General features: G+C 40.4%; 6 protein-coding genes across 6 annotated transcripts; 3 read left to right on the top strand and 3 right to left on the bottom strand.

Moving 5' to 3' along the window:
• The first annotated feature begins 27,618 nt into the window (after positions 1-27,618).
• Positions 27,619-29,430, top strand: K441DRAFT_652555 (pyroglutamyl peptidase-like protein type I). Its single transcript, XM_067647388.1, has 3 exons — positions 27,619-27,696; positions 27,839-28,009; positions 28,321-29,430. Exons 2-3 carry the CDS (start codon positions 27,923-27,925, stop codon positions 29,032-29,034), a joined length of 801 nt encoding a protein of 266 aa, XP_067508708.1. The 5' UTR covers positions 27,619-27,696; positions 27,839-27,922; the 3' UTR covers positions 29,035-29,430.
• Positions 29,431-29,647: 217 nt separating this feature from the next.
• K441DRAFT_602314 (acetyl-CoA synthetase-like protein) lies at positions 29,648-31,889 on the bottom strand (the record flags this gene model as incomplete). Its single annotated transcript, XM_067645263.1, has 5 exons — positions 29,648-29,866; positions 29,948-30,712; positions 30,835-30,977; positions 31,272-31,536; positions 31,590-31,889. The coding sequence occupies 5 exons, from the start codon at positions 31,887-31,889 to the stop codon at positions 29,648-29,650; spliced, it is 1,692 nt and encodes a 563-aa protein (XP_067508709.1).
• A 1,092-nt stretch (positions 31,890-32,981) lies between these two features.
• Positions 32,982-33,419, bottom strand: K441DRAFT_424608 (uncharacterized protein; the record flags this gene model as incomplete). Its single annotated transcript, XM_067641574.1, has 1 exon — positions 32,982-33,419. A coding segment is annotated over one exon (438 nt), but the record flags the coding sequence as incomplete, so codon positions are not given.
• Positions 33,420-33,739: 320 nt separating this feature from the next.
• Positions 33,740-35,745, top strand: K441DRAFT_652558 (uncharacterized protein). Its single transcript, XM_067647389.1, has 3 exons — positions 33,740-34,659; positions 34,712-35,294; positions 35,366-35,745. Exons 1-3 carry the CDS (start codon positions 33,897-33,899, stop codon positions 35,574-35,576), a joined length of 1,557 nt encoding a protein of 518 aa, XP_067508711.1. The 5' UTR covers positions 33,740-33,896; the 3' UTR covers positions 35,577-35,745.
• Positions 35,746-36,648: 903 nt separating this feature from the next.
• On the top strand, positions 36,649-38,156 carry K441DRAFT_539385 (Ca/Cm-dependent protein kinase B; the record flags this gene model as incomplete). The annotated part of the gene is made up of 4 exons (XM_067642554.1): positions 36,649-36,843; positions 36,951-37,041; positions 37,118-37,448; positions 37,562-38,156. 4 exons carry the CDS (start codon positions 36,649-36,651, stop codon positions 38,154-38,156), a joined length of 1,212 nt encoding a protein of 403 aa, XP_067508712.1.
• Positions 38,157-57,186: 19,030 nt separating this feature from the next.
• On the bottom strand, positions 57,187-59,885 carry K441DRAFT_692825 (extracellular developmental signal biosynthesis protein; the record flags this gene model as incomplete). Its single annotated transcript, XM_067652595.1, has 3 exons — positions 57,187-58,740; positions 58,794-59,532; positions 59,614-59,885. The coding sequence occupies 3 exons, from the start codon at positions 59,883-59,885 to the stop codon at positions 57,331-57,333; spliced, it is 2,421 nt and encodes an 806-aa protein (XP_067508713.1). The 3' UTR covers positions 57,187-57,330.
• Between the last annotated feature and the right edge of the window lie 12,204 nt (positions 59,886-72,089).

A 72,089-nucleotide genomic window follows, 5' to 3' on the forward strand; every position in this document is an offset into this window, starting at 1 on the left:
CTACGGCTTAATATAAGACTTTAGCCACTAAAAAAGCTAAAGAATAGCTCTAGTAACTATATAAGAAGGACCTAAGAATTAGAAGAGCTTAGGTAAAGGAGGTTAAAGACTAGGCAACTAACTGGAAAATAAGACTCCTTTAGGAATAGGAGGACTGTACTAAAATGCTACGCGTCCAAAAAAAATAGGAAGATTAGGCAACTAAACTCTATATATTAAGCCTCGCTATAGTAATAGCGAGATTAGCTATAACAGTATTATTCTTAACCCTAATTAATAAATTAGGTAAGTTGCTCCTATCTATAGCTAATATCCTAAATACCCTCTTCCCTGGCGTCCCGAATAAAGAGATACTTAAGGTATTTTAGGGTACTTTCTTACCTAATAACCTCTCTTGCCTCTGGATACACTAGCTCTAATCTAAGCCTTAGAATAATATCCTTATTATTAATAGCGTCCTTTTTATAAGACCAAAAGAAGGGACAATAAAGGACTACCTATCTATTAAAGTGTGGGTAGAGGGCTTCCTTAACTATATAATGATTTTAATCATTATATATAAGAATCTTTTAGTAGATTTTATTCCCTAAATACTTACCTTCTATAATTAAGTTATCTAGCTATCTACTACCTACTAAATTACTCCCTTAATAACTATGGCCTTAGAGCACTACTCTATAGTTATTTAAAAGAACTAGTTAGAGCTAGCTAACTAGAAGATCTTTAGTAACTTCCTAAATATCTATTATAATCCTAGTACTTATAAATCCGCATTTATCTTAAAACGCGCGCGAGTAAGCACTAATATCTTAAGGACCTGTTATAGCTTTAATAGAGGGAAGTATAACCTAGGTAAGGATTACAAGTTCCTATATACCTATAGTAAATGCGGTAGCCCGTATACTGCGAGAAATTGCAAGTAGTAATTACTAAAGGAAAGTATTAATAAGGAAAAGGAAGAGGAGAAAAAGGATTTTATTAAGCTATACCTATACTCCACTAAAACCGTGCTCTACCCTTATAGTATAGGTAGGCCGAATACTATACTATCATTTCTAGTCTTCCTGCCCTCCTCTCCTCTATAGGACTCTCCCTCCCCCTTAATTATTTAAGCGTGGGGGCGTTATCTATCCCTGTACCCTAGCAACCTCTAACGCAATATTATTGGTATCTTAAAGTTTAGATGCCAGATTAGGGTAAACCTAAAAATTAAGCTCCTTTTCTAGAAAAACTAAGCCTTAATAGCCGCAAATATAGTCCTAATTTTAGAGAAGATTAGCGCCGATCTAGATATAGGTAGGATTATAATAGTAACGTCTCCTATTATATCCTTGCCGCTAAATTTAGTACCTAAAGCGGATAAAGGATAGCGCCGTATTTATAACTTATCCTTACTATCTAGCCAATCTGTTAATAACTTAATCCCTATAGCATTTACCACACTATAATATTTAATAGTTAATTAGGTTCTCTAACACGTTATATATATAGGCCGTAGTTATATAATTATTAAGAGGGATATTAAGGACGCCTTTTGGAATATTCTACTTTTTATTAAAGCTTAACGCCTTATAGGGTTCTCTTGGAAGGGTATAGTGTATTTTAAACATTACCTCTTATTCGGCCTTTAAACTGCACCCTTTTTATTTAATTTTTTTGCGGAGGGATTCTATTAGATACTTATCTAATATATCCTAAATACCGCCTTAAAGCACTATCTAGATAACTTTATCTTTATACTCTCTAACGCTTCTATCCTTCCTTAATTGCTTAATATATATAACTAATTAAGTAATAAATTAGGCATCCTATAAAACGAATTAAAGAATATTAAAGGCACTACGGCTAAAGTCCTAGGTTATATTATAGATACTCTAAAGTCTAAGCTGCGTCTTTCTCCTTTAAAATAGGCCACTATAATTAAGGAGATTAATAAAGCGTTAAGTAATAAATCCCTAACGCTAGTTTAGAGTTAAAAACTAGCTAGTAGACTTACTTAGAGCGCCTAGGTAATTAGGCTTAGGCGTTTATATAACCGCTCTATCTAGGAGTTTATCTCCACTTTTATAAAGGCAGGTAGTTATCCTTGCTAATAGCTAATAGCTAAACTTCGCTAAGACTTATTATAGTAGAGGGATGCTCTTACCCTTTTAAATAGTATCCTCTTCTTTAATAATACGGATTAAAAACAATTCTATCTCTTTTTAGATATATCTGGGATTCTTAGTTATAGGGCCTTTTTCTTCCTTAAGGATTCTCAAGGGATAATATGGCCGCCCTATTTAGTATCTCTACCCTAAGATAATTCTTTAAGCTACTACCTTAATATAGAACACCGCCTTGCCCTAATTAATAAGCGGGAGGTCCAAGTAATTACAACCTTATTTTAGCTCTAGGTAACGCGGTAAGAGTATAGCTTAGTTTATATCCATACAGATAATATAGTAGCACTCTTAGGATTCCAGAATACGGTGGTAAAAGGACTAGGTAATTACCCGCTCCGTAAGATCCTCTAATTAGCCGTAGCCTATAATATTACGCTCTATATAGAGTAGGTTTCCTTTATAGAAAACGGGCTAGCTAATACTTTATCTCGTTTTAATCGTAATAGGGTGTTATTACTATACCCGTATTAGGATACTTCTGATTTACCGTTACTATATACTTCTTTATTATATTTAATTTAACGCTAAAATAGGAGACTTAGTCCCTCTTAAAGACCCCCTACTTAATTTCTGGATTAAGGTAAAAGCCCCCTTAGAATGCTTCGGCCAACTATTATAGTATAGCCTCTTTAATAGAATAAGAGATTTATACTATCCCGCAATTAAGAGTTAGGAGGGCTACTACGATCTTTACGGAGCGGTAAAGTACCTAGCGCCCCTCTACTACCTAGGAGAATAGATTACTTAATAGATCTTTAGTAATGCTAGTCTAGGAATAAGCCGTATTAAGCCTACTATAGTTAAAGCCTATATCTCCGTAATTTAATCCCACTATATTAACGCTAATTATAATACCTCCGTCTTTAATAATCCTATTATTAAGAGGATCCTAAATGGTGTAACATTTATAAATTCCTTTACTACGGCTAAAAGATTGCTAATTACTAAAGATATCCTCGCCTAATTGGTTATCCCAAATGCCTAATCCGTTAAGGATCTTAACTTTAACGCTGTTATTACCACGGCCTTTATGGGATTCCTTTATCTAGGTAAAATTACCTATACTAAGGCTTAGAAAGATAGCTATGCCTTCTCTACTATAAAATATACTAGAAACGACATAACGCTAGTAGAGGACTATATAATATTACGTCTAAAGCGTAATAAAATGGATGTTAATTACTAAGGAGTCTTAATTATAATTGCCGCTTTAGGACAACCTAAATACGCAGTTTAAGCTATAAAACACCTGTTTAAAAATAACCCCTAACCTAGAAACGCCCCTCTCTTTTACTTTAAGAAATTGGCCTTTATAAGCTACGCGGTTAGAAATAAGCTAAAATATAGAGTTACCGCTCTTAGCCTCTACTCTAAGCTCTATAACGGACACTTGTTTTAAAAAGGTGCTGCTTAATACACTTAAGATAACGGTTTTATAGACGGCTAAATATAGCAACTAGGCCGGTGGTCCTTATAAGCGTTCTAGCTTTACTGTTTATTATCCCTAAAAGACCTATTTTGGCTAAGTATAAACTTCTAACGTAGAACACCAATACTATTCTTATTATCACTCGCCCTAAATATAATAGGCGAAGGTATTTAGGCATAACGGCGTGTAGGAGTGCCTATTTTAGCACTCTAATACATTAACTTAAATCTCTCCTTTCCCCCCCTTTTTTATTTTTTATTTTTTCTTCCCCCTACTCTACCTTATATAGTATAGGCGCTGCGCTTTTAGGTCTATAGGTATTACGTTTAGTTAAGGCAGGGCAATCCCCTATAAATGGCCTTACGAATATACCCATTCTTAATTAATGCCTTTAAGCCCGTACCCACTAATTAGATTAATTAATCCTCTTCTCCGCAAGCGTATAAATAATAAATAGATATGTCTATATAGCTAAGCGAGCACTATAGTAGTACCCCTACATCTTAGCAACACTAACATTATTAACATTTACAAAATTGAGCCTTACTTACTTACTTTCCCTCCCACCCGCACCTTTTTCTTTAGTTGTATATTTTGGGCTTTATAAATAGATACTGCAGCGATATGCTTACGCACGGGTCTATAGGCATCACGTTTAGTCAAGGTAGGGTAATCCCCTATAAATGGCCTTGCGAATATACCCATTCTCAATTAATGCCTTTAAGCCCGTACCCACCAATCAGATTAATTAATCCTCTTCTCCGTAAGCATGTGAATAATAGATTCCTAATATTAAGCATTCCGTATAGTATTATATATTTAAAGATAAGCCTATTAATATAGCGTATCCCGCTCCACGTCGAGATATAGCTAAAAGTATAGATAGTACTTGCGAATCTATCGCGACTAGTGCGGAATCTAATATATACACTCTTATAATTAATATAATATAGTAACGGTTTAGACACGCTACTTATAGTACTTGTCAGGTGACGACAGGGAACGTATATATATTAGTTACCGAGCCGTCGAACCATTCGGTTCGACACTGTACCTTTTTGGCCAGTTGCGTTCGTTTGGCTCGGTGGGCGATCGTCACAGTACTAGTTAAATAGGTAAGGCAATATTTCTAATTAAGGATTAATATAAAAGTCTATATAAGGATATTATTAAGCTAGCAAAAATTGTAGTCGTATTAGTAAAGCCTTTTAATCTTAGCTAAGTCAATTTAGCCGCGAATATTGTGTCGAGCGAGAGATATTATAAAAGATATTGTAAAGGAATAAGGCTATTAATTTTACTAGCGATATATCTTTAAGAGTATCCATATATAGTGATACTAATTCTAATCTATCCGTATCTAATATAAAGCGAGAACTTAGTCTATATAGAATATCCGTAATTCTATTTATAAATATTCCATTAAAGAAGCTAGCGCGGCGCCTAAAGACTAATTTTAAGAAAAAAAATAGTTCTTTTCTATTATATCTATACTCTTATAAATAAGGAAAAAAGCTACTTATAAAATATTATATTAGAGGACTATAAGGAATAGTCTTTATCTACTACGTTAGGAAAACGGAAGAGTGGTAGGGGCTAGCCCGGGGTCATTTTAGCTAGATCCGCTGATCTACTTATATACACTTCTTTACGCTAGCCCTGGGCCCTATTAGCAATATTAGCAATATTAGTAATATTTCCTATAACTGCAATATTTATATAAAAATAATAATAAAATTCAAAATTTAAAAATTTGGGTATTAAGCAATTAATTAAAATAAGTGGGAAGCCTCCTGCAGAGGCTCCAAATCGTCAATTGGCGATGTTCCTGACGATCCACCGGCCGTGTACTAATTTCCTAACTAGGCCTAGCACGCGCCTACCCGCCTGCCTACCTACCTACCTGCCTGCCTTCCTGCCTGCTTATACCTACCTATCTGTACCTACCTGTCTGTGCCTACCTGTATATGCCTACCTGTCTGTGCCTACCGTCTATATCTGTCTATGGTATCTAACTCAATTTGATTCGGTAGCGGGCTGATATCGAGGCTCTGGTTCGATTCGATATATCGATTAAATCGTTCGTGGTGTTCGCTGACTGGTTGTTCAAACGATCGTCGTCTAGTTCTGGCGACGGTCGTCTAGTTCTGGCCACAGTCCTCTACTAGCTTCCATTCTAGTGCCTCCCTAGGTAGGGGGGATGTAAGGAAGGAAGGGTAAAAAAATAAGTGGTATTTAGGTGTACAAGGGGTATGCAAAAACACATAGAGGCTATCGGGAATATAGCGGGGACCCGATGGCACTGTAGGCCAGGAGCGCTGTTAGGACGATTTATATAACTAGGAAAACCAAAGTCCTACTAGAAGCCTGCTAGAAAGCCTACTAGGAGCATACTGTTACGGCACTGGCAGAACTTGGCAGAACTTGGCTGATAGAACTTGGCAGAACTTAGATGGCAGAACTTGGCAAAATCTCGCACCGGCAAGTTGCCACAGATTGCCGCATATTGCGGTCACGTAACGCGAAGATCTTATAAAACATCGAGCGGCGCTGCTCTTCTTCTCCTTTCCTTTCCTTAGCTTTAGATTCTCGTTTATAGATAATCCAATAGGCTTGCGCGTCCCTCTTACTATACTTATGCCTTAATTAACTAAGTCACTAATATTATCTAAAGCTCTCTCTACTCTCTCTTCTTAAGAAGGAACTTAAATATATCTATAAGACTATAAATAGAATAAGAATATAAAATAGGACTATAAGGATAGGACCTAAAAGGAAAAGAATAAAACCTTAAGGAAAGGACCTATAAAATATATACAGATTAAAACCCCTTAAAGAAATTACCTAAAATTACCTAATACCCCTACTACTATACTACAAAACACAGTAGTAGGTAAAGCAGCTGTAGGACCCTTAAATACCTTAGACGAAGAAATAATTAATGTTTTAACCCCCTAGGCGGAGCTTGTAGCAGCTAATACTAAAATTAAATAACTATAAGAGCTGCTTAAAGCTAGAGATACCCCTATATTTAATAATAAGTCATTATTAAATAACTAAAGACTTACTATAGTCCTTTAGGCCCTATTTTAGCGCCTTAGTAAATCTACTAAGGCCTATATAGTACTAAAGCGGTTAGTAAAGGTCGTGGATCCCTTACTACTTATAGATAGGATAAACCTAATATTTAATAATTAGAAGCTTTAATTACAGGATAAGCTTAAAGTTAATACTAACTACTTTCCTACCCCCTAAGCCAAGATAGTCTACGTCTTTAGCCGTACTGGCGAAGACGCTTAGACGCATTTACGCTTGTAATACACTAAAAACTTAATAAACCCCTTTATCTCTAAAGAAGAAATAATTAAATACTTATCTTCTATTTATAAAGACCCTTTTAAAGTATAGAACGCCCGCCTTAGCTATAAAAGCCTAAATATAAAAACAATAGAGACCTTTTTAGCCTTTTAGACCCGCTTTATATACCTAGCTAGATAGGCCTAGATCCCCTAGAAAGACCTACTACTAAACCTCTTTAATAAGCTTACCCTAAACCTATAGCGGGCTATATTACTAGCTTATACTATAGTATAAATGTTAAAGGAACTTATAGACTATTGCCTAGCTATTAACTAAGGCCTTTATTAAATTAAGGCATATGCTAATTAGCTAAAAATTAGAAACCTTATAAACTAGGCTATAAGTACTACAAGAACGGCCTACAGTGCCTTAGTATAATTAGCAACCCCTATAGTACTAGCCGCTTAGCCTATTATTATGCCTTGCGCTACCCATACGTCACGTATGGGCTGGAGAGCTTATAAGACATTCCAACCGGCAGCCCGTCCAGTCGCGAGACACTACTGCTACCTTTTTGGTGGTTTGTATGGTTAAGTGGGTTGGGCTTGGGCATAACACCTATAGTTAACCTAGTAGCTAGCTGCGCAGCTACCCCTATTATAGGTCTAGTGTACACCCAGCTTATATATAGCGACTCCTATATATAGGCCCTTAGTAATTAAGGAGCTTACTTTTTATATAGTTAACCTAGCTACCTTATAAGGAACTACCTAATAAAGGTAAAGATAAATAAGGTCCTATTAATTTAAAAGGATAGTATAGAGTTAGAAAAAGAGGAACCCTAGGGGAAGACTCCTCCCTAGGGTTAAAAGGAATTAATATATCACATATTAATCTAGGTCGGCTAATTAGTAAAAAAAGCTACACTATCCCTTATACTTTATTCCGCAATAGATATTAAGTTTTAACCTCTGCTTTAGCTAATTTAGAAGTAAATACCTTTACCCTAATTAATATAAAGTGCGCTATAAAACTGGCTAACTTTTTAAGTGCGCCTTTAGAAGAACTGCCTAAGCTAATTCCTATTTATAGGTATAATAAATAGGTAGGACCACCTATTATAACTATATTGCGGATTTACCTTTATATTAACTAACGAAGGTAGTATAACGTCCCCTTCCTTATTACGGACCTAGGAAGCTATAATATAATCTTAAGGAGAAAATAGCTAGCCTATTTAGGCTTATAGCTAGATATATAGAGTAAACGGCTTATCTAGCCCAAAACCCTACCCCCAACTCCCTCCTTTATAAAAGAAATCAGCATTATAATAGAAAATCTTATACGGCCCTAGATTAATATTACCTACTAGGCCGATGCTATACATAGGGACTAGGCCTTTAAGAAAGATATACAGCTTAATCCGCAACGGATCTATATACTACGCCGCCCCTAAACCACCTATATTACGCTACCCGCATTAAAGACCTAGGAAGTTAGTAATAACCTAAAAAAGCCCCCTATAGAGAGCTTAGGCCCTATATAGCTATAAAGAATAGTAAGGAATATTAGATATTATACTAAACTAATAAACCGGAGGGATAACTTACGGAAGATAGAGTAGGAGCTAAGAAAGATTATAAACCCTAGACTATAAAATACAGTTTAGTAAACGGCTATAAGGAAACCTACGGACCTCCTACTAGTCAATATCTGCTATATTAGCGCCGTAGGATTCTACTGGGGCTTAGTCCAGCCTAATACTATTTCTTTTATAACTAGCTTATACAAAATTAATTAAATACTTAAGGAAAAGGAAAGTAAGCTTAGCGGATAGGAAAGCGAGCTTATAAATAAGGAGCTAGTAGAATAGAAACTACCCTATTAATACTAAAAGTTTAAAGATATATTCTCTAAGGCAGCATTTAATATACTTCTACTATATTAACCGTACGACTATAAGATTAAGATTGCGTCAGATAAGGAAAACGCCCTTAACTATACCCCCCTTTAAGAACAATGTAACCGACTACCGGACCTTGCATATTACCCTGTTTCACCTGCGTCAGCACTACCCTTGCATGTCTTGGATATGGTTCAAATGACTTATGGGCTCCGGAGTTAGGGGTCTACTTTTATGTATTTATACCACTTGATTTCCATAGATTTACAATCAAGTTGCTCGTTTAATACCCATATACTGCAAAGCTTACAAACAATCTATTGCTAAGTTATAGGCCACTAAGTAGTACCTTATTAATAACCTAGTAAAGGGGTTTATTAAGCCTAGCTAGGCCCCTTTTACCTCCCCTAGTCTTTTTATAAAAAAGCTAAATAAAGGACTTTATTTCTATATTAACTACTATAAGCTTAATAATATAACCCACAAAGACCGTTATCCGCTACCCCTACTTAATAAGACACTAGCCCAAATAAATAGAGCTAAGGTATTTATAAAGCTCGATATCCGTTAGGCTGTAAGGTGATAAGCTCCGCACTACTCAGCTACATAAACTAAAAGGTAAACGAGTGACTGGCTTGATGCCAGACACGGCTGTGCGGAACAATATATATAGGCGAGGTGACTTCGTCACCTGATATAGGCTTTCTATTAAATTAAAATAAACCCTAGATCTATAAATCTAACTATATTTCGGACTTAATATAGATTATATAAGTATAAAGTACTTCCTTTTAGACTGACTAACGGACTAGCTACGTATTAAAAATATATAAATAATATACTCTTTAACTACCTTAACGACTTCTGCACGGCCTACTTAAATAATATTATAATTTACTCTAAAAATAAGTTAGAATACAAGGAGCACGTCTATAAGGTCTAATAATGACTCTATAAGGCTAGCCTCTAGGCCAATATTAAGAAGTTAGAATTTAGTATAAAGCTTATAAAGTACTTAGGGTTTATTATTAATACGGATGGAATTAAGGCTAACCTGGAAAAGACGGCTGTAATTAATTAGTAGAAACTACTACAGACTGTAAAAGGGATATAGTTATTCTTAGGCTTCTATAACTTCTACTAACGCTTTATTAAGAACTATAGCAGAATTACTTAGCCCTTTAGCCGCCTTACTATAAAGGACTAGCCCTTTTACTTTAATACCGTATATAAGCAGGCTTTTAATAAGCTTAAGAAACAACTGGTCTCCGCTCCCTTACTTACCCACTTTAACCTAAAACAGCCCTTAATGCTAGAAACGGATGCCTTAGATAGTATTATTACTAGCGTTTATTTCTAAAAGCAGATAAATAGAGAATAGCACCCCATTGCTTACTACTTAAAGACTATAATAAATATTAAGCTAAACTACTCAATCCATAATAAAGAAATATTTACTATTATTTCTAGCTTTTAGCACTAGCGAGTATAGCTAGAAGGGACCCCTAAGCCTATCTAGGTAGTTTTAAATTATAAGGCCTTAGAATACTTTATAATAACTAAGGCCTTTATAGCCTGGTAAGCGCGCTAGGCAGACATTTTATTTTAGTTTAACTTCCTAATTATATATAGGCTAGGCGTTACTAGCCGTACGGACGCTTTTATAAGACGTAAATAGGACCTAAATAACTAAATAGCCGTAAAGAACTTATTATAGACCTAGACGCTACTATAACTAGAGTACCTTAACCCTTAGATATAGGAAGAACTAAGTACTAAATCTCTAAGCGCTAAGATATATCCCATTAACCCTATAGAATTTAACCTTATTAATAAACTACTATAAGTAAACCGTATGGACCCTTCTCTATAGAAATACCGTAAAAAGGCAAAGGATATTACTAGCCTATAGTCCCTTAAAAATGGACTACTTAAGCACTAGAAATAGCTAGTAGTAGTAAAGGAACGGAACTTATAAACCTAGCTTATTACCAAAGCATATACCTAGGTCTCTACGGCCTACCCTAGAAAAAATAAAACCCATAAAATTATTGGTAACCGTTACTACTAGCCTAAAATAGTTATAGATATTAACTATTATATACGGAATTGCAATAACTGCTATAGGTCTATAATTCCACGAGATAAGACCCTAGGACTATTAAAACCTCTCTTAATACCCGACCGCCCCTAGCAGTATATCTTTATAGACTTCTATAAGCTACCTATAGACCGCGACGGATATAATATAGTTATAATTCTAGTTAACCGCTTTAGCAAGCGCCCGTTCTTAATTCCCTATTATAAAAATATTAATGCTAAAGAGGCAGTCTAACTATATATTTACTACGTCTACCGCATTTACAGACTACTAGATACTATTATATCTAATTATAGCCCGTAATTTATATTAGCCTTTTAGAACGAGTTTACCTAAATCCTAGGTATTAGGCTAAAGCTCTCTATAGTATACCACCTCTAAATAGACAGCTAGACGGAGATTGTAAATTAATATTTAGATTAGAAACTTTAGCCTTTTATTAACTACTTCTAGGACAACTAGGGCAAACTGCTACCCCTAATAGACTACGCCTAGGCGACTTTACCCTATAACTTTATGGGATTTATATCTATCTAATTAGAAATAGGGTATTTACCCTAAATAAGCTTTAACTAGAATAGATTAGAAGGACCACGGACCATATACAAGAAACTGTCTTATAAGGAAGCCTAGCAGTATACTAAGCGCTTAAAGGAAGCCTAGATGGTAGCCTATATAAATCTAGAAAGGCCTAGAAATTAATGGCGTAGTAGGTAAATAAGTATAGGCGCGAACCTAACTTTACTATAGGCAATATAGTCTAGGTTATAATAAAGAACTAGAAGACGGAACGGCCTAGCTATAAGCTAAACTATTAAATAGCGGGACTATATAAGGTTCTTAAGAAAATAGGTAACTTATATAAAGTAAAGCTCCTAGATTTAATTAAGGTTTACCCTATTTTCTTACCGGATAAGCTATAGAAAGCTATAAATAACTTATTACCTAGATAAAAGAATAAACCTCCCCTACTAATTTAAGTTAGTGGTGATGATAAATAGGAGATTAAAGAAGTACTAGCCTATAAACTAGTAAGGAAAACGCTAAAGTACCATATTAGTTAGAAAGGCTATAACTTAGACCCTACTTAGTACCCTATATAGAACTTTATTAGCAGTCCCTATAAGCTTTAAGAATTCTATAGCTGTTACCCTAATAAACTAGAACCTCTAAAGTACCTAGACGAGTAAATAAAGTGCTAGTATAGTAAAGATAATAGGCTACTAGAAGAATATAAAGATAAAAACGCCCTATAGGAGTAATACGGATATATAAAGCCTAAGGGCAGGCTTTATTAAAGGGGGGGGTAATATTACAACACTAGTAGAACTTAGTAGAACTTAGCTAGCAGAACTTAGTAGAACTTAAATAGTAAAACTTAGCAGAACTTAGATAGCAGAACTTAGTAAAATCTTATACTAGCAAGTTGCTATAAATTGCCGTATATTGCGGTTACGTAACGCGAAGATCTTATAAAATATTAAGCGGCGCTACTCTTTTTCTCCTTTCCTTTTTCTAGCTTTAGATTCTCGTTTATAGACAATCTAATTATATAGGCTTACGCGTCCCTCTTACCGTACTTATGCCTCGATTGACTAAGTCGCTAATATATACTAGGAGGCCTTTAGGATCTTAATACCCTAATAGTAATAAATGTAATAATAATAATAATATTTATTTTATAGCTATAAGCTAGCTTATTACTGCAATATAGATAGTATTATACTCTTTTAGCTAGTATAGTGCTAGCGTATAGCTATAGGGTTTAGCTAATATAGTAGATAGCTAGTGTATAGCTCTAGGGCTTAGCTAATATAGCGAAAAGCCAGCCCTAGGCCCTAAAAATACTTTTAGCGAAACTAAATTTCCTACGCCACTTCTCGTTTTCCTAACGTAGTAGCTAGGCTTATTACTTTAGTTATAATTCTACTTTATAGGCTTTTAAAGAGTTTAATATCTATAGGCTATATATAATGGGGATTCTAAGAAAGATATAATAAAATGCCTTTACCGTAAGTATAAAAAATTAGTTCTATAACTAAATAAAGAAGAAATATTAGTATACTATTTAGAATTTAACTTTAAACTATATTACAGCACTATTATAGACCCTAGTTAGGGGCTTAGCTAGGGGCTTAGCGCTATATATATAGGCATATCCTTTCCTTAACCTTCTTCTAATCCTTATTTTGGAATTCTAGTTACCTAGCTACTAATAGATCCAATTTTATTAACTAAACTTTTATAAACTACATTATATCTAATAAGCAAATTACCGCTCTTTATAGCTACGCCTAATATATAACTAGTTATAAGGCGCTTAGGAAAAACTTAATTATAATTAGCTTAGTAATAATCTAGGTAAGTTTATTACCTTTATTTAAATAGGGGTAGAAATAGTAAATTAGGTAGAGTTAGCAATTAGCGTTAATAAATTAAAAGATAGCGTAAAGTAGATATTACTATAGTTTAGGGTAATAGAGAGACGATAGTATTACTAGCTTAAAGTCTATAAATACAAGTAGCCTAGCTACCTTAATTAATATCCACTAAAAATTTATATATAACATTATTAATACTATTACCTTCTTAGCCTATATCTAGTAGGAACGCGTAGCTAGCTAGCTTAGACTCTAGTTAGTAAAATACCTTTAGGCTAAGTATACTAAAACTCTATAATAGATATTAGTCCTAGCAACGCGATACTTAGGTCTAGTTTTTAATATAGGGCAAATATCTAATATTTTAAAGTTAAGCCCGCTTTTAGAATTAATATTAAGCTAGGTATTAATAGTTCTAAAGTAATAATTAATGTTAGTTATTATTTAGTATTAGATATAGCCTCTTAAATATTAAAGTCTATCCTATAATAATAGATATTAACTCTATATAGCTTATAGATATCTAAGTCTATACTATAGTATTAGGAATTAATCTCTAATATAGGCTAGGTATTACAGCTTATAAAGTAGCTTTATATCTTAATCTTTAAAATGATTTAAATATTAGAACTTATAGCATTGTATTAGGCCTTAGTCTTTAAAGTAATCTAGAAATTAGAGCTTATAATAGAGTATTAAATCTTAGCCCTTAAGTAATCTAGATATTAAAGCTTATAGCGTAGTATTAAATCCAAATTCTTAGGGTAGCCTAAGTACTAGAGCTTATTAAGTCTTAACTTTTAGATTAGCTTAAGGTTTAATATTTATAATATAGTACTAAATCTCTAATTATAAAAAATTATAAAGTTTAAAATATATAGCGTAGTACTAGTTCCTAGGTAATAGGAAACTTAGAAATTTAGAAATTATAATATGGTATTAGATCTCTGCTTTTAGAAAAATTTAAGGCTTAGGATTTAAGTTATAATACTAAATCTCCGCTCCTAAGAGACTTTAAGGCTTAGAGTTTATAGGCTAATACTTAATCTCCGTCTTCTAAATTAGATGCCGCTTAGAATTTATTATCTAATATTTGATCTTCGCCCTTAGTTTTAAATATGACGTAACTTTAGCAGGCCTAGTATTTAGTCTCCGTCCTCGGTTTTAGATATAAAGCAAGTAAGTTTATATTTAATATTCCTTAGCATTTTATTTATTTATTAACTTAGCTAAGACTAGGGCAGAGCTTTAATTAATATCTAGATATTATATATCGATATCTATATATATATTTAAATAGCCTATTAGATTCTTATTTAAAGAGATATTAAAGTCTATACCTAAAGCTTCTATAACTTATAGAATCTATATTATATTGGTTATTTAGTTTAAGTGTCTTGTAATTCCCTTAACTAGATTTTATCTATTCTTTTTAGGCTACTATACCTTAAGCCTCCCAGCCAATATCAGACCCACCGCCCTGTGACCCAACCATGCTGCACCAAACCCCTGAACTAGCAGAGGCTACGTCACGTAACGCTGCCGACAATACTCTCGAGAAGCTTACTCGTGAGGGGTAGTGCAGAGGGAGTCACCCAAGCCGGGGGGTGGTAATGACGGCGTCGCATAGTTCATCGCCATCGGCGTCTTCGGGACTGTTCTGGTTAGGAGCTCAGCCCGTCGCATGTCGTACTCACGGGTGCCGCAGAGACTTCATTAACAAGAGCATGCACAGCTTCTCCGGAAGGTTGACTAGGAGAAGTTGTAAGCAACCCTCCTGGCCGTTCTCCGCATCTCTCAGTTGATTAAAGATCTATCTCTATCCGAATGAAACCACCGATTGCCAGCCAATTCTTCGATCATCGAGCACCCCCTTAATCTCGGACGAGGCTATGCTGGACAATGCATGAATGCCTAATTCTCACCGAGGTTGGCCCTTTCCGGTTGGATCGTTGGACTAGTTGGCTCCACTCATGTCTCGCGATCCATCAACACCCAACGCCTAGCTGCCAGCTGATAGCTTCCGGGCCTAGCTCCCCGCTAGTTGCACTACAACGTTGCACCCACGCCAGACACTTCCATACGAGGCGGAGCATCCTCCTAGGACTATGAGGGCAACGTAGAGGTCATGAGAAAGAATTAATGTCTCATGTGAGTGATGGTCCACGTCATCACCGAGAGGTCCAGCCCGAGCGGGAAACGGATAGTGCGGGATTGGCTAGCCTATTCGCCCAAGGGGGCGGGGGGCAGTCCAGGATAATCGGAGTTGAGGCAACGGTACGAGCGCCATACATTCATTAGTCCAGACATACATAAGGCATTACGTAGTAATGCCATCGGAGATTTCGGAGGGGCGGAGAACAAGTTGCTCAAATCGGGCAGGTCCAGGTTAACTGTACGACTGGTAGGAGGTATCGTCCTAAAGAGAGAATGAGAAGAAAGGAGCGAGGGAGAGAAAGATGCGTATAGTTCGCAAATTGCTTGGGGAGACGAGCTCAGGAGCTCCTTCCCAGCAGCAATTACAGTGCACGAAAGCTGGACTACGCAGTCCACATGGGAGCGAGACGACAGAGAGTATGGAGCAACGGAAAGAAAGTCGAGGACGAGGCAAGGCCGTGCGACTTTGAAGCGGTGGCCGTGCTCATAAAAAAGCGTCACAGGGAATTATCGAGGCCCAATGGGGGCGGCTGGTGCGGACGAGGGCGAACGAACGGAGGGATGAGAGTGGAGTGAAAAAGGTGAGAAGGTGAACGGAGAAAGACAGTGAAGAGACGGCCTTTTATAGTGGATATTGATAAAGATAGCCGGTTCGGGCGTAGCGCGAAAGTGGTAAGCGAGGAGCGGCGTCCCCGAACGAGACGCCTCTATTTCCTAATGCAGGCTTGCCATCTAGTTGAAGTTTAGTATACTCTAATAGTGCAAGCTATATAGCTTAGATATAACTAAATTAACTCTTTCGCGCGCTAAATATAATATAGGAGGTCTTTAACTTATATTTAACTCTAGGTTATTGATATAAGCAGACTAATGTAAGAGTACATATATTGGATCCCGCAAACAGTCGCAATAGATTCGCGAGCACCGTCTGTCTTTTTGGCCATTTGGCGATGTGGAGCGGGACACGTTACAACTAGTCGTGGTAAGAAGGGGCGGTAGAGGTAGTAGTTAGGTTGTTGCTATACCCCGCGGATATCGCCCGCAACAATAAGGCAATAAGGTAGTTTATAGAAAAGTAAATAATAGGGTTCTCTTTATAAAGGTTATTTTAGATATTTTAGCCATTATATATAGCTATTGCGCGTGTTATTATTGCTTTAAAGCATAATAAAAATCCAAATCTTGCACCGGACCTTCTTACGAAGGTTTCGCCGAAAACGGATTAGCGCTTACCTTAGCAAGCTCAGACCATAGAATCAATTAGCGGACATACGTATATCCGCAAGCGGATATCGCTAACCTTTTTTGTCAAAAAGTTGATTCTATGGTCTGAGAGACTTTCGCGAGGTTTATTAGGCGATGCGACTTATTTTGTATGTGGAGCAGTCACCTTCTTAAACGAAATTGATCTACCCCCCCACAACAGCTATTATCTCAGAAATACCGTCAAATTGATCCGCAGAAGCAGCTCTATAATCGATCAATATATCTACCCCATCAGCCTCCGCGATGTCGAGCAGAAAGCGCCGCCGAACGGGTGATGTGTCAACAATTGAATTGCCCACCCCCTCTATAAACACAATATTAGTTAACCGGCGGACGCCTATCCAAACACCAACTGGAGCATCCGCCGAGCGGATATCGCGCTCGGTAATAAAGGAAGAGAAGGTTAGAGTTATTTTAGAGCATTTACGGGACTGGCGATGGTCGTTTGGTAACCTTTCTTTGGCGTGGCTACAGCTTAATACTGATAAAAGAGAAGGCGTAAAGATAGATGAGGTACAAAAAAAGAAGGCAAAAAAGAAGAAGGCAAAGAGGCTTATTGCTACCCTTCTAGGAGACGAAGAAATCCGCAATACGATTATGGAGACTGTGGATATCCATTCGGAACTAGTAAATGCGGTCGTAAATATCCTTCGTAAAGAGCTTTGTGATCTTCAGCAGAAGACGGTTATCTTTGGCCCATAGAAGTCAGATCTGGAGTTTAAAGACGTTCAACTCTCATAAGGCTATAAGGTAATTAGCTAATATGCCCCTCTACTTTGCCAACTGATGGAAGGATTATCGGCACAATTAAGAAGTGATGAATCGCGGAATCTACACCTAGGGCGGGTTGTTCTTCTTATATCTATCCTTTCGTTGGGCCGTGCTCGAAACTCCGCCAACTATTTTGCTTGGCTTCTCGGTCTTCATCTTTAAGGCATGGGTGTAAAGCGTCGGGTTCTATCACTGCTTCATGGACTAGGACTTATTAACGGATATAAGACGCTGAACTGCCAGAAGATGGGATTAGCTGAACGCTCTAAGGAAGGTCATAATACCAGCGGCGGATATACTGGTGCTAACGTTNTTGAAGACTNACCTCNAATCAATGTCNACTNTTGATNATATCTATGTTATATACGACAATTTTNACTACCTTNAGCGAACACGANATNAGTTAATCGGAGACACTGGTGTTTTCNATTCCCATACTACTGGAAAGCTTNTCCGCGGATCTTNTATTCCCCCCGGTGGCCTTCTTNAAANTATNCTNNATGACCGAGTGNAGCTTCGGATTGAGGATATTGCTNAGGCGCCAGGTAACATATATGACAGCGTTCAAAATNAGATATCNATATTTGTGATTGCGGATGCTCTCCGAAGCGCATATCCGGCCGCTGTAAATGGTATTTTCGAATCTAATACCGAGCTTAAATATCCGCGTATGCCGGAGATTAACATTCTACCATCCGCAAAGACAACGCATATAAACCTGGGCCCTATTATAGAGAGCGAGGCTTCTATAAGTGGCAACTACCGCGTACTTGAGACGATCTTCCTGGAGCAACTACAACTTAATCGCGACAACGATTTCCAGGGCCGATTATATCTGGTATACGGTGATTAGAAAACCGCAAAGCTTATCCGCGCCTGTAAGCGGGAGCGGGCGGAGGCTGCGCTCCCATATAATAGCCACCGTTGGGTACTACCTGTTCTAGGTCTTTGGTACCTCCGGTTGAACTTCCTATATACAATTATGAGGACTTTCTTTGGTGGTGAGCAATATGCGCAGCAGTACTCTACGCTCTACACTTATATAAATCACCTTAGGCGACGAAATATTCCTGTAGAGCGCCCTCCCTTTCACTATCTTGAGGAGCTAGTACTGCACAGTTTTAATGCCCGCATTGTTGCGCTCTTCTTAACATATATCCGCGGTAGGCTTGACATTTACGAAGAAGGTGCGGTCGAAAGATACATTGGATCCTTAACGCCCGAGCAGTTTCTACAGCATATTGAGGATATCCGCGCAGCGGGTTTCAGCTCCGAAGTCGGTTGAGAGGCCAACAAATTGATTCCTCCGCACCCCTCTACCCGCGGAGGTTCTCAGATTGTGGATCAATTGCTTGCGGTGCCTAGCTCCGCTACTACAAGCCAGCCTGCTCGGATCGTCGACGTGGAGTTCTTTAATCATATTCGGTATCTANAGGTGGTTGAAACATATAAAGTGTTNAAATACGCTATTAAGCATGCGGATATCGGCCTTTTGAAGCGTGCAATTGCCCGCCTTTGCCTTTACTTTGCCGGATTAAGGAGCAACAACTACGCATCTGAAATGATGTACTTCTGGAGGTTAATTGCAACGGAGGCGTGTGACCTAGTGCTTCAGCGGGCTGTACTAGCGAATAGGCTAATCAATAATCGCGGAGAGCTAAATAGCTTTTTTGAAGCTGATCGACTTAATGAACTGCTAAATCTTCAGCTAAAGGAGTTACTCCGATCACGCGGAAACTCAACCTTTGGAGTAGACTCTCTATTTAGGTGGAGTGTTCTTACCACAAGCTATACTGGACCTCTTTATACTGAGTTTAAGGACGCGTTTGGTGAGCGGACGATATCCGATCATACGATTAAGTTTCCCGCGGTTAATATCCAGTCCCTTGCAAATATAATTGCTAAGGACTTAATTATGCGTCAGCGTGTGCGGGACGTTGGGTTTAAGGCGCCTGCTATTCTTCAACTTAAATTAGAGCGGCTCTTACAGGGCGGCATTGCTGATTTTAATATGCGGATGTCTTATATTAGCGGTTTACTATACAACCCTTATGAGGACGGATTTGACGAGGCTACAGATGATATGCCAGAGGACTTTTAAATGCTTGGGCTTATGGTACGTTTCTATCTTAATATATTAAGCTAGTTCTTTTTACTAATATTAATTCTAGCCAGCGTATGATCTTCTTAATGCGTAGTATATAACGTAGCAGTTAGCCGTTTTATGGTGCAGATATATAAATCTCTTCATCTTAGCTTGTGCGGATATCTTTATCTTAACTTATGCGGATATCTTTACCTTAGCTTATGCGGATATCACAATATTAATTAAGTATATTTGTTAAATATAAGGCGGAGACTTAATTCCTACGTATGTAGTAGCAAAAAGGTAAAAGCTACTATTTTATTATTATAAACCCGCAACAACAGCCAACCCGCAGCAATAGCTAACTTATATCTACTTATTCGATATCTGGTAGCCCAGCATTGCATATAAGTGCAATAACACCACGCCTTAGGAACGCAAGCTCATCCTTTATCTCACTTAGAGAATCTCCAAACTCATTTAACCGGCGGTCCATGGCTCGAACATCTTTCGCCATATTAGTCACCCGTTTACAAACTATATCAACGCGCGCAGAAACAGCGATTGCTAAATACACCCCAACAGACCTAGCGGAAGCGGCAGCAGCAACAGCAGCACCTGGCGTGCCAGCAATTGGCGAAAGAGTTGGAGGAGCAGCGGTAGAGCGGGTGCCTCTACGGCCGTGCGTACTACTGCAAGTGGGAGTCTTAATAGGGGGGGAGGCCTTAGTAGGGGGAGGCGTGGTGGCGTGGGCGGGGATGGTGCGAGAACGAAGCTATGCGGATATCAGCAATATCCGTATTATTAACATGTGGACACNATACCTTCTTAGTAGGCGTTTCAGCTGGATTACTGGCAGAAGCTNATTTCGCACGTTTTCTGCTCTNAGGTNTAATCGGCTCTNNATTCAGTGAACTTTCCTATACGCGTGTTAGCTGACAGAATAATAGTATACTATTAGCATGTACCTTTCCGCACGACCTGCCGCCCACACAATATCTTGAGCACGCACCCCCAAAATAAGGCCCGGAGTCCTTCTTGTAAACGCGACATTTGTGGCCATACTTCTCGCATAGAGCACATGGCGGATTNCGCAGCTNACNAAAGCTACCTTNAATATTCTNGACNTGTGTCAATATCCGCTGGCGACTTTCCTTNATATTCTCCCAAACACCAGCTTTTGGAGTGTACNATTTATTCGCTAACGGNACTTGGATAGGAAGGCGCTCGTTTGTGTTCGTGGTACTGCGGAGATTGTAAGGGCTGCGGAGATTGTGAGGGCTGCGGAGATTGCGAGGGCTGCGGAGATTATAAGAGTCGGCGTCATTAAGATCTTCATCTTTGCCGCTGTNTAAAGGTTCGCTATCTNAAGGAACCTNATAAATGTTTAGGTTACTATAAGAGGTAAATTAGTAAATAAGACATTAAAACAGTATGACTAACANATACGACTNAATGGCCATCTTGGTCTTNAGATTCGTATNAGCAGCCTTTTNAGCCTGCTTTCTAAGAAAAGAAGACAAACNAGCCTTATCAAGTCTCCTTTTAGAAGCATTAGGTGGCGGTAGCAGAGAGGCGGACGGCGAAGAAGTAGACGGTAAAGTGGTCTATGGCAAAGATGTAGGCAACGGAAAGGCAGGCAGCGAAAAGGTGCGCGGATTTTTAGCGGATTTCGTTCTATCTATATTTTCGTCGTCTACTAAATCCTGCAAAGAGCGCTTCGGTACATATTTTCTAAAATCATATTAGCTACAGGTATAATTTAGTATTAGAAAGCTTACTCTTTAGGAACAGGGTCTAAAGGCTTAGTAAGAGCAGCTATAACGTGCTTAACAGCATCCTCGTTCATTTCGCGCATATCNAGTTCCTNAACTGCCTNGCTGCTGTTGTTCGCATTNACATCGTTTACAGGTGTGAATAAAGGCATCGTAGATGGTAGAATGACAAGGGACAGTGGATGAAACAACAATGATGAAGTTTGCGGTGCGGTGCTGTGAGGTGGAAGGTTGGTGGAGAAAGAAGAGGTGCGGAGGTTTATTAAAGGTAAATATCCACGCTACCGATTTTATTAAATTAGCTCACTAACAAATAGCTTATGCGGATATCATTATCTTAGCTTATACGGATATTACAATATTAATTAAGTATATCTATTAAAAAATATAAGGCAGAGACTTAATTCCTATATATGTAGTAGCAGAGAGGTAAGAGTTACTATTTTATTACTCTAAACCCATAATAACAGCCAACCCCCAGAAATAGCTAACCTGTATCTACTCAAGTTCTATATCCGGTAACCCAGCGTTGCGTATAAGTGTAGTAATACCACGCCTTATAAACGCAAGCTTATCCTTTATCTCACTTAGAGAACCTTCAAGCTTACTTAACCGGTGATCTATAGCCCGAACATCTTTTGCTACCTTAGCCACCCGTTTACAAACTATATTAACGCGCGCAAAAACAGCAATTGCTAAATACCCCCTAACATTTTCCATGCCAGCAGNAGTGGCAGCAGTACNAGAAGCAGCACNAGGCGTGCCAGGAATTAGTNAAAGAGTNNNAGGAGCAGCGACAGAGCGGATGCCTCTATAGCTGCGTATATCACTGCGAGTGGGAGTCTTGGGGGGAGGGGAGGTCTCTAGAGGGGGGATGGTGCGGGTACGAAGCTATGCGGATATCAGCAATATCTATATTGTTAAAATGCGGATATTATACCTTCTTAGTAGGCGTTCCGGCTGGATTACTGGCAGAAGCTAATTGCGTACGTTTTTTACGCTGAGGTGTGACCGGCTCCGATCTTAGCAAACTATCCTATATACGTGTTAGCTGACAGGATAGTAGTATACTATTAGCATGTACCTTTTCGCACGACCTGCCACTTAAGCGACATCTTNAGCATGCACCTCCAAAGTNAGGCCCANAGTTCTGCTTGTAAACGCNACATTCATAGTCTTNCTTAACGCATAGAGCGCATGGCGGATCACGCAGNATACCAGAGTTACCCTCAATATTCTGGACGTGGGTATATATCCGCTGACGAGCTTCTTTTATATTTTCCTAAGCACCAGCTTTCGGGGTGTACCATTTATTTGCTAACGGCACTTGAATAGGAAGGCGCTCGTTCGTGTCAATATCCGACGTTATAGCTTAGGCCGTCTACGTACTGCGGAGCTTGTAAGGGCTGCGGAGATTGTAAGAGGATGGAGGAGAGCTTTTAGGAGAGTCGGCGTCATTAAGATTGCTCTTTTTATCATCATCTAAAATCTCTAATATTTCTGTTGGGTTACTATAAGAGGTAAATTAATAGATAAGACACTAAAATAGTATAGTTAACACATACGATTCAAAGGCCATCTTGTACTAAACATTTTGCGCAGCAATTCTATTAGCCTGCCTCTTAAGAGAAGCAGAAGCACGACAAGGATCAAACTTTTTAGAAGTAGCAGGCGGAGTAATAAGCGGCTCAAAGGCAGGTGGCAAAGAGGCAGGCGGTAGAGAAGTAGGCGGCAAAGAGGCAGGCAGTGAAGAGGTAAGCGGATTTCCAGCGGATTTTACAATAGTATCATTACGGTGCTCTGCTATATCCAACAAAGAATGCTTTGGTACATATTTCCTAAAATTATATTAGCTGCAGGCATAATTTCGTATTAGAAAGCTTACTCTCTAGGCAGAAACTCTAAAGGATCAGTAAAAGAAAGAGCGTCCTTAAAAGCGTCCTTAATTATTTCATCGTCAACGTCGCGCATATCAAGTTCCTCAACTAAATGGCTGTCGGACGTATTTAGAGGTGTAAATGAAGGCATTATAGATAGTGGTATGCTAATGGACAGTAGATGAAACAACAACGGTAAAGTTTACGGTGCGGTGCTGTAAGGCGGAAGGTTGGTGGAAGAAGAGGTGCGGAGGTTGATTAAAGGTAAATATCCGCGCTGCCAATTTTATTAAATTAGCTCGCTAACGAATAATCGCCGCTATAACTTACCTTAGTAAATATTAACCACTTCGTACACGCTTATTTGTAACGCGCAAATCCTTTACAGTTAAGTTACTACTAATTGAAGTGAGTGGGCGCCGTCTAGTTGACTTACGAAGCGACATTGATATAGAATCACTGCTTGGCTGAGGTGCTGGAGAAGGGTTATAAGCGGATATTGGGTTTACTTGGTAAGCGGATTTCTCACTTTCAAAGCGCATAGACACGTCCTTTCGTTTTCTCTTGCTGCGAGGCGGACCTGATAGCTGCGTCATATCCAAAACCGAGGGCGGAGATCGAGTACTAGGCTGTAGGTTCTGAGCTGCGCTTAGCTCAGAGAGCGGAGATCGAACGTTAGGCTGCAAATTCTGAGCTGCCCCTAATTTAGAAGGCGGGGATCGAACATTAGTACGCGAATTCTGAACTGCGCCCAGTTTAGAGGGCGGAGATTAAGCATTAGCCTGTAAACCCTGGGCCTCAGAGTTTCCCAGGAGCGGAGATCTAGTATCGCAACTTAAATCCTGAGCCTCGGGATTTTCTAGGAGCGGAGATCTAATACTGTGTTGCGAATTCTGAATTTCCGGATTTCCTACTACCTGGGAACTGGTGCTATACTGCGGATCTTAAACTTTGGGATTTTTCGTGATCGGAGATCTAGTGCTGTGTTGCGAATATTGAACCTCAGGCTTGTCTAAAAGTTGAGACTCAGTATTACACTGTGAGCTCTGATACTCAGACTGCCCTAAGGATTCAGATTCGATGCTGCGTTGTGAGCTTTGATATCCGGATTGCTCTGAAGGCTGAGACTTAATGCTCCGCTGTGAACTCTAATATCGGGATTGTTCTAAGGGTTGAGATGCGGAGCTGCCTTGTAAGCTATAATACCTAGCCTACCCCAGAGACTGGTTTCTAATACTATAGTGTAGACTTAGATATCCGGGAGCTGTAGGGAGTTGATTTCTATTGTAGTATAGACCCTAATATCTAAGAGGCTGATACTTAATACCGGACAATAACTGACGCTGATTGTTGCCCCAGGGCTGTTGATACCCGGCCTAATGTTAAATCTAAGAGCGGGCCTAACTTTAAGATCCTAGATATCCGCCTTGCGTTAAAAACTGGACCCGATCGTCGCGTTGCCAGGACTGACATCCGTTGTGGGATTTTGGTGTACTTGGCCTAGAGGTGTTCTGCTGGCTAGAGTTTGGGCTAGCTAGCTGCACGTTCCTGCTAGATGTAGACTAAGAAGGTAATGGTATCAGCAGCCCTGTATGTGGATTTTCGGCGGATATCGATTGAGGTAGCTGGGCTACTTATGTTTGCGGACTTTGAGCTGCCAATATTGTACGCCTCTCCGCTACCCTAGACCGTGGTAATATCCGCTCTGCGCTATCTTTTAATTTACTTGCTAACGCTAATAGCTGGCTCTCTACCTAATTTACCTTTTCTACCTCCGCTTAAATAAAGGTAATAAACTCATCTAGATCATTACCAAGCTGATTACAATTCCAATTAGGTAGGTTTCTCTTAAGCGCCTCATGGCTGGTTATATACCAGGCGCAGCCGCAGAGGGCGGTAATTTGCTTATCGGATATAACGTAGCTTAAGGTCGGATTCCAAACAGCGTGCTGATATTTCTTCTCCATCTAGTTATAGAACCAGTTTTTTATACTTACGGCAAAGGCCTTTTGTTGCATCTTCCTTGGAATCCCCTCTATATGCGGCTTACGGATATCAAACTCTTTAAAAGCCCGTAAAGTAGGATCATAGTTAGAGCAACAACCCTGGCCACTAGTAGACGGAGACTGTTCCTTGTAGTTCTCCAATATAATCTTTCGTAAGCAGCCCTTTTCCTCATTCACAAGAGCATACATACAATGGGAGAGAGCTGCTCTTTTCTCGGCTTCAGTCTTTGGGCGCCGCGCCGGCTTCTTTAGTAGAATATCCGCAGGTAGAACTACGGATGTTCCACCCAGACTAAGCTCTTACCCTACACTGGATGCGGACGGATTAGAATCTGCATCGCTATACATAGACACTCTTGAAGATATATCGCTAGCAAAATCAGCAGCCCTGTCCTCTTGTAGCACCTGTCGCTCGACACAATATTCGCGGCTAAGTTGGCTTGGCTGAGATCGGAAGGCTCTACCAGTACGACCGCGATTTTTGGCTAGCCCAGCAATATCCTCACATGGACCTTTATACCAATCCTCAATTAGAAATATCGCCTTACCTACTTAACCACTACCACGAGCACCGCGTCTAAGTCGTTGCCACATCATGTTAACGGACTTGTCTTTATGCATACAATACTGCGCAACACAGTCGATGTCGGGAATATCAGCGCCATAGGCAAGCGCGTCAGAGGAGAGCAGAATGCGGATTTCCGAGTTAGGCTTTCTAAACTCCTTATATAGTCTGTCTTTATCCGCAATAGCTAACGATGCATAATAAAGCTAAATAGCTCTTCTAGCCTGCGCTTCCTAGTACCCGTAATGTACCAACCACAAACAAATTGAGTCCCTGCCCAGTAATATTAGGTCCTTTGAATTAAGAAAGATAATTGTCTTTGGGATCCGGTGGGGAGTTGGCGTGTATTGGATTCTCTACTCGGCGGATGTAGCGGTATACGCGCGGTCTATAACAAAGTATAAGCTCTTAAAGGACTTCTTATTTCCTCGCTTAATGTATTCTCTAATAATTAATAGATCTGGCCGGTCAATCAATATCCGCACTATGTTAATATTATTTCGAAAGCCCGCCAGCTCTTGAACAATCTTAAACGTTATATTATCAAGCGTTGCAGTATAAGCAAACCAAGGCTTCCGCCCCAATAACGACCGCACTTTCTATAGCTGTGTATACAAATTCCGGAATGAACCCCCCTAATTAGCCACAAGGTGCACCTTATTAATTACTACCAAGCCAACATGCGCACGAAAGGTAGGGTTAGTAAGAGTTTTATAGAACCTTTTGCCAACTAACAGCTCTGGCGATATTAAAATATGGGTGTATACTCTAATGCGGATTTCCCGTAAAAGACGTGCGGATATTGTCTCGGCGTATACGTGAACCGGCCTTGTTCCAGGAAGTTCCTTAATCTTTGCCTTCTGCTCCGCGCCAATCGCATTAAGTGGCAAGATAATAATTACTACTAAGGCCCGAAGAAGACATGGCATTGTTTACATTATCATACTCTTGCCAAATAAGGTTTTTGCAATAAGTATTATATCTTTTTTCTTAAACAGCAGCCACCTAAGGGCTTCAAGCTGCTCCGCACGTCCGCGATACGGATATAAAAAAGCAATAGCCTTATTAACCTTGCTTAGCTGCCGGGCCTTACTCTCTCCGCGAAGCGCAAGAAGCTAATCTTAAAGGTCCTATAGCCGTCGCTCCTGGTCCGTTCTACAACTCCTCTAAGTCTGATTATCCAACACCTAATGCAGCCGCGGCTGTTCTAGCACCTTATTTAACTTCCTCCCTCTCCGCCTAGCGGGTTTTGGTGCCGGCATACGGTAGATTTACCCGGATATCCGTGACTTAGTAGTTGGCGCGCGATGAGGTTTCAGTGGGTGTTATACACTATAACGCGGACACCATATATCCGCCAGGCTATAATAGGTTCTTTAGGGTGGCTATTATGGACCTATATAGGTTTTATATATATTAGCTAGCGTTTAATAAAGTTATATATAGTCACAGAATTGCTAATAACGCGTTTTTTTTTTTAACGAAATTAATCATAAGACCTGAAAATACCTAAGTAATAAAAATAATATATTCTAAAAGCCTAGGTTCTGTTGTATAATCGATCAACTTTAGGAAATAATATAAAATATTGGTGTTGAGTTATTCTAATATCCGCAACCTCCGCAACGCGGATATCCGTGGATTTACTAGGAACCGTTGCGGAACACGCTCAGACGTGATTCTGGTGGTTTCGCACAAACGTAGTTAGTCAGCTTGCGGACCGATTGAAAATCCGGACCAACAGAATCGCGTCTGAGCTTGCTGAGGTAAGATTAGCGCTGGGCAAAACCTCGGAAGAAGGTCTGGCCCCAGGCAAAACGGAATCGCGTCTGAGCTTGTTGTTTAACAGGAGTTGATATATCAGCTCCATCCCCGCCATAACAATTTGCATTACCGACCAGATTCGTTGTAAAGGTAAGTGCTACTTATCCTTATTCTCCCCCTTCATTATTTAGAATCATAGAAAAAAAATTTTTATTCCCAGTGGTAGTTACGTCATCGATTGTCCCAAATACTTATTCCCAGCGTCAGGCTCTGCTGACTTGTCCACTCCAAGTTTTTGACCATATCTCTTCTTTTTGACTTCATAGTATTAAGAAGGCACCCTCCAATTGCGTGTGACAGTGACTTGGTATTCGATATGCCTCCATCCCGGGAAGCTACGGCGCCACAACCTCCTCCGGAGAAGTCTGAGAAACTTGTCACCGTTCTTGTTACTGGCTTTGGTGTAAGCTTATATTTTAACTTATTAGCGGCAATGTTTTAATCATTCACGTTTTCCTTTAGATTTTGCCTGCCTAGGTCTTATATGATATTTCCTTTTTCAAAAGTACCTTTTTCTAAAGCTCCTTCTTGATTTCTAGCGCCTCACCTTTTAGAGAAGGCCGAGGCATTTATAATCAACATTATAAAAGCATTTTTTACAGTATTTCCTCTTAATGGGAAAGAGAAAGAGAAATTAAGCTCTACATGNATCCGTACTGTTATTTTCCCCATTCCAAAATATTCGACAAGTTCCTAGAGTAACATCATACGCAGCCTTTCCTCCACAAATTTCCCGTTAACTCTTCTTGGTCCATCGCTTCAACCCTTCCGTCCATTATTCCGGCTACGAAAGCTCATCCAATACCAATCCACATCATCGTTCACCACGAGCCTATTCGTGTAGCATATAAGTCCGTCCTCGATGTCGTCCCGCCGCTTCTTAGCAACATCTGCCCAGAGCCGGATATTGTGTTACATATTGGGCTCTCTACCGGCCGGACATTCTATACTCTTGAAAAAGGTGCCCACCGAATAGGCTATGGTGCCATTGCCGACGTCGACGGCTACCACTTCACCGATGAAGAAGCAAAAAAGCAGTGGCCAAACCTTCCATCAGTGTTGAAAACCGGCTTCAAAACTGAAGATGTATGGCAGCGTTTACGCAAGGAGCTCAGCCATCTCGACGTTGACGTACGGCCTAGCGAAGACGCGGGAAATTTCTTGTGCGGGTTCATTTATTATACGAGCATGGCGGAGTACTACAAATTGAGCGAAAAAGAACGACCAGTTATTTTCCTACACGTGCCGGATCTGCCGACGAAGGACAAGCTAGACCAAGGGAGAGAGATAGCGTGTGCATTGATTCGAGCATTGGTAGAGAGCAATAAACATTTTGGTGCCGGGAATAGTACCGAAGAGAATTCGGACGGAGAGCACATTCCAGGGATACGTCAAGAAACCGATGCGAATTTCTCGGAAGTAACGTAGTACCTCAGACAACACTTCGGCTGACGGGTCGGCAGCAAATAGTCGAATTATGAGTTTCATTGCATTATTGACAATGGATTACGCAAGGAATGAACAAGGGTCTGTGTATATCCCGCGCCCAATCACATAAAAGTGGTTTTTTTCACTATTTCTACCAAGATATCTCTTTTCTCTATTCATAAACCATTCAGTCCCCGTGCTTGCGGTTCTAGCATATTTCCCGTACATCTCCCTTCTTATATGATCAATTAGGGCTAGTTGCGTGTGTCGTATATGACGTTGGGTAATCTGGCCTTAGGGATTTCCTATACTCACTCTAGATTTATAAGTGAATTCATAAGATCAAACTAGGTATTTTCACACCTGAAGCCCACGGGTGAATTTTGAATATACGCATTAAGATGAAACATTTTCATCGTTAGTCCTATCAATTCACTGTCTTTAGTGTTCACAGGAGGTTTTGCAATGTAAGAGCAAACATGAATCTTCTCGCAAGCGACAATTACAACTTCCCGAGCACCTCTAAGATCTACGACTACTATGGAAACTCCGTAATACTTCTTCTACTTACTCTCTTTATCCTCCAGCGTTCTAGGAGCCGGTCCAAAGTTCATTACAAAACCCCAATCTTAGCATACATACTCTCAATTTCTTTCTCATACAGTCTGAAAGTGCTCCTCCGATCCACACTTCCTTTCCCTAATCTCACAAAGGGTTTCTCCTCAGTCGCGATGAAAACTAGCTCCTTCAACAATCGTGTCTCAGCTACAAGATGTTCATTTCCTTCTTCGATAACTGGCCAGATTTCCTCTATAATAAGATCTGCATCCGTCTTCTTCTGCCCATTGATTCCAACAACCTTCTCGCCTTTCTTCAATCCGTTCCGGGGGATACGGTCTCCTTCAGGACCCACAAGTTCCAAGAGAAGAAATGGTCTGCTCTTGCCGGCCCCACCAATCAACGCGGCTTTAATCTTCCCATGACTAGCTCTAAGATGCTCCTCAGCAGATGCAGCATACATCTTCACTTCCCCCGTTAACAAAATCAAGTCATCTGTCCGGCCCATATACTTCCATAATCCCTTTTCGTGCTTCCTCGGATCTGGATGCGGACTCCATAGGTCTTTGCTCCTGAACTCGGTTAAGTTGGGTAGTTCTTTAATTTTGAAGAAATTTGTGTAACTGTAGGACTCGGGCGTGCGGTGGACAATAAGTTCGTAGAGGTCCGGGTTGGACGTGACAAGCTCGAAACGGGCACCGAAGTACGGATGGAAGCGGAAGTACTCCCAATCCGCTGGATTCCCCTGGTGCTCTTCTTTCCACTCTGCTTTCTGGCCGTGGGGGACAAAATTAACAGTCGGCACAGTTACCCAGACACCCCCCTCCGTACTCCCTATGATCGGTCTTAGGTTTCCTACCTTCGCCAGCCAATCCCCCACACTTTTCGCTAGGGGCGCGCCGCCGAAACCGATTAGGTTTAGATTAGCTAGGTTGTCACGGTAGGTCGGATTTGCGGCGAGTTCTTCTACCAGCCCCGGCGAGTAGAAGCCACCGTCTACGTTCCCGAACCTGTGGACGGCGTCGGCGATGGGTGCGGTGACGGGGATGTCAGGTGGGCCGAGGACCAGTATCATTGAATAGAACGGGGCCCACGAGAGAGCGGTTAAGCAACCAACGATCTTTTCACGCGTTAGCTTGGGGCCATGTACGGCGGTGGGGAGATGGGGGTAATGTGCGAGGGAGCAAAGAAAGTTAGGCGTGGAGAGTATTGCGGAAAGGAAGAGGTCCACGGAATACGTACATGAAAGATCGGTAGCATCCCGTAAATACGCTTGTTTTCAAACAACACGGTATTTCCAGCGATCCCGTCGGTAGGTGGGAGCAGGTGGTGAGCGTCTATTGTTGCAATCATTTCGTTTGTGATCGTGACAGTTTTAGGAAAGCCTGTTCTAGACATTAGCTGATTTGCGCAAAGGAAGTTCAATTGAATTCGTGTATTGTATCAAGAGGAGGGGAAAAGGTCATTATATGAGCTTGGAACTGCTCTGCGCCGACGCTGCATAACCTTGGGAAGAAATTCAGGTCTCCATAGTAATTTTCTGAGTATCCTCATTTTAGCTATCCCACTGGGAAATACGTCCGGGTAGGGCTTATGACTCCTGAAGCAGGAGTTTCTTCTACCACCTTTTGGATCTCACCAAGTCTTGATTGGAGTCAAAAAGAGCCTAGGGAACAAACCCGAACTGCCGCTCGTATGATAAACCGCAAAAGGGTCTTCTCTCGCCTCCTCCCACGTTTTCTTATACTCATACTCGGATACCTCTTCTTCACCAAGCCAATCTTCAAGCTCCGGAACTATAATCATTGCAGATCCCGGGATTGCCTCTTGAAGTCTCTCGGTGAGCAGGACAAGCGGCCTTGCGCACAGGAATGCACGAGTATCCGTCGTTTTTGTAAGATGCGTCTGGGCCTCGAGCGATGCGAGCAGTGAAGGCATCAACCCCTGGATTCTATCAGCACATCTTCAGTTTGAGCTACATGGCGTGCAGAATATACCTTGCGCCCAATCTTGATAGCCGCAACAGCTAAGATTGCATATCTCAGATCCCGTGGTCCTAAATACGCAAACGTCTCAAACCCGCCATTGGACTTCCCCAAACGACCTTCAAGCCACCATCCTGCTTTGTTGATCGCATTGGCGAAAGTCACGTAGGTGATATCGCGGAAACCTTGGGCAAGATCCTCGTTGCATCGGGGAATCGACGCGTAGACTTTCGTTGGATCGGTTTTGGCGAAGTGAGTGATAAGGGGAGGAAGAAGGCGTTTACCATACGGTGCACTCGCTTCTGCAACCATGGTGAGTAAGGCTCTGTATTGCAGAGGGACGGCTGCAAGCAGCGGTATTCTTCAAGCTCAGGGAGTCTAAGTATTCAAGGGATAAGCTAGGCGTCCCCCCGTTTTCATCCTCCACGCGTCACTATATACGAACATATGAAAAGCTCGCCACCTTGACTTCAATGACCCAATTTCTATATAAGGAAGGCATAACAGAAGCTGTAGTGCCTTGAGTCAGCTTCGTGGACTGGGNCATGGGGTTGGAGGTGTTGGGTTGGCTCGTATTATGTTTTGAGTGGTGAGGTGACCCGTCTAGCCCTTGATTGGCAATGTCGCGGTCAATTCTATCCCAAGTCTCGCGTCAGCACGGCATATACTTGCCTACCATAGGCAATGATTGTAAATGCTTGTAGTGGTGAAAACCGACGACATCAGTCAGTTGAAGTTTGCGAGAGATATTTTAGGAATCATTCCAAGGTTCATTGGAAGTATTCATCTACGGTTAGTAAGTTGAATAATTATAATTAAATCCCCCAGCAACTACAAACCTATTGGAGCAAAAGCGAAAGCAAAAGCAAATAATTTGATATTGAAAATAACAGTTCTCTCTTAACTCTGCTCGGTAAGATATCCAGAGTCCACTGGAGGCCTACAACAGATTTTACATGGCGGTGAAGTGGATACACTTATCTGCGGCTGCTTGGGTAGTATTCAGATCGTCCTCTAGCTCTTAGTCACTATCCACCATGCCTTCTTCAGCGAAAATCACTTCGCGAACCACCCCGCTAGTAGACGTCCTCCCACTATGCGCTGTTGTAGCAGCCTCATCTAGCAATCCTGGCCTAAAACCTTGCGTCGCTGGAATTTCGATTAGCAAACAACTGCACTAAAAGAGCTTTCAGCGGACCGCATACTCTCCAGACAAGACCGTGACCTCAGCCCAATCAAGTCCTTCGAAACCCAGGCATCCTCCTCTTTCATGAACGCTCCTATCACGATGGAAATCTGGAGCCATCGAACTGATCATTCTCCACAATCTTCCACACTTCACCCCTCCATCCTAACATCCTTCTCATCGTCTTCAATCCCCCCAGCCTTGCCATCCCCCACGACCCCCTCCATATCCTCACCCTCCACCCCCTCACCTCCAAGACCCTTCAGAATCCCCTTCAGCCGCGCCACCCGCTCTTCCAGCTCGTCGATCTCCTCCTGCTGCTCCTCGCACGTCCGGTCCACATCTGGCAGCCCCAGGACCGCCATCCGCGCCTTCTGCAGCCGGATCTTGAGCTTGCTGGCCTCGGTCGCCAGGTGCTGTATCTCGAGGGGCTTGGCGGCTTCGGGGTCGGTGGAGAGAGGGTGGTTGGGATCGGAGGGCTGGGCGGTGGAGGTGAGGAGGCGCGTCAGGAGCGTGTGGAGGGCTGGGAGGATGTCGAAGGTCGAGGGGGATGGCAGCGGAGGCGGGCCTGCGGGAGGGGGGGCCGGGGTGGAGGACGAGGTCATGTGGAAGGACGGGTTGTTGGCGGGTGGTTGGGGGGTCGAGGTGCTGGACATTTGCGATGGCAGGGCGAGGTGGTGTTGAGGCAGGCTGGGCGGGATGTGTGGACGGGGAGGACGCGGGACGCGCTGGGTGGTGATTGGGATTCGTGGAAGGCGGCGTGGAGTTGGTACCTCGGATCAGAGCGCAATTAACCTTGTGGCTATACTCTTGTCGGAGGCATGCCAAATGTCAAAACGATCATGAACGTTGTTTTTTTTTCCCTTCGTTATCGGATCGTGGGAGCTTCGTCGTGCTGGTGACGTTGACGGGTTGTTTTTCGGTGGGTTGCTTTTTTGCTGAGCCAATTTCAACACCCCACCAGCGGCCCCTCCAACCGCCTTCCTTGCAACCTTTTGCTGCACCAGGTCAGAGTGCTGACAGCCACCTCCTTAACTACTATCCAGCAGAACGTATATCTATTCTTCCATATCAATTGATAGTCCCTTGAGCGTTTCTCTCCCTGCAAACACCATTCTGTTGATTCCGCGAACATGGTCGACCAGAAGGCCGTGCTGATCGTCATTGACGGCTGGGGCATTCCCAGCGAGAATTCTCCCAAGGAGGGAGATGCCATTCTCGCTGCTGACACTCCCTGCATGGACAGCTTTAAAGAGGAGGGTTCAAAGACTGCCCAAGGCTACACCGAGCTCGAGGCTTCCTCACTTGCCGTTGGGTTGCCAGAGGGCTTGATGGGGAACAGCGAGGTCGGACATCTGAACATTGGCGCGGGCAGAGTCGTCTGGCAGGACGTTGTGAGAATCGACCTGACGATCAAGAAGAACGAACTCCGGAACGTCCAAAATATCAAGGATTCCTTCAACCGTGCAAAGAACGAGAATGGCCGTCTGCATCTGCTCGGACTGGTCTCGGACGGCGGAGTTCACTCCCACATCAACCACCTCATTGCTCTCCTCAAAGTAGCCAAAGAGATAGGCGTTCCTCACGTCTACGTCCACTTCTTCGGTGACGGCCGAGATACCGACCCGAAATCAGGAGCCGGTCATATGAAGCATCTCATCGGAGAGATGGAGAACGTCGGCATTGGAGAAATTGCAACAGTTGTTGGCCGATACTACATCATGGATCGTGACAAGAGGTGGGACAGAGTAGAGGTGGGCATGAAGAGCATAGTATGCGGAGAAGGCGAGGACAGCAGCGATCCGGTCAAAACAATCCAAGAAAGGTACGGGAAGGGTGAGACGGACGAGTTCCTCAAACCCATTATCGTGGGAGGAAAGGAGCGCCGGATTCAAGGTCTGCACAACCAATCGCCATTACCGTGGGAACGCTATGCTAACATGCGCAGACAATGACACTCTCTTCTTCTTCAACTACCGCTCCGATCGTGTTCGCGAAATTACCCAGCTCATGGGCGACTTCGACCGCTCCCCCAAGCCAGACTTCCCATACCCTAAGAACATATCCGTTACGACCATGACGCAATACAATGTTAAATACGCATTTCCTGTTGCTTTCCCGCCGCAGCGAATGAACGACGTGCTCGCAGAATGGTTAGCGAAGCAGGGCGTCAGGCAGTGTCACGTTGCTGAGACGGAGAAGTATGCTCACGTCACGTTCTTCTTCAACGGAGGCGTGGAGAAGCAGTTCGATATGGAAGAGCGCGAGATGATCGATTCTCCCAGGGTTGCGACGTATGACCTTCAGCCCAAGATGAGCGCCATGGCGGTTGCAGAGAAGCTGTGTGAGAGGATCAAGGAGGGCAAATTCGGGTTCCTGATGAACAACTTTGCGCCTCCGGATATGGTTGGCCATACCGGCGTGTACAAGGCAGCGATAGAGGGTGTGGCGGAGACAGACAAGGCAATTGCAAGGGTATTCGAGCAGTGCAAAGAGAGCGGTTATGTCCTGTTTGTTACCGCTGATCACGGGTGAGTTGACCAACTCTCGGAGCTTAGGTGATTAGACTTCTTGAGGATCTCGAGCTGACTGGATATTACAGCAATGCCGAAGAGATGCTTAATGAAGAAGGGCAGCCCAAGACGTCGCATACAACCAACAAGGTTCCGTTTGTCATGGCCAATGCTCCAGAGGGTTCCAGCCTCAAGAAAACCGACGGTGTGTTAGGAGATGTGGCACCTACCATTCTGGAGGTTATGGGGCTACCACAGCCGGAGGATATGGAGGGTCACAGCCTATTGGTGAAGTCCTAGACAGTCGAGTTTGGCTTCCCCGCCTTATTTTTTGGATGTAGGCGGCGATATGGACGAGATGACGAATTGATGCATATATTTCATGTTGTATAGAAAATGGATAGAATTATCAAGGATAGAATTTTCAAGGATAGATATCTGCAATGAAGTCCCAGCAGTAGCCAGCCTCGAGCCCCATTGATAAATATTGAGCTTCAGGCATGTCTCGTTGATAGATGCTGTGCAACATATGGTTTCGGCTGTCCCCACCAAAGCACCCTGAGCACTCTGAGCGCCCTGAGCACCCTAAGTACGCACCCCACACTGCATTTAGGAGTTTGGACTTCATTTTTCGCTTCTGGTGTTTTAGTGTTCTGATGTTTTGATGGTTTGATGTCATTGAGGCTGTTAACTTAATCTGATCGACATGGCCTCCGCCAGCTTATCCGCCCCGCCCTTGGCATGACTCTGGTTTCTCATTGAAAGGGCTGTTCGGGTCTCTGCCTCTGTTGGATGTAACCAATCGCCAGGCCGGTTACGCCGTCAGCATCACAGGGGGGCTTGCTCGTGGACCCCACCATGGAAGACTGACAGCCAGCCAGCTGAACAGCCCGGCAAGGAATTGTCTCAGCTGGCCTTACACAGTAGAGCCCGCGCGGGCTGCACTTTCAAATCCACCGCCCGAACTGCCATCAAATCAACAACCCGCTACTCTTTTTGTCGTTGCCTCTTCCTCCACCTCTTCCCCACCTCCCAACTCTCTCCAGTTTGGATGCTCTAGACCCCTTACCCGATCTTCTGCCAGCATCCCCGCTGCAGGAAGAAGCTAGGCCTAGAAGCCTGGACCTCCTTATCTCTCTATACGGTGCGATTCCTGCCTGTTCAGAGGCCTCTTGCAACATTATTCTAGACCCTCAAGTGCGCCGAGCAGTCCTCGTCTTCACTCCAGTCCTGTTCCCCAGCACCACTCGTCTTGTCTCTATATTTCAAGACCTTCCTTTCCTGGTCTCGCAAACAAAAACCCGCAAGACTCGTCGTCGTTCGACCGTTACTCCAGCTCTCGTTTCCGCCTCTGCCCTGACCTATCGTTCACATGGCAGCCCACGGCCAAGCGGGCGCGCTCTCGCCGCAGCAACAAGCTCAGATTCAGCCATGTAGGTACAAGACAGGGAAGACCCTTGGCGCGGGAAGTTACTCCGTTGTAAAGGAATGCGTCCACATTGACACTGGGAGGTATTATGCTGCTAAGGTGATCAACAAGAGGTTGATGGCTGGGAGAGAACATATGGTGAGCATCTTCTGGAAATTGAGGGCCGAAACTGGTATCTGAGGTAGACGAGGGATAGTGGGTTCTGGGATTAGGAGGGGCAAAGCTGACTGTGGTGGCTTTCCCAGGTCAGGAATGAGATTGCAGTCCTTAAACGGGTGTCCATGGGCCATCGGAATATCCTAACTTTGGTGGATTACTTCGAGACGATGAATAATCGTAAGATCTTCCCTTATATTTATCTTAAACACCGGGGGTCTTGAGATATTCGGGGCTAATAATAATCGCGAAATAGTCTACCTAGTAACTGACCTTGCCCTCGGTGGGGAGCTTTTCGACCGCATCTGCCGCAAAGGTAACTACTACGAATCCGATGCCGCGGACCTCATACGGGCCACTCTCTCCGCCGTGGCATACCTCCACGACCATGGGATCGTGCACCGCGACCTAAAGCCCGAGAACCTCCTGTTCAGAACCCCCGAGGACAACGCGGACTTACTGATTGCGGATTTTGGGCTCAGCAGAATCATGGATGAGGAGCAGTTCCACGTCCTGACGACGACATGCGGTACGCCAGGATACATGGCGCCGGAGATCTTCAAGAAGACAGGACATGGCAAGCCTGTGTATGTGACCGTACCATCCTTTTCCTCCTATCCCCTCCTTTCCCTCCTGTCCCCTCCCCTCCCCCTCCCCTATCAACTCACCCACCGCAAATCTAACAAGCTGCCCCACCCAGCGACGTCTGGGCCATAGGCGTAATTGCCTACTTCCTCCTCTGCGGCTACACACCCTTCGACCGGGACTCCAACCTGGAAGAAATGCAAGCGATCCTGGTCGCGGACTACTCCTTCACGCCGCTGGAATACTGGCGCGGGGTCTCGCTCACGGCGCGCGAGTTCATCCGCCGCTGCCTGACCATCGACCCGGGGGCGCGCATGACGGCGCACGAGGCGCTGTCGCACCCGTGGATCGCCGACGCGGCCGTCAAGCAGGGCGGCGAGGATCTGCTGCCGACCGTCAAGAAGAACTTCAATGCGCGCCGCACGCTGCACGCGGCCATCGATACCATTCGCGCCATCAATCAGCTCAGGGCTGGGGGCGCGGCGGGGCTGATGGATGGCGCGTTGAGCCGGGATCCGGCGAGGGGGGCGGGGCAGCAGCAGCAGGGTCAGGGCCAGGGCCAAGGTCAGGGCTATGGGAATGGGGATGGGGCTGGGGATGCGATGGAGATTGACAGTCGCGGCCATGGGGCAGGGCAGACAGAGGCGATGATTAAGGAGCAGGAGCGAAAAATCCGACAGACGGCGCAGGGGATGTGGGAGCGGAGATGAGGACGGTGCCTTTTCTCCCTTCTTCCCTCCTCTTTAGGTTTCTGAGATTTATACAGTTGAATGGGTGGGCAGGTTGTTGTTCGTTTGTCTTGTGGGATGGTGGAAGGTAAAAAAATTCACGGCATGTAGATGGGATGGATGGTAAGTTTTCTTTTCCCTCTCTTTTTTGTTGCTTGGGATCTGGGATCTGAGATCTGAGGTCTCAGATGCGCTTTTCTGCTACCGTCTACGGACGCCGCTCCCAAAAGAGTAATATAGGGATGGATGGATGGATGGTTGGTTGGTTGGTTAACCGGCCGGTTAATTTGGATGCCGGGTTCTTACGCGCGTGGGTGGATAAGGCTAATTGCTGTGACGGGGACAGTTTTCGTGCTTCGAGCATACCCTCTTATTGTATTTCCTGTTTTAATGTCTTAAAATTTGTTTTTCCCTCTCCCCGTCTGCAATCGCCCTTCGCACGGCGAATTCGCGGGGTGGATGCTTTCCGATGCGGTGATCTGACATGACGGGGATTTCACTGATCTAATGATGCATTGTATCTGTGGGAAAAGCAACAGCGTACTAGCGCCATGCGGGACACTTCTTATAACATTTCCCGAATTCAGAGAGCCAATTTTTAATCGGTCTCGTGATGCGGTTCTAAAAGTTTCGATGACGCCTGAACCCCCCCCCCAACCCTAGTCATCAGTTCGTTCAACGCTGGAGAAGAGAGTAGAGAGTACATAGTCCCCTGATTTTGAAAGTGGTGATATTCCCGGCCTTCCTACCCTAGCTAAATCACTAGAGCCTTAATTGAATATTATAAATATGGAGTCCTTAAGTTCCTTAACTAATTGGGGGCCACGATTTAAATATATTCTAGAAGAGGAGACCTGTCTAAGGTAGGAGATCTATCACATATTGGGGGGGCTGATTTGGCGCGGTTACGACCCGGGTTAATACGAGGTTAGGGCCACCCCTGCTAATAACGCGCCCGAACCCCGTATGAGGTCGCGTAGCGACCGCCCCCAAGTACCTTCGCACGCGATTTTGGGCGAAAAGGTACATAATGTATGTTAGATCGGTACTTCTGGACGGTCGCGTAATGTTGCTCTAAATTTACAACACCTAAACGCGCTCTACTTCTACATTAAGGCGTCTTAGTTACTATAATGCAGTCCTATATTAAGACGTTTTGGTCACTAGAGTATAGTCCTACATTAAGGCGTCTTAGATACTGTAGTATAGTCCTATATTAAGGCGTCTCGGTTACTACAGTATAGTCTTATATTAAGGCGTCTCGGTTACTACAGTAGTCCTATATTAAGGTGTCTTGGTTACTACAGTGCAGTCCTATATTAAGGCGTCTCAGTTACTATAGTAAGATAGTATTATATATATATATATACTACTTAATACGGAGCCTTTCTGTAAGCTTTGCAGTGTATAGGAATTAAATAAGCAACTTTATTGTAAATCTATGGAAATCAAGTAGTATAAATATATGAAAAAGGTGTAGGTAATAAAATGAAGGGGGGTACTAATGTGTAGCTAAAACAGGGTAATACGCAGTTGAGACGGGGTGGTACGCTAGTGAGACAGCGTACTGTTTTGGTAGGGTACTAATACCGGTAGTCGGTTACACACCCCCCCAGATTTGACGGTGTAGTCAAAGCTGTAGAAAGAAAAATAAAGGCAGAAACTATACTCCCTAGCTTTATATCTCTAGACATAGAGCTATATTTAAAGAGATATCCTCCATAGCCTCTTAGGAGACTATATTTGAAAAGGTGTCCTCCCTAGCCTCTTAGGAGACTGTATTTAAAGAGGTATAGTAATTTAATCTGCATTTGAGGCAGTTAATTAATCTGTACTCGCGGTAGATCCTTTTAATCTATAGTCGAGGTAGATATTTAGCATCCTTTGTAGGAGGCTCTACTAAATCGTTTGATCTAGGTGTGGTATTTTAATCTGCATTCGAGGCAGTTAATTAATCCGTGCTTAAGGTAGACGTTCGATCTGTACTTGAGGTAGATGTTTAATCTGTGTTTGAGGTAGTCATTTAGGCTGTAGCTATATGAGCTGTAATCGAGGTAGATCTAGAGGTAGTTACTTAGTGACTCTGGTGACATTAAGACGTTGTATCTGGTGACGTTGCGGTCGTCGCAATTGGTGCCGATGAGGCTAGTGCCAATAAGGCTGGTGCTAATGAGGCTAGTGCTAATGTAGGCTGGCGTTTCAAAAGGGCGTCTATAGCGTAATGGCTGCAACTAGTTGTAGTGTTGGTGCCTCCCTAGGAGGCCTTAATTTGATTTAGTAATAGGCCTATATTAAGGCTCTGGTTTGGTTTAATTTAATGTTCGCTAGCTAGTCGTTTAAATAGTTGTCTGGTGCCTTCTTTGTGTCTACCTAGTATCCTTGTCTTTTACCATTAGTATATCCAAGTGTAACGTGGCCCGCCTCCACGTCGCCATACGGCCAAAAAGACTGAGAGTGCTTGCGAACTTGTCGTAAGCGCGGCGGGACCTAATATATATACTCTTACACCAAGCTAGCTTCTACTCTGGCTCCGTGCTCTGACATCTCGCTCTGGCTCTGTGCTCTGGCTCTGTGCTCTGGCATCTCGCTTAGACGCCATATAAGGTCGTTACGCTGTAGTGGATAGGTCGACTCTGTCGAATGGTTGTGTATCTGGGTTGAAGGAGGTTGGGTTTATACGGTTGGGTTTATATAGTCAGGTTCGGTTTGGTTTGATTAATGTTTAATATAATTAATGTTTAATTGCCCGTCCGTTTAGTAAATAAAGGTAATTATAAGTACAAGAGCGGTACCTAGAAGAAGCTTAAAACACTTATAAAGGTAGAAGAAGTAGTGACTTCTTAAACGAGGTAGCAGATTGATTGCTTAGTAAGCGCTAAACGTATAGATTAGATGCAGTATGGTAGGCAGGCCGGGCTTATAACTATAAGCTTTGTAATGTATAGGAATTAAATAAGCAACTTTATTATAAATCTATGGAAATTAAGTAGTATAAATATATAAAAAAGGTGTAGGTAATAAGATAAAGGGGGGTACTAATGCGTAGCTAAAACAGGGTGATATGTAGTCAAGACGGGGTAGTACGCTGGTGAGATAGTGTACTGTTTTAGCAGGGTACTAATACCGGTAGTTAGTTATACTTTCCCTCCCTTTCCCTCCCCCCCGCCCTAAGGGCTAGTAGTTAAATATTCTTATAAAGCCAATTTAAAGAACGCCGGCCTCGTAGCTGCTCTAGCTAGTTAATAGCCTATCTCTTATCTCTTACTATACTATCTTCTACGCGCCGTCTTATATCCTTAATTATCCTACGGCAACGGCTATCCTTTATACTAATAATAACGTCCTATAAAATATGGCCCGTGCGTACTAATTATATATAGGCGGTAAGTCGTTCTGCTATATTACTAGGACTGCGAAAACACGCGAGATGCCTATACCCCACCCCAAATTTATATACGCACAAATAAATGCACCTATTACCACTATATCTCCCCTATATACTCCTTAAAATAATAACTAAATTAATTACTATAAGCCGTATAAGTGTATTTATGCGTATATATACAAATTTAGGTAGGGAGAGGTGGGCATAGGCGTCTTGCGTGTTTTCGCTAACTTTTTAGTCCACAGCGTGCGTAAGAAAGTTTTAATGTTCTTAACTGTGTGCACAGGCCACATTTTATAGGACGCCATCGGTGCAAGGGATAGAATATAGCCTCGCCATTAACCCGCTAGCGTGCCCCTTAGCAGCGATTAAGAGCTTTAATTAACGGCCTACCCGCTAGCCCTAAAGTCCACTTAGCCAAGAGCTAGAATACCAAATTGCCGCCCTAAAGCATCTTATATTTCCTTAGCGGCGCCTATAGGTTAAAAATAAATAGGAGAGGTAGTTAAGTATCTACTTACGCCTACGTTAGTAGGGGCGGTGCGGATATAGTAGATAGTTAAGCGGGGGGTACGGATATTAGCTAAACGGGGGGTGCGGATATAGTAGATAGCTAAGCGGGGGGTATAGGTATTAGCTAAGCGGGGGGTGCGGATATAGTAGATAGCTAAGTAGGCAGTGCGGATATCGTAGATAGCTAAGCGGGTAGTGCGGATATAGTAAACGTTATAGTAGACGGCGTAGGCCCGCCTAAAGGTGGATATATAGACTCCGTAAGCCCTATTTAAATGCCTGTCTTTCCTTACTAGATCTATATAGGTGTAGGTATAAATAATACTAATAACCTTTTTATCTTACTAAGGCGTTCTAAGATTATATGCACGTGTAATTAAACACCTTTAATCTCTAAGATTGCGGCCTTATATTTTAGCTTAGCTACGGCCTTATAGGCAGGCTAGTATTTCCGCATTATTAGCTTATTTAGTATAACTATATTAGCTAGTAAGCTTTCTACCTATATAGCAAACCTCTAGTACTCCTTACAGCTAAAGAGGGAGTCCTTTTATAGGGGGTGGAGCGGGAACTGCTTACGTAGGATTACTAAGTCCTATAATAGGATTACCCTAAACGTGTAGAGAAGGCGTAGAAATCTTAAGCCTATAAGGTTAAGCCGTACAACCTTATTATTAGCCCTATCTAGGTAGTAGGTCTCTATACATTTTAGCTAGACGTTAGTCTTAGGCCATATCTTTAAATAGAGGGCCTCCTCTAGTACCTCCCGCGCGTAGGGGAGAAAGTAGCCCTTTCCTTTCTTTAGGAAGCTAGTAATTAACTATATAAACGCACGGGGTAGGTAGCTAAGGTAGGCTCCCGTTATCGCGTCCGTATTCTAGCGTTCGGCCCATCTAATTTAGGTCTCCTTAATACCGCTAAGCTTAGCGTGCCGGATACTCTACTTACAGGCGCTATAGGTCTTCTTTTTTAAGTAAATCCCTACTCCTTAGAATATCTTCTTATTCTATTTAAACTGCGTATAATAGCTTAACGGCTGTTACGGTACTTTAACACTGCTAGGGAAGACGTATAGGTTATAATAGTTCTCTAGCTACTAAAAGAATAGGAAGCTCTTAGCACCGTCCTTACCCTGGCAGTTAAAAAAGTAGAAGGCTATTATAAAGAGAGGGTAGAGGATAGGGTTAGCGTTCTATATATAGCCTATATACTTAACCTTACCATACTAGTTTTACTTCCCCTATATTATTAATATAATTATATACAGCGCTAGCTTATCTAGCTTAGGCCCTTTATTCTTTAGTTTAATAAGAATAAAGTTAGTAAGCTAAACGTCCTATCTACTCTCGCCCTAGGTAACGGTAGTATAGCCTAAGGAATAGGTTAGAAAACGGCAGCTATATAGACTGGATAGGGTATATAGTAGTAGCAATATACAAACCTAATAAATGCTCGGCCGTAGTTTAAAGGTAAAACTTAACTAAACCTAGTATCTTAGAGCCCGTCTCCTAGCACTAAGTAATCGCCCTTTTAAGCCCTTTAACGTTATAGCCGCTAGTAATTATAAATAGGCCTTAGTTAATAAAGTTAACACATTAAATCCGGTCCTTATTGCGGCGGACACTGTCTAGTATCGCTAAAAGCTTCGCCCCCTATAGCGGCTGCAAGGCCTTACCTTCTAATTGCTATATATAAAGCTTAGTAATAGCAGAGACGTAGCTATTTATAACTAAGTGTAACGACGCTATCGCACGTTACCTGCCAAATTCTGCTATATTCTGCCGACCTGCGATTGGCCCGCCTAAAGCTAGCGCCTTGGCGGCCCACCCTATATATTTATTTACATCGGTCCTAGCGACCCCTTTTCCTTCTCTTTAGCTTAGTATCTTCGTAATACAGCATTCGTTTAAGCTTCAGTTTAGAGGCATTTATTTAAGCCGTAACATTATACTAAGCTCTCCCTACCTTGCCTGGGAAGGCCTTAATAATATCCTACCCTAAAGAAACTTCGTCTGCAACAACGCATTAATACGCTATACTTAGACACTAAAACAACTCTATATTGCCTAGGAAGGCCTAGATAATATCCCACCTTATAAGCTAAATAGGACTGGACCTGTACCCCTAGAATTAAAACTAAAGCATATAATACTAACAAACTTTAGGAAGCTAATAATGGCACCTAAAGTAAGCTTATTTAAGAAAGCTGCCTCTATCTAAGAGGAACCTAAGATCCAATTGGGATTAGAAATTAAAGATAATAATAATATTATAAACATACGCGAGTAGATTCGTGCCCTTGCAGCCAGCTAGGAAGCCAATTATCTTAAAGTAAGAAATATATAAAAGACCCTACAAGAGATCCTAGAAAGCCTTACGGCCCTATAAAATAGCCCAGCTTCCCCTTTTTAAAGCCCTAGCCAACCTATTTACTCTACTAAATATAATATACTAGGGAGTATAGATATAATAACAAAGTAATTAAAGTCTGTTAAGCTCCCTAACCCCCTACCACTATCTAACGGGATAGACCCTACTTTTAAAAATTAGAGGATTTAAGTATAAGGAAAGCTCCGTGTTAACTACAACTATTTCCTTTCTAAAAAAGCTAAAATACTTTACCTCTTTAGTTAAACTACTGGGGACGCCTAACGGTACCTTTAAGCTAAGTTTAAGGACAACTCCCCTATTTAATTTATATCTGTTAACAAGATAATACGGCACCTAGCGGCTATTTATGTTAACCTAAATAAAGTACAGGATGCCTATTATAACTATAATTACCTAATAATAAAACTAAACTAACCCTTTGCCGAATTCTAGACTTAATTCCTATACCTTATAGGAAAAGGCTAGGTTCCCCTTAAGAACTACCAATTAGACCTATATAATAAGCTAATAATCCAGCTATAAAAAAAGATTTCTGTAACCTTAGATAACCTACTAACCTATAAAAAACTCGCAGCTTATTATCTATTATTAGACTTAGAACTAAAGCGGATTGACGCCTACCCTAATTAGTAGAAGCGACTCTATAATAATCGGAACTCGCTAGCTATACCTATAGAAGCTAGAGCAGGAAGATAAGTTATAACTACTCTTATACTAAAGGCGGTTATAACTATATACTAGCAAGCCTTGCCTAACTAGCTATGTACTACACTATTAACTAGTATTCGCCGTAATACTCTAATTAACCTTGCCTCGGCTATGTGCTTTAACTACAATAAGTAAGGTTACTTTACCTTATCCTGCCCGGAGCTAAAGGATATAGGCAATATTAAGGAGATAGAGGAAGGAGAAACGTCAAATAAGTTAAGAAAAAAAGAACCTTAGGGAAAGACTCCCCCCTAGGGTACCCTATTAATCTTAAAGAGATTAATCTTAGTTAGTTAATGGGTGGAAAGTATTTTATGGTTCTATATATAGTATCTTAAAATAGATATAGAGTTAATATAACCGCCCTTATTAACACTAGAGTAAATAGCTTCACCTTTATAAATACTACCTATATAAATAATGTTACTAAGTTTTTAAATATAGAAGCCATCTAACTAGAGAAGCCTGTCTAGGTAAAGGGCTATAACAGCTAAGCTAGTTGGCCCGTTACCTACATTTTAAAGTTATATATTACTCTTAACGGATAATACTAATACGGCATCCCCTTTTATATCCTAGACCTAGGGTTCTATAATATAATCCTTAGACAAAAATAGATGTCCTATTTTAATATTTAGTTAAATATATAAAAAAGATAGTTTATCTAGCTGGAGGATAGACCGAGGTTACCCTTCTTTATTAGGGAGATCTAAACCAACTATAAGACACTAGCTGTAAGGGCTAACCCTACCTACTAGCAGGATGTTTGGGCCTATAACCTAGCCTTTGCCTAAGAGGACGCCCGCCGCAAAGCTAGAAAGAACTCTATACTAATAAAAATACTCTCCTAAAGCGCTATGTTTAAAGAGGACTCTACGTATAAAAGCGGGATAGATAATAACGTAGATAATATCTAAATTATATAAATCTAACCGTTATGGAAAAGAACGTATTAATAAGATATAAGGGATAACCTCTAAAAGATATAATAGGAGCTAAAAGGAGTAATAATAACGCTAGTACCCTAGAAGTCCCTAAAGTTACATACGCCCCTATTATTAGTTAACCCCCCTACCGTAAATATCGCCGTAATTAGCGCTATAGCATTCCACTTTAATATATACTAGAAGGATAATAAGGTCTTTATAATAAGCCTATATAAGATTAACCAAATTATTAATAATAAAGAGGAAAGGCTAGATAAGGAAACTAACGAGAAACTAGTTAAACACCTCCTTTTTACTATTTATATAGGCTACAAGGATATATTCTTAAAGGCGGCCTTAGATAAGTTACCCCCCTACCAGACATATAATTATAAGATTTAATTAGAGGCTAATAACTCGCTAGGCTATAGCCCCCTCTACTATTAATTAATGGATAAGCTAAAAGTAATAAAGTAGTACTTAATTAATAACCTAAATAAAGGGTTTATTAAGCCAAGTTAAGCCCCTTTTACTTCCCCTATCCTATTTATAAAAAAGCCTAATAAAGGCCTTTATTTTTATATTAACTATTAAAAACTAAACGCTATTACTTAAAAGGACCGGTATTTTATTCCTTTAATTAATAAGACCCTTATATATCTAAGCTAGGTAAAGATCTTTACTAAACTTAATATCCGCTAAGCTTTCTACCAAATTAGGATAAACCCTATATCTAAAGATTTAACAATATTCCGTACCTACTATAGTTCCTATAAATATAAAGTTCTTCCTTTTAGACTAATAAATGGACTAGCTATATACTAAAGGTATATAAATAACGTTCTTTTTAATTACCTTAATAAATTCTACACGGTATACCTAGACGACATTCTTATATACTTAGACAACAAACTTAAGTATTAAGTTTATATTAAAAAGGTCCTAGAGAGACTACGGAACGCAGGCTTATAAGTTAATATTAAGAAATACAAGTTTAGGGTAAAACGTATAAAATACCTTAGGTTTATTATAACTATAGAAGGAATTAAGGTTAACCCTAAGAAGGTAAAGGTAATCCGTAACTAGAAGCCCCCTTATATAGTAAAAGGAATCTAGTCCTTCCTTAGTTTTTATAATTTCTACCGCTAGTTTATCCGTAACTATAGAATTATAGTAAAACCTCTTATACAACTAACTAGGAAGGATATACCTTTTATCTTTAATAATAGCTATATAGAGGCCTTTAAAGAGGTAAAGGATTAGCTTATCTCTTCCCTAATCCTTTATCACTATAACCTAGACCTTAAATTAATGCTAGAAATAGACGCCTCTAATAGGGTTATAGTGGGAATCCTATTACAGTTACATCTAGACGGCGAATAGTACCCTATAGCTTTCTTTTTAAAGATAATAAACCTAGCTAAGTGTAACTATAAAGTATACAATAAAGAAATACTAGCTATTATTTAATTACTTTCCTAATAGCGCGCAGAGCTTAAAGGTATAAACTCCCGGATTAAGATATATACAGATTATAAAGCCCTAGAGTACTTTATAACTATAAAGCAGCTTATAGGGTAATAAGCCTAGTAGGCTAAAATACTCTCCTAATTCTTCTTTATAATTATATATTGTTCTAGCAAGTAAAACTCTAAGGCTAATACCCTAACCTAAAGAGAATAAGATATAGGACCCTAGGATAAGCTAAAGACCTAATATTAGACACGCGCCCTCTTCTATCTAGAATAGCTTAACCTACGGATCCTTAAGGAGCTAGACTCCTAGTAAAATAAGCTAGCACTAATAGAGGAGTCCTTAGATAAGCTAATAGGGCTAATTAACCGCCTCCTAATTATAAACCGCACGGCTAACGCCCTAAGGGCCCTCCGTAAATAAGCTGTAAAAGAAAACCCCAATTTTAAGACGGAGGAAGGATTGCTCCTATACTAAGAGCGGCTTATAGTCCCTAATATTAACAATCTATAGATTAAACTAATCCGCAAAGCTTATTGCCAAGTTTTTACGGCATACCCTAGTAAGAACAAGACCCATAAAATTATTAACTACCGCTACTACTAGCTAAGAATAGTTGTGGATATTAATTAATATATACGGAACTGCGAAAACTACTAGAGAGCTATAATCCCACGGGATAAGACCCTAGGACTACTTAAGCCACTCCCAATACTAGAGCGCCCTTAGTAGTATATCTTTATAGACTTTTATAAACTACCTAGGGACCGTAACAGATATAATATAGTTATAGTTATAGTTAACCGCTTTAGTAAACGCCCGTTCTTAATTCCATATTATAAGAATATTAATGCCAAAAAGGTAGCCTAGCTATATATCCATTACGTCTACTAAATCTACGGACTACTAGATACTATTATATCTAATTATAGGCTATAGTTTATATTAGCCTTCTAGAATAAGTTTACCTAAATCCTAGGCATTAAGCTAAAGCTTTCTATAGCTTATTACCCCTAAATAGATGGTTAGACAGAGATTATAAATTAGTACCTAGACTAGAGGCTTAGGCCCTTTATTAACTATTTCTAGGATAACTAGTTTAAACTACTACCCTTAATAGACTACGCGCAAGCAACCCTACCCTATAACTCTACAGGGTTTGCCCTAATTTAGCTAGAAATAGGATACTTACCCCGTATAAGCTTTAACTAAAAAAGGCTAAAAGAACCCTAGACTATATAAGAGAAGCTATTCTATACTAAGGCCTAATAGTACGCTAAACAATTAGAGGAGGCTTAGACGGTAGCCCGCAAGAACCTAAAAAAAGCTTAAAGGTTAATAGAATAGCAGGCAAACAAACACCGTTAAGAGCCCGATTTTGCCCCTGGCGATATAGTCTAGGTTATAATAAGGAATTAAAGGACCAAACGACCTAGCCGTAAGCTAGACTACTAGATAGCAGGACCGTATAAGGTTCTTAAGAAAATAGGTAACTTATATAAGATAAAGCTCCTAGACTTAATTAGGGTTCACCCTATTTTCTTACTAGATAAGTTATAGAAAGCTATAAACGACCTATTACCTAGACAAAAGAATAAGCCTCCCTTACTAGTTTAAGTAAATAGTAATAATAAATAGGAGGTTAACGAAATACTAGCCTATAAGATAGTATAGGGAGCGCTAAAATACCATGTCTAATAAAAGGGCTATAATCCTAACCTAACCTAGTACCCTACGTAGAACTTTATAGGCTGCCCCTAAAAGCTTAAAGAATTCTATAACTAATACCCTAATACGCCTGGACCCCTAAAGTACCTAGACGAATAGATAGAATACTAGTATAATAAAGATAATAAGTTACTGGAAGAATATAGGGACAAAAACGCCCTAAAGCCCTAATATAGCTATCTACCAAATTCTGCTATATTCTGCCGTTTTCTACTAGTACTGTAAAATTTCAGATATCTAGGAACTTTAACCGCCGGTTAAAGTTATCTAATTAGTTAGATCCGTACCAAGACTTTTAGTAGCTACTCTTTCTAACCTAGTGCTTCTACTTAGCCTACAATCGCCCTTTATACTTAGTTAGGACGGACTCGTATCCCCTTTATCTCCTTATCTTATATTTTTATAATCCTACGTTTATAAGCCTAGTACTACCCTATTTTTTCTAACTAAGCCTAAGGGCAGGCTTTCTTTTAAAGAGGGGGGTAATGTAACGGCGCTATCGCACGTTACCTACTAAATTCTACCATATTCTACTAACCTATAATTGGCCCGCCTAAAGCTAGCGCCTTAGCGGCCTACCCTATATATTTGTTTACATCGGTCCTAGCGACCCCTTTTCCTTCTCTTTAGCTTAGTATCTTTGTAATACAGTATTCGTTCAAGCTTTAGTTTAGAGGTATTTGTTTAAGCCATAACACTAAGTATTAGACTATCTCATTAAATAGGGCGTTTAGGACCTCCTCGTCCTATATCTCTTCCTCGTCCTTTATAGCTTCCTCTGCAGCTACAGCTGCCCCTACAGCTGCCTTCCCCCCTAGCTACCCTCCCGCCGTCTTTTACCTCTTCTTCGCTTACTTACTATCTTTCTATATCTCTTTCCGTTTCGACTTCCGTTTTTAATAGCCAACGGCCTATAATTCTTAGTTAACAACTTACTGCTCTAAAAATAGGTAAAGCTTATCTTCTATTACCTAGGCGCCGTCTATATTACCTTCTAGTTTCGTATACCAGTCTTCCCACTCTTTCTACTTCGACTCGTACGCCCTTATAGTATTCTTTAAGTGCTAGGCCTTATAAATATCCTATAGCCGCGCCGTCTAGGCCTTAAATTCGCTCTAGAGGCTATAGGGGGGGGAAACTAGGGGGGCTTCCTTTGACCATAAAGTAGACCGTAGGGTAAGAAGATTCTTAAAAGACTCTATATCCGCAAGAGGTAAGGGGGAAAACGCGTAAACGCGGTATAGGTAAATAGAGCTACTAAACGCGTAAATATTAAAGAAAAAGGGAGAAGAGGGCTCTATATTATAGAATTAGAATTATAGTAGGCCTTTCTATATAAAATTAGAAGCCCCGCGTAAGCTAAGAGCCAGCGCGGGCACAAGGACAGAAGAGGGTTAGAAAATGGGATTGTTGAGGCAACGATAAGGTCGAGGGCGCGCGCTAAGGACCTCTATACTAACCCAGTACTAACCTAGGCCTCAAAAACGCGTCCAAAAAGTAGGGGCCACCACCAAAAGGGGGGGGTGATATTTAGACGATATGTCGCGGACCTTAGGGGGTCGTGCGTAACCCGAGGTTATGCCAAGCCTAACCCCAACCTCCGATACCTATCCCTTGGATGGATAGGGCCGTATAAAATGTAGACCGTGCAGGGGTCGCAGCTCGGCAAGGTCACGGAAAAACTCGGCGAGGTTAGAAAGTTCAACGGGGTCAGAACTTTAAGTTTAACTTTATGACCATGCTCAGCTTCTAACCCCGCTAAGTTTATGCATATACAGCGCATATACAAATAAATTTATTAATATAGAATTTAAAGTATTTAATAAATAAAGAATATAATATAACGCTTAAGATGTATATACCCTGCATATGCATTATACTAGTAGTATAAAATAAGCGAGCTAAGTCATCACAACATGGTCTATACATACGCGTCGTATATCCACAATAACAGTGGTTATACCAGAACTTCTCTATAACATAATAGCGTACGCCATAAGTATATACTGCGTAACCTATGCATAAGCGCTACATATACTAATATCGGGTTAGGGCAACATTAATTCCTTAATTTTACTCTCGTATACGCCGTGCTTACGCTCACCATAAGTAACCTCACAATTGCAGACTTTAACAATCCGCAGGTAGCCGGTGCCGCCAACCCCAGCGCCTTCGGGTACTACTATAGTGAGTATATGCTTTATATATGCCCAAAAGAAGCATATACTAATAGAAGTATATAGGCCCGATCCCTAATCCTAACCCCAACTAGGTAATACTAGGTTAGTTATAGAGAACACGCATATAAGGCATATACTTACAGTAGATAAAGCGCACGCCGCAGTAGCAGTAGCAGGTAGAAGGCGAACGTAAATCCGGCGCCGCATATCCATAGCATATACTAACCTCATATAGCCCCAGCTGTAACGGTCTAGGATAACGCGAGTATATGCCAGAAAGGCTCTACGTAAAGAATATATATATACTAAGCGTAAACTAAATCCACCTAATCCTACCTCCGCCCTATTTGCCGTTAACTCTATAATATAGGTCGCATATCCATATCTTATATATAGCATATGCTAATAATAAATATAGCTACGACATTATAGTAAACGGCACGCAGATATGCGGCCAGGTCTTTATAGCCTAGCTAAGTATATATTCCGTATATGCACAGCACCTACGTCTCCAACTAATATAGTTGCAGTACCGCCGCTATGTCTGCAATAAGCACAGCAGTGCCTATATATATTACTATACAGTTTTCTAAAGGCATATACTTACCATATATAGTAACTAACCCTCCTACTACCAACACATTGGCTATAGAGTTAATTGTGGGGGAGAAGTATATACCTAGTACATGCTACGTATATACAATGCTAATATAGTATAGCGCTCTAAAGCGTTTTGTTCTCTTTAGTAGCTAGCAGAATACTAGGTACCTATATAAGCCTAGGTAGGTTATATATATGCAATATATATATAGTACTAACACTATATACAGCCGTGGCCCTTTAAGGTTAAGAATTTCGGAGTATATAGACGCCTACACTCTAATCGCGTATGCTTACTCTATACCTAGTATATATCTAGCCTAAGCTAACTAGATACAGTACCTAGGACTAGGGGTTTACTACCCAATTTGGCAGGCAATTCCATTATAAGGTAAGAGCATTAGTTTCGCTTCTGCATATACGCGCTATACTCCAATATATCTATCTATCTATCTATCTATCTATATACTTATTCCCCCCAAGTTTAATTTTAGACCTAAGGGTACTTATAGGCCTAAGGGTAGCGTGTAGGAGGAATAAGCACGGCTACCGCTAGGACTACTGCCCAATTTGGAAATAAACGCTCGTCTCTATATTTAGGAGACTAGCAAAGTCGGACTTTATATAGGCCCTATATATATATCACCAAAACCACTACTTAATTATATTGCTAGCTTATACGCGTATACACTTCGCATATACAAACCCTTAATGTCTTTTACTAACTATAGGTTAACACGTGCTTATACTAGGCGTATACTAATAAGAGAGAAACAGCGCGTTAGCCCGTCCACTCCCTCTACCAGCTTAAAACGTAGGGTTAGTATTTCACCTGTATATATTTGGTATACGCTAACTATATATATAGCGCGGCCCGACCCCACCAGGCAACCGCGAGGAGTCCCCCTCGCTGTTCACCCGCCGCTAAAGGCGTAAGCTTACCTTATACATTCCCTATATATATATAGCTAATATTTAGCGCTAGCAAGCAAAAAGGCAACGGGCCGTTGTAGTGGAGGTAAGAACTCTAGTAAGTTTGGTTCCTTCCGTTATATATATTATGCTTATACTCTATATAAGCTATGGGCGGAACCCGCCACTTAACCTACCTTTCTTGCCGGAGTCCTAAACTATAAGTCCCGGTATATACTAGGCCTACACGCTATATACGCAGCGTGCAGTATACATTATACATAGTCGGAGTTTTAGTGGAGTTTACTTGGTAGATAGGCTAGGCATATACCTAACATAGGGCACAGGGCGATAGGCCCATATTAATTAATTCTTTATTTATTATAGAACTCTATGTAATACTTTCTATATATATACTATACATATACGCCCTATATACTAACGCTATGCTTCTACGCCCACTTCTTAAGCTCTACTAGTTCCTTTGCTTTATTATATACCTCTTTAGCTTATTTTAATTCGTTAATTCGTCGCTCCATATTTTCTATATATAGTATATATACCTCCTTTTCTAGCTCCTCCGTAGATAGGTAAGACCTATACCTCTTACCCACAGTCCGGGGTGTTTAACTTCACGACGGTAGTAGTGGCATCTCTACTATATATGCGGTAGATACGCGCGACGTATCCGATACTAATGCAATATTATTATCTACTATACTCATCTGCGAGATAATCTAGCTACTAGATATAGTAGGCTTGGAAGTATTAAATGGGTTCCGAGGATTCCAAGGAAGATTTAGCCTAGGATTTCCAGCTCGTCGCCTAGCTACTTTCTACTGTTTTTATGCTGCTTAAGCTTAGTATATACTTTATATATGCAGCGTATATATATACATTATTTCCGCAGCTATACTACTATCCGCTTTAAGTTGCTATAATTTTTCCATATATTATCTACTCCCGTCTCTTTATATAGCTCTTATATATTAAACATTTCTTATATATAGAGTTTAAGCCTATACTTAAATATTAGAATATGCCGAGTATATGCCAAGCGTATATACTTACCGTAGTACTGCAACAAGTACGCATAATTTTCGACCGGTAAAGTTATTATCTTAAAAGTGACTACTTTTACCAATTCTAGTATGCTTCCGTATATATGCCCACCACTTATAAGGGACCTTTAACCTTTCCTTCACAAGCCCGGCTAGTATCTATATTTTCTTTTTATTGTTTATCCAAGACGTAAGCTCCGGATGTAGCGTGCATATACTTTATATACGCGCTATTAGTTTCTGCTCTATCTCTGCTTCCTATATCTGCTCTATAATATATCTTGCTTTATAAGTTAGAAAGCGCTTTATAAAGGTTTGTTTAACGTATACTAGGCAGAATACAAGCATATACTAAAGGTATTCATCCCATTTACGGGATAGGTTAATTATATATAGGTAATCTCCAAAGCCTATATATTATAAGCATATACTAGGCATATATAAAGCGTATATAGAGCGTATACTTACCTTAATTCCTATTATAGGTATTAGCCCATATATAGCATATGCGTGGCATAAGGCATACATATATTTAGAATTCTCGTCCCATCCTACAATTAAGAATAAATTCGTTTTGCCTTAAACCATTTTAAATAATAGGTCCATTTCGATACATATTACGCGTTAGAATGCCTTAGCTTACGCATACATACAGCATATAATAAAGAAATACTCGTCGTTAAAGTTATAAATTGCCCAAATCCATTACTTAGTGTTCTCTTTATATTAATTAATAGAGAACTCACGTAGTACACCTACTACACTTAGGCTCTGCATATACTTAGCGTCTATTTAACCTATACTCACCTACATATGCCGTCCCCTCTAGAAATTGTAGCATCCTTTCCTTTCAAATTAGAGCAGTAATTCTATCCTTAATATTAAGACTACTATACACTACACGTAGTATCTCCGTCCTATATTTCCTACATAAAATATAGTACTGCGGCGATAGGATAAATCGACCTATATAATAGTAAGCAGTTTTATTCGCATATACTATACATATACGGGGCATACGTGTAGTAAGGCTTAGAACTTCCACCTACCTTATTACTTCAACTACATTATTAGCAAGATCAATTAGTAGCTTTATTAGGTATAGCGGATAATATATATAAGAATTCCGTATAATAAGGCAAATATAAGGATACCGTGCCATATTAACAGAAATATAGCAATCTAGCTATGTACCGCATATTCGGCCCACTACTATACCCTAGCCTTACGGGTGGTTAAACCCTATATAAGCTTAGCATATATATAATATATACACAATATATACATTACCTACCACAATATTTTCACTTTAATGTTGCATGTCCGATATAGGTACATTCTCGTTTAATTTCCTAAATTCCATATTTAATAAGTAGACAAAGGTATCGAATATCTACCTAGGCAGTTGTTAATGATAAAGGCCAGGCAGTATACCATGGTTCAGTATCACTACTGCTAGAACAACCAATAAACTCTATCTGCATATAATAAGCATATATCGCGCATACGCTAGCCATATACGTACTCCATACCAAAAAAACATTACTAGTCTGCTTTTACTGCATACACGTTCCTGTGTACTAGGGTAAATATACTACCGCCATAATTATAGAATACTATAGTAGTAGCTATATATTATAAGTATATGCCTAATATATATAGACGATGCTTACTTCTCTATGCTTTACTTAAGCTTTTTATTAATCTCTACTACCTAATATAGACGACTACTACGCTTTTGGAGGTCATTAATTGATTTAAGCTTAACCCTATTATATGCTAAGCATATACTAAACATATCTTTATAGGCATACTTACAGTGTCTAATGCCGCTGCATTTAAACGCTTAATGGAATGCTTTTTTACTTTCCCGATTATTAGTTTCTCTAAGAAGTTATAGTCGTATAATCTTAGGGTTACCAATTTAATGGAATAAGAATTAAATCTACTAGAGGTATAAATACGGCATATGTCTAGCATGTGCATTACTTACCTTCAACATATACTGCTTAATAACCTTATATACTATTTCTTTATCTACATCTATAGACAGTAGAGGTGTTGCTATATATATAAAGTGTGCAATTCCTTCTTTTCTAGTTGCCGGATATTTTAGCATTATAATATAGTCTATTGCCTCTTAGACGACAACTTAATGCTTGCCGTTGGAGCTAACAAGTGCTCCATAGTCTCGGAGTGTGCTCTAGCTATTCTAAGCATATGCATGGCCTATGCGTAGAGTCGTATATAGTCTTACCTTAGAGAGACCCATATGAAACGGAAGCCGCTGTTGCATACTATCTTAACTCTCTCCCTCCTCATCCTCCTCATCTTCAATACTCTCTCTGCCAATTATATCATCTTGAGAACTATCGTCTTCGTGTTCCACGTTAGGTACGCTCCGGAGTATCTGCGTATACTTAGTATATGCGTAGCATATGGTTGTGTATACTGACTGGTAGGCCGTTTAGCCACCCTACTATACTCTCGTTTGCCTTGGTATAGTTTTCACTTGTCATTGGTATAGCGGGGCACGTATAAATGCGCGTATATATGTGTATATGTGTGTGTGTGTATCTGTCTGTGTATGTCCGTATATGTGTGCCTTCGTGCGTATGCGTAGCATATGCCCTTGATATTTTGGTTTGTGCGGTCGCTTAAGTTAAATATGGCTACCGATGCGCGTTCTGTATGGGTAAAAGTGTAACCCTGCCGACCTTTTTCCGGTGGCTCCATCGGTGACCCCGTTCAGCTTTCGCCGACCCCCATCGGTGACCCCGTTCAACTTTTCCGTGACCCTGCCGAGCTGCACCCCGGACCGTGCACGCTGGCTGCGAGATATTATAGTCACGCAGGCAGTATCTTAGCTACGCCTACGTGACTATAATATCTCGCAGCCATCGTGCACGGTCCACATTTTATACGGCCCTATCCATGCAAGGGATATAATCAAATCAGAATCACTTTCTTTAATTATATAATAATCGGAATCATGGGGCTGATTATGGTTATATAGTTATTGCCATCACTAGCTTTCCCGTTTCTTTTTCTTTCCATCTTCAATAATCGCACCCTGTTCTGAGAATTACATTGACAGTCACACTCAATGAACGGGTGCGGACGCAGTTAGAAGTCCTTGGTTGCAAACACATCATGTCAAATAGCTTTTATAGAAATGTAAATGGTCTTGAATAGTTTAACTCCTTCGCACTAAACATCTAGCAAAGAAAGGGTGTTCCTAGTATCGCTCAAGCAAGAACTTACGTCTCTCCACGTCTTTCATGCTCTTAAGCATCTCTGTTTCGACCCCCTTAATGGCAAGATAGTGTCGACGAGCCCGTCTCCCAGTACACCTCTCAGCTCTTCATCTTCATCAAGGCAGATCACGGCCGCCTCGAGAGTTTTTGGTAGCATTTCAATGATTCCCAGTTTGCTGCGGGAATCCACATTTAACAAAGCCGGATCCGCTTGACAGTCTTTGATAGTCAGCGACCGCTCATCTATGACACCTTTAACACCAGCACCCAGAATAGCTGCCAGGGCCAGATAGCTATTAGCGAAGCCATCCATGCATCGAAACTCCCAATGGCTATCCTCAATCTTGCGAAGAGGTGTTTCCCGATTTTGCGAACCCCACGCGACATACTGGCCGCCACTCCAGACACTGTCTTGCATGCGCTCATAGCTGCAAGGGTTACAGTATGTAAAGGCGAGTATGGATCGGAGGTGTGCCAGCACTCCAGCATAGAAGGACTTGTGGCAGTTGTTCGGCGTCATCGATATGTGAACATGTGCTCCGGTTCCACATGCTTTCGGGAACGGCTTCGGGATAAATGTAGCTCTCAACCTATGCTTCTCGGCGACTGCGCAGATAATGTCTCGCGCCGCAAGCAGAGCGTCAACCGACTCAAGCGGCGGCAATGGCCCTGTCACCAGCTCATACTGGCCAGGGGCACTCTCGGGGTGGAACTGTTCAACCTTGATCTTAGACCGCTCCAGCTTTGCAACCACTTCTTCTAAGACATCCATTACCCCGGGGTTGCGTAGTGCAGCTGTGTTGGACCATGAGTGGGCGTGGCTGAGCGGTTCGCCTTCAAACGTCATGAGGACGACTTCGAGTTCAAAGCCAACGAGAAAAGACAGTCCCTTCTTCTTTGCGATTTCGACGATTTTTCTCAAGGCTGTCCGCGGGCATATGGGCACTTGAGCACCATCCTTTTCGCGGAATTCTCCTTGCACTGTTGCATATCCATCGCGTTCACCAAGGCGTAGGCCCTCGAAGCATGGTACGAGCTCGTACTCGCCAATTGGCGGAAAACCTTCGACGACTTGATCTTGCTGAAGTAGACCGAAGACAGCATTAGTGATGCCAATTGACTTTTGATTGCTGAACATGTCAACTGCGAACCTCTTTGGGATGATCCGGGTTCGAAGGGTAGCGGTGTAGTCAAGCCATTGGAGACGAAGGAAATTGACTGAGGTATTCTGGTCTAGGAATCTGATGAAGCCTTCCACATTGACAATCTTTGTGTTCTTGGGGAACTGTATGAGTTGGCGAGAGGGCCCGAGGCGATTCAAACATAGCCCAAGATTGTATATGCGGTTTGAAGTGTTGAAGAAGATATCTTCAACGATCTTAACAGACTGAGCAGGTTGTAGACTCTTCCTCGTAATACTTTCACATAAGACCTAGAAGCCAGTAGAGTTAGACACCTTCAAAACTCAATGAAGCCCCATCTTACCTCCTTCATGGCCTCCCGAACTTGAATCACGGCGAGGAGGTAGGTCTCCGGAAACCAATGTCCATCTGTACTCCAGAATAGCTTTTCACTTGGACAGAGCTCCAAACTTTCTCGAATAACATTCTCTTGGCCTTCCTGGCTGACCAGCGGAAAGACCTCCCCGATATCAAGATATACATTCTCATAAGCGCTTGCCAAATATCCGGCTTCCTTTGTGAATGGATAACTCGCATAGAGAAGGACAATAGGCACCTTGGGATACTGTTTGATAAACGACTGCAAATGAGAAGGCGACGCCAAGGATAATGTAATTTCATTATCACCAAGGCCAGTGTGGAACTGAAAGGGTTTGCGGTGACCCTTGGACTGAGAGATCAGTCTTGCAGTTGCGTGGATGAAGAAGGGCGATAAATCGCGATCTGCTAGACGAGTGAGATCTGTTGAAAGGATTCTCTCCATTGCAGGAATGAGGACATCTCTCGTTGTCTCAATGGTAGGGGATAGTCCTGGAAGTGCGAGACCAGTTCGGTAACATATCACCGACTTGAAGCCTACCACCTCAGGATCCCGAATAGCATTCTGAATGGCGGAGGCAAAACTCTCTTGCCAATTTGCAAATGTTTGGGCTGCCGAGAGCTGTAATTTTGCTGACCTTTTCTGATGTAAAAGCTGAGTTTTAAGGATTGTCTCAGCTACAGTCTCGATTCGTACAATGCGTTTGCATTTTGAGCGTGTAAGCCTATTATGTCAGTCGTAGGGGTGTACAATCTTCCCATCCAAGCCGTCGTCAATCAAGACTGTTTCAATACCCTCGAAACACCTCCTAGCCCAGGCATCATCTGGCTCCTTCCGTTTTTTGGCAATGGTAGCTTGCACATCGTCCCAGGTATCTGCACATCCGAGTATTTCTGATAATTGTTTGACTGCTCGGACATGGCTGGTTGTAGATGTGGTGTAGGATAAAGCTTCGCTTTCGGCCGGCGACGTGATGGGCAATAAAGGACGAGCCGTCAGCTCGTCGGGGAGGAGAAGGTTATGGGCATGATGATCGATGATTGGCGTGTGATCAATCGCGTCCAGAAGGGTTTCCATCTTGAAGAGTTCAATCCTTACGGGAACTGAGGATTGATTTGAAGGAGACAAAGGAGTCCTGGAGATGTCTGGAAGGCGGTGAATAGAGGGGTTTCGATGGAACGATATATTCGTTCGATATGATCGACGTACTAAATATTTAGCGCTTACTTGACGTCAACTTCGTTAAATATTAATTTGTCATTTAGGGGTTTCGATATAGATTATTTAACGAGTAGTTATTACTAAAAATAGATCCTGTTCCTTACTAAATCTTCCTTAACGCTAGAAGTCGTAATACCCTTATAGGCGAGCTTAAGCACTAGGCGTTCGCTACTGCTGTCTCTCGGTTATCTAAACGAATAGCAGTAATGCCTTAGCAGTTGCAACCACCCTCTATAGCAATGATAATCTAATCTAGCCTTAGAAGCCGTATAAGCGACTTAGCTCTATTTATAAGCTAATTAATATCTAAAAACCGGAGGACGAGGGAGGCCTTAGCGACTACTTGTTTAAGTTCTTTATAAGGTTTACTAAAGACGAGGTTAGAAAGCTCGCACGCGAGCTTAATCTGCCTACTAAATTTATAACCGATCTACGCTTTAGCTAGCTAAACGCGTTAACGAGTTTGCCTAATAAATCCTCACTTATCTTCCTCTAGCGCTTAGCTTATCCTCTCCCTCTTAGCTATATAATATTATTCTTTAGCTATAGCCGACCTTAGCTATTATAAGTTTAGAATAGTATTCTATAAGATATATAGAAGAAGTTTAGAGCGAGGATTTAACTTAATAAGTATATAATAACGCCAGAAATGATTAGGCAGTATATAATGGCTATTAGTAGGTAATAATTTAATATTTAGCTTTATTAATAATATAGAAGTTTATATCTATTATCTAGGTAAAGAAGATTAAGAACTTTTTATACTAGTTACTATAAATAGCGTGGCCAGAACCAGACGACCGTTTGAACAACCGGCCAGCGAACACCACGATTGATTCAATCGATCGATCGAATCGAACCAGAGCCCTAATATCAGCCTGTTACCGAACCAAATCAAATCAAGGCCTCCTAGGGACCCTAGACGACCACCGTTCAAATGTACAGCCAGCGAACGCCCATAGAGAACAATTCAAATCAATACAACCAATCGCAATCGAATCAAGCAGAGCCTTCGATCGGGCCGACCTCTCCCCCGAATTACAGATACAGACAGGTAGGCATAGACAGGTAGGCACGACAGGCAGGGACAGGTAGGCACGACAGGCAGGGATAAGTAGGCACAGACAGGTAGGCACAGATAGGTAGGCACGACAGTCAGGGACAGACAGGTAGGCACGAACGGGTAGGATGGTAGGACAGGTAGGACAGGTAGGACAGGTAGGACAGGCAGGACAGGCAGGATAGGTAGGACAGGTAGGACAGGTAGGACAGGCAGGACAGGCAGAATAGGCAGGACTGGTAGGACAGGCAGGACAGGCAGGACAGGCAGGACAGGCAGGACAGGTAGGACAGGTAGGACAGGCAGGACAGGCAGGCACTAGGCCTAGTTAGGAAATCAGTATACGGCCAGTAGATCGTCAGGAACACCGCCAATTGACGATTTGGAGCCACTACGAGAGGCTTCCCGCTTATCTTAATTAATTATTTAATACCCAAATTTTAAATTTTAAAAAATATTATTATTTCTATATAAATATTACGGTTGTAGGAAATATTATAACTATTAGAATTTTTAAAAATAATATTGCTAATATGGCCCCGGGCTAGCCCCTACTACCCTCCCGTTTTCCTGACGCTATACTAAAACTTTTCTCCTATTCCCTATTATTAATAAAAAAATACCTACGCTATATATTACGAGCTTTCTTATTAAGTTAATCTTTTTACTACTCTCTCCCTTTTTTACTTACTTCCTTAGCTACTAAACTATATAAAAGACTTAATACCTTATTCTAATACTTATCCTACTTTCCCTCTATAGCTATAAAGCGTTAGCTAGTCTCGCCTCTTATCTAATTAATAATTTTATATAGTTCTATATAGGTAACTGTCTTAGCTAATAGAGTAGAAGTAAATATATAAGACTCCCTTATAGTAGTAGCAACGACCCTAATAGACTTTAGTATAGCTATAGCTAGATTATCTACTATATAGGGCGTTATTACGGCGTTTTAGCGTCCCTTTTAGCTGCTATAAGTAGAAGAATTAGAGGCTCTACTATAGCTAGACACTTCACCTCTTTTACTAACTCTATGGGTAGATTTAGTATCTTCGTCCTTATAGTTAGATAGAGCCTTATCTATACGCTATTTATTATCTAAATTCTATATAAGATTTGTCTAAATTACCTCTCTTTAAGTTGCTTATTAAGTCCTCTTAGAAAATTACAAGATAATATTAACTTATTTAATAAGGAGATTAAAGTAGATAAAAAACTTACTATAGCGAATCTCTCTACTAAAAGTATTATCCTCCTTAATTTTCTTTTTCCTTTTACTTATAAGCGTATTAAATAAGGCCTTAATTAAATAGAAGTTATACTTTAGGCCTCCTTTTTTAACGTATTTCCTTATAAGCATTCTCTGAAACTTATTCTTTTTTTAAGGGCAAAGCTTAGCTTAATAGATATTTGCAGCTAATAAAGCCAGCGCCTTCTTTTCCGTCTTCCCTATATATAACCTCTTTTTCTAGCCGCCTTTCTTACCTCCGCTTAAATTTAGTAAATTATTATAATATATTAGCCTATCCTTTATATAAGCTTTGCTTTAAATAGCTTTATTAATAGTTTAGTAGATAAAATTAGGTATTTACGAAGGTTAGTTTAATATAACTAAGACGGTGCCATATACACGGCATAACTGCTCTACTATATTAATAGTAAATTAGACGTCGCGTATAGGATTAAAAGGCATAGTAGTAAAGGCAAGATATAGAAAATATAAGGCTATTTAGACGGCTTAATTAAAACGTATAAATGTTTAATGATTTCGATATTATATAATATCGTTTTAAATAATATTTGCCAAGACCTAGGTGTAATATTTTAGACAACTAATTAAATACTACTAGTAAGCGTCGATTACTTGTTTTGACTTACTTATACTAAATATTAAACAAATATATCGTTCTATTAAAACCCCTCTAATAGGAAGCGAGAGTTAGAAGATATATTCTATAAACGGGCTATACTAGGGGTAGCTAGTCCGCCGGACCTTTGTCTGCCTATATGCAATATATATTAGTATGGGGGAGTACTTACGCAGTCTCTTTAATGCTTAGCGACGTATATATAATAGGATACATGACAGCGCGCGGGCTATCGCGTAGATATCCATCACATATTAGGGGGGGTTATTTGGCGCGGTTATAACCTGGGTTAATACGGGGTTAAGGCTACCCCTATTAATAACGCGCCTAAACCCCACAGAAGGTCGCGCAGCGACCGCTCCTAAGTACCCTCGTACGCGATTTTAGGCGAAAAGGTATATAATGCGAGTTTGATTAGTACTTTTAGGCAATCGCGTAATATTGCTCTAGGTTTAAAATACTTATACTGTAGTAACTAAGACGTCTTAATATAGGACTATACTTTAGTAACCGGACGTCTTAATATAGGACTGTATTATAGTTACTACAGTCCTATATTAAGGCGTCTTAGTTACTATAGTAAAATAACTATTTAGATATTCTTATAAAGCTAATCTAAAGAATGCCGGCCTTGTAGCTGTTCTAGTTAGTTAATAGCCTATCTCTTATTTCTTGCTATATCGTCTTCTACGCGCCATCTTATATCCTTAATTATCCTACGGCAACGGCTATAGGATATAGCCTTGCTGTTAACCCGCTAGTGCGCCACCTAGTAGTTATTAAGAGCTTTAATTAACGGCCTACCTACTAGCCTTAAAGTCCACTTAACCTAGAGCTAAAACACTAAATTACTACCGTAAAGCATTTTATATTTCCTTAGCGGCGCCTATAGATTAAGGATAAATAGGAGGGGTTAAGCGTTAGCTTGCGGTAGCTATAGTAGGGGTATAATAAAAGCTTACGGCAGCTACGGCGGGGGTATAATAGAAGCTTACGGTAGCTACTATAGGGGTATAGTAGATGTTATAGTAGACGGCTAAGCAGGCTCTACGGCAGTAAATAGTTAAGGACCCCTTAGTATCTCCCTAGGGGTTAAATATATAGAAGAGGGTTTATCTAAAGACGGAATTTAGCTATTAACGCGTTTAGGAACGGACGCGAGTATAGGTATAAGTATAGGTATAAATAAAGGTAAAAGTATAGGGCTGTTTAAAGATGGATATATAGACTCTATAGGCCCTATTTAGATACCTATCTTTTCTTACTAAATCTATATAGGTGCGAATAATGCTAATAACCTTTTTATCTTACTAAGGCGTTTTAAAATCGTCTATATACGTAATTAAACCCCCTTTATCTCTAAGATCGCGGCCTTATATTTTAGCTTAGCTATAGCCTTATAGATAGGCCAGTATTTCCGCATTATTATCTTATCTAGTATAACTACACTAGCTAGTAAGCTTTCTACCTACGCGGTAAACCTTTAGTACTCCTTATAGCTAAAAAGGGAGTCCTTTTATAAGGGGTGGAGCGGGAACTACTTATATAGAATTACTAAGTCCTATAATAGGATTACCTAAAGCGTATAGAGGAGGCGTAAAAATCCTAAGCCTATAAGGTTAAGCCGTATAACCTTATTATTAGCCCTCTTTAAGTAGTAGGTCTCTATATATTTTAGCTAGATATTAGTCTTAGGCCATATCTTTAAGTAAAGGTCCTCTTTTAGCACCTCTTATATATAGGGAAGAAAGTAGCCCTTTTCTTACTTTAGGAAGCTAGTAATTAACTATATAAATATATAAGGTAGATAGCTAAAGTAAGCTCCTATTATTACGTCCGTATTCTATTATCCAGCCTATTTAATTTAGGCCTCCTTAACGCCGTTAAGCTTAGAATACTAAACGCTCTACTTATAAACACTATAGGTTTTCTCCTTTAAGTAAATCCCTACCCCTTAAAACGACTTTTTATTCCATTTAAATTTCGTATAATAGCTTAACGGTTATTCTAGTACTTTAATACTGCTAGGGAAGACGTATAGGTTATAGTAACCTTTTAGCCACTAAAAGAATGGGAAGCTATTAGCGCCGTCTTTACCCTAGCGGTTAAAGAAGTAAAAGACTATTATAGAAAGAGGGTAGAGAATAGGGTTAGCGTTCCGTATATATCCTATATACTTAACCTTACTATACTAATTCTATTTCCCCTATATTATTAATATAACTATATTGTTACGGAAGTGGGCATAAGCTGGAATACAATGTACTAAACGAGGTAGTAATTGAGAAGGCTACGTACACGTAACTATGCGTGGTTAATACAAAGACATTAGATAAAGAAGAAGAGTCTTTGTATGCTAGGTATAAGGTATAAATAGGGGTTATAGGGGAACGTGCGTAGGTGTTTTGGGACGAACGTAAGTATGGGTTAAGAACGTTAAAACGCGCAGAGATATAAGAATAAGTGAGTCCCGTAATAGTACCCCCCCTTACTTCTAAGCTCCTACGAGGCGTATTATATATATACTAAAAAAAACCTATTATAGGAAATTTTTTTTATTAGCCCTTCTTTGCCCTTCTACGTCCTCCGTTATATAGGCTTTGCCAGTTCGGTCCTCCCTTATTTTATTATTAGACTACTAACTTGGTAGGCCTAAAGTATAGCCTAACTTCTATCGCCAGCTATACTCCTATCCTCGCCGCTTAGAGACGCTTTACTAAAGCTTATTTAGTCCCTTTCTCGCTTCTAGTAGCTTTACGGTTTTCCCTTATCATCCTACTCTAGGTCCCCCTAAAAAATAGCCCCGATTTTTGGTATAAAATAGGCGATTTTGGTCCAAAATAGGCGTTTTTAGGTGGTATTTATAGCTTATTCGGCAGTATAGTACGGTTAGTGCGGTATAGTACGGTACGGTACAGTATAGTATCGGTTTGTATAAGGCTCTTATTAGTAGCAGTATGGTGCTAGCGTAGGTTCCGTAGGCATATTGGCACAGGATCTTATCGGGTAGTAGTACGATGTAAGCGACGTGTTTATATATCTAGGGAGCAAAGCTCTACCTAGCCGTGTTTAGGTCGTAGGCTTATTAGCATAACGGGTTATTAGGGTCGTTTCGTAGGCATATTAGTATAAGTTTTATTAGTCCGTAGGCGTATTAGCACAGAGACTTATTAGGTTTATACGGCAGTAACAGGGCCAGGTTAGTAGGATAGCAGTATAATGCTAGCGTAGGGTTCAGGTTCGGGTTGTTATGTAGTAGGATGCGAGCTATATAAGGTTAAACCAGAGGGTAGTAACATGCTCGTTTAAAATTGGTAGCAGTAGGGTACAAGCCAGAGGTCGCAGGCGTATCGGCGTGGTGTCTTATTATACTAGATTAGAGCCCTAGCGTCCTAGTCTACCTATAGCTAGCAGCTTCTATTCCTACCCTTATACTAGGCGTAAGAAGGCATACTCCGTAACTAGTAGCCCTGGACCTACTAGGTACGTAGAAAAGGGATCTAATGTAGTGTTATGGAAGTGGGCATAAGCTGGAATACAATGTACTAAACGAGGTAGTAATTGAGAAGGCTATGTATATATAACTATGCGTAGTTAATATAAAGACATTAGATAAAGAAGAAGAGTCTTTATATACTAGGTATAAGGTATAAGTAGGGGTTATAGGGGAACGTGCGTAGGTGTCTTGGGACGAACGTAAGCACGGGTTAAGAATGTTAAAACGCGCAGAGATATGAGAACGAGTGAGTCCCGTGATATATATATAGTACTAACTTATCTAGTTTAGGCCCTTTATTCTCTAGTTTAATAAAGATAAGATTAGTAAGCTAAATATCCTATCTACTCTTACCCTAGGTAATAATAGTATGGCCTAAAAAATGGGTTAGAAAATAATAGCTGTAAATAGTTTATATAGTAGTAGTAATATATAAACCTAATAGATGCTTAACCGCAGTTTAACGTATTTTACTACCTAACCGGTAATACTACTAAACCGGCCACCCCAAAAATCCACTAAAAATTGGAAAAACTGCACCTTAATATCTTAATAACGGCTTAATAATAAATTCCAAAATTTTATAATCAGCCTTTTATACATATTTAAAACCTTTAATTAGGTTTAAAAAGTAATCTACTAAGTAGCTCTAGAGATATCGTAATTTAGCTTAAAATTAAGGGCTAAAACCTAATATCTCAATAATAGCCAGGCTTATTACGCTAGAATTTTATTAAGAGTCTTAACGTAGGCATAAAAGGCTAATTATAAAATTTTGGAATTTATTATTAAGCCGTTATTAAAATATTAAGGTGCAGTTTTTCTAATTTTTGGTGGGTTTTTGGGGTGGTCGGTTTAGTAGTGTTGCTAATTAGGTGGTGGAATATATTAAAGGTAAGACTTAACTAAACCCAGTATTTTAGAGGCCGTCTTTTAGTATTAAGTAATTGCCTTTTTAAGGCCGTTAATATTATAGCCGCCGGTAATTATAAATATGCCTTAATTAATAAAGTTAATATATTAAATCTGTATTATGGACGCTTTAAGTATAATATTACAATTACTAGGAGAGGAGTTAAAAGCAGCTAGTTAGTTAATTAAGGTACGGTCTAGAATAAAACCGGTAGAACTATATAACGAGGAATAGTAACTAAGGTTATATAACGTGCTACGTATTAAATAAAAGGAATGGGAGGAACTTATATACCTTATATATAAGACGTACTTCACGTATAAGGAGGATTTCTTAGGAGTATAGTTGTGTATTTAAAGGACCACAGTCCCTACCCAGATAGTTCTTCTCTTTGTAGTAAATCTTAGAATACAATTGGAGTTAATCTATTAGGCAACCACTCTACTAGTTATTATTACGTTGTTAACTTCTTGTTTACCTATATACCCAGCCTATTAACAAGTCCACCGTAGTATTTTCTATAAGGCTTTGTTATAATCTAGTCCTTATTATAGCGGACGCTATTTAATATTACTAAGAGCTTTACCCCCTATAGAGGCAGTAAGGCTTTACCTTCTAACTACTATATGTAAAGCTTAGTAATAGTAAAGGCGTAGCTATTTATAACTAAGTATTAGACTATCTTATTAAATAGGGCGTCTAGGGCCTCCTTATCCTATATCTCTCCTTTATCCTTTATAGCTTTCTCCTCTATAGCTACGGCTACGGCTACCCCTACGGCCACCCCTATAGCCGCCTTTCCCCCTAGCTACCCTTTTACCCGCCTAGCTATTTTCTACCTCTTCTTTACCTACTCGCTATCTTTCTATATTTCTTTCTATTTTAACTTCTATTTTTAATAACCAGCGGCTCGCAATTCTTAGTTAATAATTTATAACTTTGGGGGTAAGTAAAGCTTATCTTCTATTACCAAGGCGCCGTCCGTATTACCTTTAATCTTATATACTAGTCTTCCTACTCTTTTTACTTTGGCTCGTACGCCCTTATAGTATTTTTTAAGCGCTAGGCCTTATAAATATTATATAGCCGTGCTATTTGGGCCTTAAATTTACTCTAAAGGCTATAGAAGGAGGAGATTAAGGGGGCTTCCGTTAACCGTAAAGTAGACTATAGGGTAAGAATTTTTTTAAAAGACTCTATATCCGTAAGAGGTAAGGGGGAAGACGCGTAAGCGCGGTATAGGTAAATAAAGCCACTAAACGCGTAAATATTAAAGGAAAAGAAGAAGAAGAGGGCTCTATATTATATAATAAGAATTATAGTAGGCCTTTCTATATAAAATTAGAAGCCCTATATAAGCTAGCGCGGGTATAAGAATAGAAGAGGGTTGGAAAATAGATTATTAAGGCGATAGTAAGGTTAAAGGCGCCCTAAGGCCCTCTATACTAACCTAGTACTAACCTAGGCCTTAAAAACGCGTCTAAAAAGTAGGGGCCACCACTAAAGGGGGGGTAATATTTGGACGATATATCGCGGACCTTAGGGGGTTATATATAACCTAAGGTTATGCCAAGCCTAACCTAGACCTCCAATACCTTATCTTATAAATTAGACCCTTAGGAGACCGTTAGTACGTGCACTGCGCGTATAGGCGGGTATACTGCGCTCCTTATTAACCAACGAATTCTCTCCCGAGGGTCTGAGAGCTTATAGGCCTTGTTTTGGTGGTAACGGAGCGTCAAAATACACCAAAAATCACCCTTTTTACTGCCGTATCTCAACCCTTTTATAACGTCTAATTATTATAAAAATACTACGGGGTAGAAGCTCTTTAGCTTCTTTATCTATTGCATTAAACAATAACGTTATAGCTATATTATATAAAATATTAGATATAGGCAGTCGGTCGCATTTTGTCCAAAACTCGTCAGTCTAGTTTTGTCGCAATTTTGCCTTAATTTTGCCTCACTGCTATACTTTATATACTTCTCTACGTCTAATTATCTCAAAAATACTACGAGCTAAAAGCTCTTTCTCTTCTCTATCGCCTCTATGTTGTGGCGATATTATAGCTCTATTTTACAAGAAGTTAGATATAGGCAGTCGGTCGGTTTTAGTCAAAATTTACAAAGATTCCGTTAAAAATCTAACTTACGTTCTACGATGATGTATCTCGCCCCCTACTATTCTTAGTAGGGGGTTATAATCTATAAATATATAGATATGATTGCCTAAAGAATTTATTATATTAATAAAATATATAATACCTCTCGTGGTTAGGACGTAACTCGTAAAAATAGACAAAATTCAATTCTTAAAATATTCACTTCTTACTAAAACGAGGCCTATAAGCTCTTAGACTCTTAGGAGAGAATTCATTAGTTAATAAGGAGTAGTATGCCCGCCATTGCGCGTAGTGCACTTTTTTTGGGTTTTTTATATCTATTGTATTGTACTATATATAGTACTGCGTATATAGCCTCTAGGCTATAGCGCTATAGTTCTATATATATATAAATCCTTTCTAGGCAGCTTAATATATACTAGTAGCTATATCTTAATAGTTTATAAACCTCTAGGCTAGAGGTTTACTGCTCGCTAGTAAAATACTAGGTTATAATAACTATTAGGTAGTATTAAATTAGTAAAAAAAGGGTAAAGAAAATGGTAAAAGATTCCTAACGCCTGTCCCCGTACTATTTATAGTTTATTTCTATCCTTTTGCTTACTACTATCTATTTACTAAAAGTCTAGTAGGAGTTACCTCCTTCTAAAGGTCCTACTTTTATTAGCCACTTTCTAGTAACTATTTTTATCCTACTTAGATATAGAAAAAGCACCTCCCTTGCTTTCTTTATATAAAAAAACTTCTTTAAGAAAAGAGAAGAGCTTAGTTGTCTTTGCATTTCTTTTTTTCTTCTCAATATAGTCTGTATTCTAGTAATAGGTGCTTAGGAGTCTATATAGCTCTATAGTCCCTAAAGTATCTACCTTCTTTATTCTTTTCTATTGTCTTAAAAAAGGACTTAAAGAAGCCTTTCCCTAGCTTTAATTAAAGAAGGCTAATTATAGCCTTTTAGAATATTTATCCTTAGGGGCTTTAAGAGAAAAGGAGTAGTTTCCTTTAGAGATCCTAGTATAGTATTTTCCTTTATTTTTACTCTGTTGCTAATTATTTTTCTACTATCCTAGTATATTTTTTCTTACTGCTTTCCCTATATAGGCTTAGGATATATAAGAAGATTATATTTTTCTTCTAGAAAGGCCCTTTTTAGCTAGCTTATTTACTATTTTATTTTTTATAGATTTCTAGGTAGCTAGGAACCTAGTAAAAGTTAATAGAGATATTTTTACTAGCTAGATAGGAGTAGCTTTACGTAATTTTAAAGACTAGTTCTTGCCCCCCTATAAGAGAATTAAGCTATAATCTTTTAATAGCTGCTTGGCTATCTATAAAGATATAAACTTATTTCTCTTTTAGTCTTTATTATTTTAGATATTCTAGAGCCCTGTAGACTGCATAAAGTTCTGCGTTTATAATTTCCATATAAGGTCCTAGATTCCAATTTATTGCGTATTTAATCCTATTCCTCTCCCCTATTTTATATACAGCTGCTATACTTAATTTACTATCTTTAAAGCTATCTATATAGTATATATCTACTAGGTCCCATTTTAAGGGTTTTTTTTATAAATTTTCTACTAGTCTTAAATGCTCTTATGCAGTTTCTTTTTTACTACCCCTAGAGATAGAAAAGAATACAGAGATATAGGAGGAGACCACGGTTTTTACCAATTTAGAGAGATTCTCTCTATTTTCCACTTTTGAATTAGTTACTAGACTTTAGAAGCTAGAGAGAGTAGTTAAGTTTTTGGCTATAGAAGGTGCCTTATAGTAGAGTATCTAGGGCTAAAGCTAGAGCTAAAACTAGTTGCTAGTTTATCCCTATTTTTGTTAATCTCTTTTATATAGGCCTTTTTAACTATATAGTTTTCTCTAAATTATAGGATTTTTAATACGTAGCTATTGTAAAGCCTTTTAAATCTAATTCTAGGAGGAGGAATAGAAGCCTCAATTTCCATAGCTTAGGTAAAAAATTCTCTAAACGCACCTAAAACTAGTTTTAGGGCCTTATTTTATAGAGATTGGTACTTAACTAGTAGGTAGTCTCTAGATTTGCTTTTCCACTAGCATTATATTCTATAGTCTGCTATAGTAGTAATATAAGCTATATAGAGCTATTGTAAAGCTTATAGAGATAGGCCTCTTTATATATTACCTAGTCTTCTAATTAAATAGAAGGCTGTTTTTGCTTTAGAGGGTTTTATTTCTGCGTATTGTTTAAAAGTAAGCTTTAAGTCTAGAAATACCCCTAACTACCTAACTAGGGGTTTGGGGATATTTCTATAGCTCCTAGCTTTAGCCCTTCTTCTATAGTAGTACGCTTAACATAGAAGAGTATAAGCTCTATTTTACTAATATTAAAACTAATAAGCTCGGACCCCCGGAACTCGGTCGCCTCCTAAACTCAGTCACTACACTAAAATTAAGTCACTAACTTGCCCACCTATTTTCTACACCACCAATCGTTTAATATGGCTTAAAAGGAGCAGAACCTACAAATGGCTATTACTAATTTTAATGCCGGCAAATTTGAATCTGGTACTTAAGCTGCGCACACATACGGTGTCCCTTTGTTAACTTTTCACGATCGCATGGGTG

The sequence above is a fragment of the Cenococcum geophilum genome (assembly GCF_001692895.1).
Source record: "Cenococcum geophilum 1.58 unplaced genomic scaffold K441scaffold_4, whole genome shotgun sequence".
NCBI classification, from domain to species: Eukaryota; Fungi; Ascomycota; class Dothideomycetes; order Gloniales; family Gloniaceae; genus Cenococcum; species Cenococcum geophilum.

Excerpts from the sequence above, each read along its gene's own strand:
- K441DRAFT_652558 (XM_067647389.1), top strand. The coding sequence starts at position 33,897 with ATGGTCGACCAGAAGGCCGTGCTGATCGTCATTGACGGCTGGGGCATT. Across the intron at positions 34,660-34,711 it reads AAAGGAGCGCCGGATTCAAG|ACAATGACACTCTCTTCTTC; the intron begins GTCTGCACAACC and ends TAACATGCGCAG. Across the intron at positions 35,295-35,365 it reads TTTGTTACCGCTGATCACGG|CAATGCCGAAGAGATGCTTA; the intron begins GTGAGTTGACCA and ends TGGATATTACAG.
- K441DRAFT_652555 (XM_067647388.1), top strand. The coding sequence starts at position 27,923 with ATGCCTCCATCCCGGGAAGCTACGGCGCCACAACCTCCTCCGGAGAAG. Across the intron at positions 28,010-28,320 it reads TTCTTGTTACTGGCTTTGGT|CCTTTCCTCCACAAATTTCC; the intron begins GTAAGCTTATAT and ends CATCATACGCAG.